Raw genomic sequence first — 71,753 nt, 5'->3', positions numbered from 1 at the left:
AGAAGGAGGAGGAAGAGGAGGAGGAGGTGGAAGAGGAGGAGGAGGCTGTCTGCCTGCTGAACGTAAAATAATAGACCCATCAAACTGTCTTTTACATACAGGACAGTTTATTTGCCGTATTCAACACTGGTCTACTCATGTTTATTTATTTGTCTTTCACGTGCCTCCATCTTCGTCTTAATTATTCCTAACGTCAAAGTCTTCACCGTGTCTCCTAGATTCATATTTCTACTCTTCCATCCCATTAAAACGGGTGTTTTGACGCGGAACACGATGAATAATTGTCGTCTTGCGACGAAGAGACGGCCGAGTTTGACTCCGATCAGCCAAAGGAACAGGAAGTGACACGGATCGTCCCGGCGACTCGCCGCCGTGACGTCGTTCAGGCTTGTTTTTTGTTCTTTTCGTTAAAAAGGAGAGAGAACCTGGCCTGGTCGAGGGAGGGAAGAGGAGGCAGAGGAGGAGAAGAGGAAGAGTTTGTTTTGGTCTCATTTGGTTCCTCCGGCCCGTTTTATGGCGGGATGAATCCATACATCATCTCCAGAGGAACCGCCAGAGCCGCGTGTTTATGACACGCTCTGATTACTTCCTGCCGGCTGCTTTATACACGTTTTTCAGCTGCAAATTACAACGACTGATGTTGTTCGTCACTCAGTTTGATCAGATTCATTAAACACCTCCGACTCCCGAATCGTCCCGTTCACTCCTCTCTCTCTCTCTCTCTCTCTCTCTCTCTCTCTCTCTCTCTCTCTCTCTCTCTCTCTCTCTCTCTCTCTCTCTCTCTCTCTCTCTCTCTCTCTCTCTCTCTCTCTCTCTCAGTCTGAAGCTAATTAGTTTATCATTACCCCACAATATTTCAACTGAACCTCCAGCTCTTAATCCCGCCAGGATGCGGGTGGAGGAAGAGGCACTTTTTTTTATATCTATATCTATATTTCTATATTTCTATATTTCATGACCTATAAACGATGATCCGAATGATCCAGAAAAGAACGAGAGACTTCAAACAATGCATGAAAATTACATTTCAGACTTAATTAAGTCTCATCTCTGTTGAACTAAACGTTGTTTTTCTAGGATTCTACATATTTGCTGAGTTTCCAAACATCTGCTTTCTTATTTTCTTTTTTCTTTTGTGCAAAATAGGAAAAGATAATGTTTGCACTCCAGCAGAGGTTGAAAGTATAGACACACACACGCACACACACACACACACACACACACACACACACGGGGGGGGGGGGGGGGGGATTAAAAGTGTAGTGGTATGCTCATATGTGGATTAAAGCATGTGTACATGTGCGTGTGTGTGTGCAGGTCAAAGGTCAGCTGTATGTGTGGGCAGCAGGCTGGTGACAGCTGGAGTCGGGGGGGGCATGTGCGTGTGTGTGTGTGTGTGTGTGTGTGTGGGGTCTGGTTCTGCACAGGGAACCACCTCCTCAGATTAACACTGATCCTGCTCTATACGAGGACGTACAGGGAGCAGAGCATGTTGCCGCCGCCGCCGCCGCCGCCGCCATGCTCTCCTCATCACCTGCCGCCGAGGGTTTAAAGCCCCGCCCACCACTCCCCCCCCCCCCCCCCCCCCCCCCCGCCCCTCCCCCTCCTCCGGTCGGTGTGAGTAGGAATATTAATATCTGTAAGCCTCAGGTAAACATCCTCCACATGTGTTGTTCTAAATGGATTCGATTGGCCGCCGTAATCTTCAGCCCCGAGATGATTATTACCTCCAAACGCTTGAACGTTCAATCTGTTCAATTTCACCGCACGCCGCTCCGCCGCCGCCGCCGCCGCCGCCGCCCATGGAAATGTGCAGAAGGACACAGCAGAGATTGGTTTTAGCTCGGTGGCTCAAATCCAAAGAGTGAAAAATAGAGAGAACATTTGGTTAATGTGGAAACACTTTCTGAATACTTGAGTGAAACTTCATATTCGTCACTCTATAAAAACCGCCTGTCTAATCTTTTAACCTAAAGTAGGAGAATCACCACTGATTACATTTCAGGTTTTAAAGTACGTCATTGAGATCAATGCTGTGACGCCGGTGTTCCTCAGGGCTCAGTCTTGGTCTCTCGAACTTCAAGTGGACATTTTAATCACTTTGGTGGGAAAAAAAAGCTCAAACCACCTGACGTTCTTGTTATTTTTTATATTTTCTGTCATTTCTTCCTCCACAATAACAAGCCCATCAATTCGCCCGTAAACAACGGTCATGATTTGCAGATCGTTTACCGTCACAGTTTGATGATGTGACAGTTTTTAGACTGCGTCGGTTTGTATTGTTGCCAATGTTATTGTTTTGTAATTTTAGTGTTTTACTGTATTTTTCTTAAATTATTTTATTATTATTATTATTATTAGTCTATTTATGAAAAGCACCTAGTTTGAATGGCAGTGGGTTTAAAGTACTCTATAGATAAAGTTGAGTTGAAATTAACGTGTGAGAACTTGTTCAGAGTCTTTTCATTACGCGGCGTCCCTCAGGGCTTGCTTGTTGGTCACTTGTTTTTCTTTCATCACTTGTTGGAAAATCTAAATATTTTTGTCTTTACATTACATTTTTTATATTTTGTGGTTCATTTGTTCCTTTTGAATACGTTTAATACTTTAAGTTTGAGAAACGGGTTGGAATTCACTTTGCTCTTTCACATTGCGAACGCTCTCCGGGTCCTGTCGGTCGTTTATTTGTGTTTTATGGTTTTATTGTGAAGGAGCAGGAGCGGCCGCGGCCGTGTGATGAGGCCGAGGTTTCGCTCGATGGGATTTTCGAAGATGGAACTGCAATAAAGCGCGGCGACACGTCTTTCCATCTGCTGTGGCATTTAAAAGCTGCTGATGGCGGCTCCCCGGGATACTCGGATACTGGGATACTCTCCAGCCCGCAAAGCCCGGCGCTCAGTCCGGCTCGGCTGAATATTTAAATCCTTTAATGCACAGAGACATCCGGAGGCTGAGCGCTGATTGATTCCTCCCGCTGGAACGTTACGGGCCTCCGTCACCTCCGCCCGCTCGCCGCTCGCCGCCGAGCTTGTTCACAGACACTTGGCGGCAGATTTATTGGGATTTCACCTGAACGGCGTTCCAGCGCAGATCCATCACGGCGAGCGAGCGCCTCTTAAATATGTCTGCTGGACTGAAGGCGACGGATCCGACAGCAGCTCGTATTTCTGGCCGATTCTGTTTGATGTGGCTCCGTCGCCGGGGTCAGCGGCGCCGACGTAAATCACTGCGCCGCGCCGCCGCTTCTCCTCACCGCTAGGCGCCGCCGGACACCGGCCCGCTCTGCTCCTGTGGCACGACGGCGTTCATCACAACACCAGTCCAGAAAACTGCTCCAGAACCAGCAGAACCCCGGATCTACTGACGATACCAAGCTGGAACACCAAGGCTGGTAGTACTGACCAGTAGAGGTACTGGAAGTACTGACCAGTAGAGGTAGTGGAAGTACTAACCAGTTGAGGTGCTGAAAGTACTGACCAGTAGAGGTGGTGGAAGTACTGACCAGGAGAGGTAGTGGAAGTACTGACCAGTAGAGGTGCTGAAAGTACTGACCAGTAGAGGTAGTGGAAGTACTGACCAGTAGAGGTGCTGGAAGTACTGACCAGTAGAGGTAGTGGAAGTACTGACCAGTAGAGGTGCTGGAAGTACTGACCAGTAGAGGTACTGGAAGTACTGACCAGTAGAGGTGCTGAAAGTACTGACCAGTAGAGGTAGTGGAAGTACTGACCAGTAGAGGTAGTGGAAGTACTGACCAGTAGAGGTGCTGGAAGTACTGACCAGTATAGGTAGTGGAAGTACTGACCAGTAGAGGTGATGGAAGTACTGACCAGTAGAGGTGGTGGAAGTACTGACCAGTAGAGGTTCTGGAAGTACTGCCCAGTAGAGGTGGTGGAAGTACTGACCAGTAGAGGTGCTGGAAGTACTGACCAGTAGAGGTAGTGGAAGTACTGACCAGTAGAGGTGCTGGAAGTACTGACCAGTAGAGGTGGTGGAAGTACTGACCAGTAGAGGTGCTGGAAGTACTGACCAGTAGAGGTGGTGGAAGTACTGACCAGTAGAGGTGCTGAAAGTACTGACCAGTAGAGGTAGTGGAAGTACTGACCAGTAGAGGTAGTGGAAGTACTGACCAGTAGAGGTAGTGGAAGTACTGACCAGTAGAGGTGCTGGAAGTACTGACCAGTATAGGTAGTGGAAGTACTGACCAGTAGAGGTGCTGGAAGTACTGACCAGTAGAGGTGGTGGAAGTACTGACCAGTAGAGGTGCTGGAAGCACTGACCAGTAGAGGTAGTGGAAGTACTGACCAGTAGAGGTAGTGGAAGTAGTGACCAGTAGAGGACTATAATCTGAAGAGTTCAGAAAACCAACCGCTGAAGAAGAGGAAGATTCTGACGATGAAAAGAAGACATCCTGTGAAGCAAGACCTGAGAGGAGTATCTCAGGAGGAGGAGCATCTCGAGAGGAGGAGCATCTCGGGAGGAGGAGCATCTCAGGAAGAGGAGCATCTCGGGAGGAGGAGCATCTCAGGAGGAGGAGCATCTCGGGAGGAGGAGCATCTCAGGAGGAGGAGCATCTCAGGAAGAGGAGCATCTCAGAAGGAGGAGCATCTCAGGAGGAGGAGCATCTCAGGAGGAGGAGCATCTCAGGAAGAGGAGCAGTCAGGAGACTGTTGGCGGCTGATGTGAAAAAGTCAGATAATCAGCCTCACCATGAGCGTTGCTCCAGAGGCTCCAGAAGTTCCAGAATTTCCAGAGTTTCCAGACGGCCAGAATGTTTACATGAGCAATAATGTCTCATCACATCACAGTACAAGTTGTTTGTGAGGTTTGTTTATTTCATCCGTGGCTTTATTGTTTGTTTCCAGAGGATTTGAGCTCCACACGTCCTGACAGCAGATTATATCTTCTCTTCAGTCTCAAAGTTCATCTTCTACAACAACTAGAGAGTGACCAGAGTCACCAGAGTGACCAGAGTGACCAGAGTCACCAGAGTCACCAGAGTGACCAGAGTGACCAGAGTGACCACAGTGACCAGAGTCACCAGAGTCACCAGAGTGACCAGAGTCACCACAGTGACCAGAGTGACGAGAGTCACCACAGTGACCAGAGTCACCAGAGTGACCAGAGTCACCAGAGTGACCACAGTGACCACAGTGACCAGAGTCACCACAGTGACCAGAGTGACCAGAGTGACCAGAGTCACCAGAGTCACCAGAGTGACCACAGTGACCACAGTGACCAGAGTCACCACAGTGACCAGAGTGACCAGAGTCACCAGAGTGACCAGAGTGACCAGAGTCACCAGAGTCACCAGAGTGACCAGAGTGACCAGAGTGACCAGAGTGACCAGAGTCACCACAGTGACCAGAGTCACCAGAGTCACCAGAGTGACCAGAGTGACCAGAGTCACCACAGTGACCAGAGTGACCAGAGTCACCAGAGTGACCAGAGTGACCAGAGTCACCACAGTGACCAGAGTCACCAGAGTCACCAGAGTGACCAGAGTCACCAGAGTGACCACAGTGACCAGAGTCACCACAGTGACCAGAGTGACCAGAGTCACCAGAGTCACCAGAGTGACCACAGTGACCACAGTGACCAGAGTGACCAGAGTCACCAGAGTGACCAGAGTCACCAGAGTCACCACAGTGATGAGAGTGACCAGTCTTCCTCCTCTAACATCAGATTATAGAGCATCTTCCTCTTATCACATCAGATTATAGAGAACCCTAAGGCTCTCCTCACTCTCCTCGTTCTCCTCATTCTCCCTTCTCTCCTCATTCTCCTTGCTCTCCTTGCTCTCCTTGTTCTCCTTGCTCTCCCTGCTCTCCTCACTCTCCTCGCCCTCCATGCTCTGCTCATGATGACGATGAATCTACAGATTAGTTAAATGGCTCTGGATTCGGGGGGATTAGGACGGTTGAATTTATTAATCACAGCTTAGTCAAACGTCCCAAAAAAAACAGTTGTGATCATGAGGCGTAAATAAATCTCTGCTCCGACTTTACGAAGGTCACTTTGATCACTTTTAGGTCCCATTTCCACGACAACGTGAAAATGAAAACATCGTTTGTGTTTCCTTTTGAGAAAAGTTTCACGTTAACACATAAAACACTGCAGTTCTCACGTTGCGCCACCAGTGGCTGCTGTTGGTTTATGTAACGAAAACACACACACACACACACACACACACACACAAACCTGTCGTTTCCACGGAGACGGAGTAGGAGCATCTTCTAAAAGCTAAAAAATGAAGAAACTTCCGTCACCTGGAGTCAACTTCACGAAAACAAAACAAACAGTTTGTTCCAACAAACAATCAAAAGTCTCTGTGGAAATGTGTTTGTTTCTCTCTCTCTCTCTCTCTGTCTCTCTCTCTCTCTCTCTCTCTCTCTCTCTCTCTCTCTCTCTCTCTCTCTCTCCCTCCCTCCAGAGTCTCGTCTTACTTTTACGTTTTGCTCCCGCTGGTTCGCAGCTGGAGGCCAAACAAAGGAAAAGTGTGATTAGAAGCCAAGTGTTGCTGCACTCCGTTAACCCTTTGATCTCACTTCTTCCTGGTGTGTTTCTGCACTTTGATGCCATTTCTGTTGTGTAGAGCTTCAGCTCTGCGTTGCAGCTTTTATGTTTGTCAAACATCTTGTACTCTCTTGTCGGTCTGCAGTAATCTCTGTATTTCAGTGCCGATTTACAAGATTGTGTCTTTTACGTTTGTGCAGCAGCGTGTTTGGTGTTTCTGTTGCAGCCTCTGACTTCAAAGGGAGGCTTTGCGTCGCCGTGTGTCGTGGTTTGTTCAGTGTGGAGCCTTTTGAAACAGGGATCCTCTCCACACTGATATCGTGGGTGTTGCTTTGCAGCTTCTGGTTTTTTTTTGTTGCGGCTGTTGAGTCGGGTTGCAGCTGGCGCATTTCTGGTTCCTGTGAAAACCAGCGTTCACATGCATGTTTACATTGATAAAGTGCTTTTCTGGTGACGGTGCAGGTGAGCAGGTTGTTGTTGTTGCAGTTTGTCTGCTTGTTGTGGTTCTTTGTGGCGTTTTTTTTAAGTTAAAGTTGTTGATTCACCTGGAAGGTCATGTAAAGAATGCAGATTAAAGGATGCAGCAGAAGGTTTTGATCGGTTGGATGGTTCCTGGTTGGATGGTTCATGGTTGGATGACTCCTGGGTGGATGGTTCCTGGTTGGATGACTCCTGGTTGGATGGTTCCTGGTTGGATGGTTCCTGGTTGGATGACTCCTGGGTGGATGGTTCCTGGTTGGATGACTCCTGGTTGGATGACTCCTGGGTGGATGGTTCCTGGTTGGATGGTTCCTGGTTGGATGGTTCCTGGTTGGATGACTCCTGGGTGGATGGTTCCTGGTTGGATGGTTCCTGGTTGGATGACTCCTGGGTGGATGGTTCCTGGTTGGATGACTCCTGGGTGGATGGTTCCTGGGTGGATGGTTCCTGGTTGGATGACTCCTGGGTGGATGGTTCCTGGTTGGATGACTCATGGTTGGATGACTCCTGGTTGGATGACTCCTGGGTGGATGGTTCCTGGTTGGATGACTCCTGGTTGGATGGTTCCTGGTTGGATGGTTCCTGGTTGGATGACTCCTGGTTGGATGGTTCCTGGTTGGATGGTTCCTGGTTGGATGATTCCGCACCCTGCGACACACTGCAGCACTGCGCCGTCTTGAATCATGATTCAGTTTCTTTCCATAAACGTATTAAACACAAGGCTCAGCAGCAAAGAAGTTAGTACGAAATATATCAACATCTACAGCAAACACAACAACAACAACAACAACAATAATAACAACAATAACTACAACATGACAGTAAACAAGATCCATAATGTGCTGATTTTTTCACTGCCGGGGTTTTAAAGGTGTGTAAAATTGAATTCATTTTATCAACAGCAGCAGATTGCTCCAGTGTGTGTGTGTGTGTGTGTGTGTGTGTGTGTGTGTGTGTGTGTGTGTGTGTGTGTGTGTGTGTGTGTGTGTGTGTGTGTGTGTGTGTGTGTGTGTGTGCGTGTGTTTGTGTCAGCCTGAGCTGACATCGGCACATTTTGATAAATGGATCAGGTATATAAACGTAAATAAAGGAGATCTCCACATCTGTATGTTCAGCACACACACACACACACACACACACACACACACACACACACACACACACACACACACACACACACACACACACACACAGACAACAATGCATGAAGTGAAAACGCATGTTTTGAATTTTTGTTACAGAAAAGTTTCACGTAACGGCAGAAAGGATCATTACCAACTTCATTCCCAAACATCACAACAGCACCAACTAGTGGACAAACGTGAAAACTACATCGTTTACCGTTTAAACGAGAAACAAAAACGATGGGTTTTACTTGAAACGTTGTCGTGGAAACAGGAAACATTATTTATGCCATTATGGGGGGGGGGGGGGGGGGGGGGGTTTCCACTTGGAAAGGGTTTTTTAATTTCATATTTGCTGCCTTTGAACAAAATAAAAACATTTACAAACAAAATGTAACGAAGCTCGAGCTGACTGACAGTTTGATTTTACCGTCGGATGAAGTGAAGGTGATCTCTGTGGCTATTTGCTGGAAAGGCGCTGAACTCTGGTTGAGTGAAATGACAACACGCGTTAAATGAAGAGTGAGTGTGTTTATTTCCTGCCTCCGTATTGACGAGCCGCGGATTATTGATGAGTCACTGTTTGCTTTAATTCTGTACATCCTCCACCTCGACGCTCGACCTTCAGATATCTGCTGATTAAACACAGTGAAGGTCGGAGCCTCTAAGCATTGTGGCCACGTACGACGGAGACGTTAACCCCGAAGTGTTGCCCAGCTGCCGCAACCGGGGGGAGGGAGGGGGGAGGGGGGGTGGCGCTAATCAATCTGGAGGAGTGATTGATGAGGCAGCTCCTACCTGAGAATCACACGGCACCGTCATGTGCTCCGTCTTTTATTTGGACTTCAGACACGTGACTCAGCGGTGAAACCTGGATAAATATTCCAGAGGCGTCGTGGCGAGAACACCGGTGTTACGCCGAGTTCTGCATCGCTGAACAGAAACGTGTTCAGCTCGCAGGAGGGCACACTGCACCGGGGCACAAACACACTGAGCCGGGCCTTCCATCCAGAAGGCAAATAACCCCCCCCCCCCCCCACACACACACACACACATTTTTTTTTAAACTATGAAAGCTGTTTGGATTAAACATTTATTCTTCTTTGTCTCCACCTTCATTTAATGTCATATGAGGGTATCGTCTTGTATTTATCAGACACACAGTGAGAAGGTTGTGGGTTTGAATCCTTCCTCTATGGAGTTTGCCTGTTTTTTTTCCCCACAGTCCAGAAACTGTGTTGATGGACAGGAAACCTTACCAGGTGTATCCTGTCCAGGTGTAACTAGTCCAAGTATATCCTGTCCAGGTGTTTCTAGTCCAGGTGTATCCAGTTCAGGTGTATCTGGCCCACGTGTATCTAGTCCAGGTGTATCCAGTCCAGGTGTATCTAGTCCGGGTGTATCTAGTCCAGGTCCGTCTAGTCCAGGGGTATCCAGTCCAGTTGCATCTAGTCCAGGTGTATCTAGTCCAGGTATATCTAGTCCAGGTGCATCTAGTCCAGGTGTATCTAGTCCAGGTGTATCCAGTCCAGGTGTATCTAGTCCGGGTGTATCTAGTCCAGGTCCGTCTAGTCCAGGTGTATCCAATCCAGTTGCATCTAGTCCAGGTGTATCTCGTCCAGGTGTATCTAGTCTCGGTATATCTAGTGCAGGTGTATCTAATCCACATGCATCCAGTCCAGGTGTATCTAGTCCAGGTGTATCTAATCCAGGTGTATCTAGTCCAGGTGTATCTAATCCAGGTGTATCTAGTCCAGGTGTATCCAGTCCAGGTGTATCTTATCCAGGTATATCTAGTCCAGGTGTATCCTGTCTTTTCCCTCGGCGAGTTGTGACTGGTGTTAAATCAAGACAAAGAACCAGGTCTAATCTGTGTCTCTGAACTGTCAGATTTTCTCCTACATACAAGCGTCACAACACACATGTGTTGTCGCCTCCTTCCCACGGTGCCACGATGGAAGGTGCACCGTCCAGCACCCAATGCAAAACTCAGCATCCCAGCGGCCGGCGGTGCGTCTGCGGCGCCGAGCGGCACGCCGAGGCCAAATCTCTAGATAAGTTCCTATACTACAATCAAGCCGCGGGCCGTGACGCCTGGCGGGGGATTACCGAGGGATTACGATGTATTCGCCCACTGGGACGCCGTCACATGGTCCCCAGACGTGTGCGGCGGCGGAACGGCATGCCGCTCGGGGACTCGAACGCCGCGGCGGCAGCTTTGACGGTAGAGCCCGAGTCCGTCTGACAGCTTTGACACGAACTGGCGTCGGGTCGCCACGTTTAAACTGGGCGCCACCTTCCAGAGGCCGCCGAGCAAAACTATCGGGACTCGATTGGAAGTAGTTAAGACGGAGGACGACTGGGAGCAGTCCAGTCCATTAGCCTAGGCGGCGCCGCACGGCGAGACGGCTCCGGGGTTCAATTCCCGGCGCAAAGCCACATTCTCTCCTTCGCTTGAATAATGAAAATGTCAGCACTCTCATGTAGGAGGGGGAAACTGCCCCGGGGGCAGATTATGAATCATAACAGCAACACTTTGGATTTTAACTAACCGGCGAGGATGAAACCGTCCAGACCGCCGGCAGATTAACTCCGAACGCTTCGGGCTGCGGAGAAAAACAAGCAACAGCTTCAGAAGTAATGTCACGAGAGGAAAATGATAAATCCTCTTGTTCTCCATTTGTTGCATTAAACAGTCGACGCCATCTGCCGCGTCGGAGCGCCGAGTCCAGCAGCAGCAGGGTGGCAGCTGCCGCCCCGGCCGCCGCGCTCACACACTAAAAATACCTCTCGGCCCGCTAATGGCCTCTTACACTCTCCGAGCTACGGCAGGCGGCGCGGCGCCCAGATGAAGATCAAAGGTCACCGATCAGAACGCCAAACAAAAGGCTGTTTGTCGGTTGGCGAGAAATTATCACAAGATTCCACCGAAAGACTGGAACTGGTCTTCACATCTGTACCCCCCCTTCTCTCTCTCTCCTCCCCCCCCAGGCAGTAGGTGACTGAGATGGGCGTCCGTCCAGGCGGCTCGAGCGATTCCCCCTGGTGGCCGGCGCTGGTGCTGCTGCTGCTGTCCTGCGGCCCCCCCCAGTGCGGGGGCCGGCCGTTCGGGGTCCCGGTGCCCTCGGTGAACGTGGCGGTGGTCTTCAGTGGCTCCGCCTACCAGACGGAGATCAAAGGGCGCCTGAGCCGGGAGAACTTCATGGACCTGCCGCTGGAGGTCAACCCCATCACCGTGCTGGTCAACAACACCAACCCGCGGGCGCTGCTCATGCGCATCTGCGACACGCTGTCCACCAACCGCGTCCACGGCGTGGTGTTTGAAGACAACGTGGGCTCCGAGGCCGTGGCGCAGATCCTGGATTTCATCTCCACGCAGACGGCCGTGCCCATCGTGGGAATCAGCGGCGGCTCGGCCGTGGTGCTGCCGTACAAGGTGAGTCCCGGCCGGTCCTGGTCTCTGGTCAGCGAGACCTTCCTGGTCCCGGGTCCTGAAGGTCCAGTGTTGAATGTTTCAGAATTGACTGTTTGCAAGTGTTGAAAGTTTCCGACTTTTGAACGTTTCTGTGTGTTGATTGTGTCCAAGGGTTGAAAGCTTCTGAGTGTTGAACGTTTCCGAGTGTTGAATATTTCCGAGTGTTGAAAGCTTCAGAGTGTTGAATATTTCCAAGTGTTGAAAGTTTCTGTGTTGAACATTTCAGAGTGTTGAACGTTTCCGAGTGTTGAATGTTTCATAATTGACTGTTTGCAAGTGTTGAATGTTTCTGTGTGAAGAATGTTTCCATGTGCCGAAAGTTTCTGAGTGTTGAATATTTCCAAGTGTTGAAAGTTTCTGAGTGTTGAAAGTTTCCGAGTGTTGAATGTTTCTGAGTGTTGAATGTTTCCCAGTGTTGACTATTTCTGAGTGTTGATTCTTTCTGTGTTCAACGTTTGAGTGTTGAATATTTCAGGAATTGACTGTTTGCAAGTGTTGAATGTTTCTGTGTGAAGAATGTTTCCATGTGCTGAAAGTTTCTTAGTGTTGAATGTTTCCGAGTGTTAATACTTTCCGTGTGTTCAACGTTTGAGTGTTGAATGTTTCAGAATTGACTGTTTCAAAGTGTTGAATGTTTCTGTGTGAAGAATGTTTCCATGTGCTGAAAGTTTCTTAGTGTTGAATGTTTCTGAGTCTTGATCCCAGTTGAAGAAGCAAGTCAACAGGGTTTGTGACTTAGGCTTCCATGACAACGTTCCAGTTAAAACACATGGTTTTTATGTTTTTGTTTCAGAAAACGTTCAGGTTTACACAGCGACACTCTCAAAACGACTTTTATAAACTGTTTATGAAATGTTGGTCCAGCAGTTGGTGCTGTTGTTAGTGTTTGTAGTGAGAGCACACATACACACACACACACACACACACACACACACGCAGCAGAGAACAACACTGACACGAACAAGAGAAGAACACAGATGAAACCAGAGGAACACCGTCCGCGTTTTACCTTCAGATAGAAACACGACGGCGAGCAGCGGCTCACTCGGCCGACATGTCGCTCTACCGCCAGCCACTCAAACAACCCGCAAGTAATTACAGTCGGTTTCAGCCGGAGCTTGAAGGTTTTAGCTGCAACGATCCACCAAACAGGAAGCATCACAAAAGGCTCAGCACAGAGATCCACGGTAATCCTTTCAAAATGGCTTATTTCCCGATGACATTTCAGAGCGGTGCTGCGGAACCGACGCCCCTCTGAGAGACGACGTGACTCCAGAGCAGCTCGTCACTGAGTCAACGAGAGGAAACGGTCATGTGACTGATAAATTAACGTGTTGTGACACACCTGCCAGGAGAACACTCTGTCAACTCTATGGTGATGGATGTTAGAGGAGGAAGATGCTCTATAATCTGTTAGAGGAGGAAGGTGCTCGTTAATCTGATGTTAGAGGAGGACGATGCTCTATAATCTGATGTTAGAGGAGGACGATGCTCCATAATCTGATGTTAGAGAAGGAAGATGCTCTATAATCTGATGTTAGAGGAGGAAGATGCTCTATAATCTTATGTTAGAGGAGGAAGATGCTCTATAATCTGTTAGAGGAGGAAGATGCTCTATAATCTGTTAGAGGAGGAAGGTGCTCTATAATCTGATGTTAGACGAGGACGATGTTCTATAATCTGATGTTAGAGAAGGACGATGCTCTATAATCTGTTAGAGGAGGTAGATGCTCTCTAATCGGATGTCAGAGGCGGAAGATGCTCTATAATCTGCTAGAGTAGGAAGATGCTCTATAATCTGATGTTAGAGGGGGAAGATACTCTATAATCTGATGTTAGTGGAGGAAGATGCTCTATGATCTGTTAGAGGAGGTAGATGCTCTCTAATCGGATGTCAGAGGAGGAAGATGCTCTATAATCTGCTAGAGTAGGAAGATGCTCTATAATCTGATGTTAGAGGGGGAGATACTCTATAATCTGATGTTAGTGGAGGAAGATGCTCTATGATCTGTTAGAGGAGGTAGATGCTCTCTAATCGGATGTCAGAGGAGGAAGATGCTCTATAATCTGTTAGAGGAGGTAGATGCTCTCTAATCGGATGTCAGAGGAGGAAGATGCTCTATAATCTGCTAGAGGAGGAAGATGCTCTATAATCTGATGTTAGAGGCGGAAGATGCTCTATAATCTGATGTTAGAGGGGGAAGATACTCTATAATCTGATGTTAGGGGAGGAAGATGCTCTATGATCTGATGTTAGAGGGGGAAGATGCTCTATAATCTGATGAGAGAAGGAAGATGCTCTTGCCCTCAGTGTCTTGCCCAAGGACACTTCGGAATGTAGGCAGGCAGAGATGGGAAGCAAACCTGCAACCTTCCGATTGGGATACGACCGCTCCACCAACCGAGCCACGCCACCCCCACGAATTATCAACGAATAAAAATGATGGCCGTCGACCACTTCCTGGACCGACTCGGCAGTTCCACCAGAACCAGGACAGACACAGAGGAATGGTACAGTGACGCCTGCAGAACCAGGGTCCAGACAGACCCGGATGATTGACCTGGACCAGGACAGTCTACCTGGACCAAAACCAGCATGAAGTCCGTGGAGTCGCTGACAGACAAACACAGACTAACGTCAGATGAACAGGAGCCTTCGGGGTCGGCGGGGCGAAGCACTGCTCCACCATGTCGGCGCTGGTTTCGAAGGCCGAGTCCAACTGGAGAATCGTCCGGTTGAAGCAGGACGGGCGGAGGATTATTTCCGTCCCGCTCCACAGCGTCATACCGAGCGGCAGTCTGTGGTTCTGCAGTGTCGTGGCAAACGACCAGCGAGCCGCTCGCCACTCCGTTCGCCGTTGCAGGAGCCACGTGACGTCAGCGGCACAGGAAGCCGGTGCCAGGGAACTTCCTGCCGCGCGGCGGAGGCCGACATATGTCGCAGCAAAAGGCCGTGGCCAGAAGTCACTCCTCACGGAGGAAGGGGGGAGGGGGGGAGAGATATCCCGCTCCAGAACTCGTGTACTGCGTGGTGTTGCGTCACTCGGCCGTTGCCGCGGCACGAGGACCTGAACGTCCTTCAGTGTTTCCATCAGTCTGGCTGCCGCCCAACTCCCCTCCACCGCCGCGTCCTTCAAACGACCTTCAGGCGTCCGCCGAGACGTTTCCTCGCCCTCACGCTCCACCGTGTCCTCCGCAGCTCTGGATCGGACGCTCCCAGCTGCGTCAGCTTCCCACCGAGGCAGGCGCCAAATTACAAACACCAAATGTTACATCTTGGGTCGGGACAACAAAAAGGTTAGCAGTTGGCATCCTGATGTTCACCGTCAGCGTCCTGAGGTTAGCGGCGAGCTTCACTACTTCACTACTACTTACCCACAATGCATCTCGCTCCAGAGCGGTACTTATTGTTTCAGGCTAAGCTGGGCAGGAATTCAGCACGACTCTGGTGGTTCTGGACGGGTCCCCAGCGGGTTTCAGCCGGAGGATCTAATCTGGGCCTTCGGCAGGTCAGCTTCACTCAGTGGCTCTAATCTTGTTTAGGACGACAGACTATTATTGCGAACTCCTGTTCACCACGCTGAGGCTCACCGCCTCAGACTCACAGAATCACAGACTATTCTGATTGGAGGAGGTGGAGGAGGAGGAGGAGGAGGAGGAAGACAAAAATACCTGGATGTTTATGATTGAAGTAGCACACAACGGTCTTTAATCTGATGTTAGAGGAGGAAGATGCTCTATAATAAACACGATGTTGGTTCTCTCTTTGCTCCCTCCATGTTAACCCCATCATGACCTTCTGACCTTCAGGACTCAGTCACTGAGCCGATGAAAATCCAGTGTCGTTGCAATCAGAGGCTTTGTTCTGCTGCAGCGTCAAGTGAGGAGCAAACATGAGATCAGAGGTTCTCTTTCCTCTGAATCGCCGTGTTAGAAACATGTTGCTGTTACTTCTCTGCGTTTATTTATCCTCCGTCCTGCACCGCCTCGTCCTGCACCGCCTCGTCCTGCACCGCCTAGTCCTGCACCGCCTCGTCCTGCACCGCCTCGTCCTGCACCGCCTCATCCTGCACCACCTCCAAATCAAATCAAATCAAACTTTATTTATAGAGCACTTTTCATACAAATATACATGCAAGTCAGTGCTTCATATAAAATAAAAATGTAAAAAAATAGAAATAAAATAGAAACACACACATGCACACACTCAACCACACACCCACCCACACACCCACCCTAACGGCCCGTAACAGAATATAAAAACTGATCTAAGAATGATGTAAGAATGGCCAGGCACCTCTGGTACCGCCTCTAGTACCGCCTCTGGTACCGCCACTGGTACTGCCTCTGGTACCGCCTATGGTACCGCCTCTAGTACCGCCTCTGGTACCGCCACTGGTACTGCCTCTGGTACCGCCACTGGTACCGCCTCTAGTACCGCCTCTGGTACCGCCACTGGTACTGCCTCTGGTACTGCCTCTGGTACAGCCTATGGTACTGCCTCTGGTACCACCTCCACCTCTGATACCACCTCCTGACAGCAGCTCATCCCTCTGGAAGTAGCATTAGCATTAGCCTATAGCAGCAATTAGCCTTAGCATGAGCCAGCTCCTCATTAGTCACAAATGCTTCCTCACATGGATTTACTGGCCCTTACTTCATACTTAACATGACCTGGTTATATAACACACACACACACACACACACACACACACACACACACACACACACACACACACACACACACACACACACACACTGACACACCAGGTGAACGTGTGGCAAAGTTCTTCATCAATAGAAGTGAGCGCTACTCATCCTTCCTGTTTACCCAGACCCCTCCACCCCCACCCCCACCCCCACCTCCACCCCCTACCCCCCCTGCTGTGCTGCTGTTCATTCCAGCAAACAGTACGTTATTACACTGAATAAAGTTCCCTCCACCGCCTCCAGGGAGAGCCGCTCAGGGTCACAGACACACTGACAGATGAGGAATTCTGGCCGACGGACTAAAGGTGCGTCGGCCTCATGAAAAGTTAAAACCTCGTTGTTTTACGCTGCAGGTCAGACCAAAGAAGAAAATGGAAAGGAAAGAACTGGAGCCGGACGCTGAGACGCTGAGATGCTGAGACGCTTAACATTCTGAAAATGATGCAGAAACTTTGCTCTGATTGGCTCTACTGAGCATGTGCATAAGAACTTGTTACTACCAACGCGGTGACTAGGAACGACACAAATGTTTAGCATTTTCACTGGAAACAGGTTCTCATATTCCTGTGGTTATCGTCGGTGGTTGGGTCGGTATGGTTGATTTGAACAGAACGAACGGTACCTGGTCGTCTGTCAGGTGGACTGAGAAACGTGTGTTGACTGAATGAGCTGTCCAGCTGTGTCCTGCTCCGACCTCGGCCTGAGTCGTTTTCCAGTCAGGAGGAGGTGAAGAGAGAGAAGAACCGGATGCTTGAGGAGGTTGCTGGACCCTTCACCAAAGTATTTTCTGTCCCGTCACTGAGAAGGACGGGGAGTTAAGTGATCTGCCTCCGCTGTCACTCACTGCCTTCATTCCTTTCAGCTTCTCGAGGAAACCCAGTGTCTGTCGACTCGTCTTGGCCTCAGGTTAGAGGAGTTTCAAGCTGTTGGCGGCTGACGACCAGCCGGATCGCTGTGTTCTGGGGCTCTCTGAGCCACGGTACCACCGATGTTTTGAATTAACTGGTTCCCCTGGTAACTGGTGCCCGGCTTCGTCCTTCCCCTTTTCACGCTTAATGTTCAGAAATTCGACCAAAGACCATAGCTGTCCTGGAGAATGCCGTTTACCACATTTCTGTTAAAGTATCGTAGCATTTGTTTGCTTATTTTAACCTCAGCTGCTGCTAACGACTGGTGGAAGAAGTCACCAGCGAACAGGGACACCAGGGAAACCGAAACACCGTAAAGTGAAGCTCCATCATAACGATACACATTCTGTAATATTATTAATAAATATATATAAAGATATACTATTTAATTTATTATTTGCGCTGATGGGAAAAAAACTAAGATGACTCCGCCCGCGCTCCGGTTGTACTATAGTGTGATGGAAAACGTCCAAGAAGGACTCGAGTGGCAAAGTGAGTAGGGCCGAGTAGGGACTCATGGAAAATTTCCTCTCAGACGCCTATCGACGGTTTCCTCTGGACGACGGTAGAGTCGCCGGCTGGTGCGACTCTGCTGTTGCTGAAATCTTTTCCAGGATGAAGGAGTCCTGATTTATTGGCGTTTGCTCGTCGGTCCGTTTGAACGAGCCGGATAATAACTGGAATGTGGTGAAGGATCAATAATCCCTGTACTGAAGCTGACTCGGTCCATCTCTGCCACATTAATACTGACACCTTCATTAATCACAGTTAAGAGACGAGAAGGCTTCAGTCTGATGCCTCCACAGTCTGCTTTATTAAATGTTTCTAATCAGGAACCGTCCATGAAGCTGTCGTCTTTCTAAAAATATTGATCTATGCCTGCGATGCATTGGCAAGAGTCACTTTTCTGCTATTTAATCTCATATAGGATGATCAGTGGGGGTTTCCATCAAGCCTTCATTAAAGCTCGGAGCCACGAATGCTAATAAGATTTCAGTTTCTATTAACCATAAGCGGTTTATTAAGATTAATCAAGGCCATTAGCTCCCATTCATAAGCCATTGCTTCGGCCTTTCAGCTCATTCCAGTGTTCAGGTGCCGAAGTGGCTGAGAAGCGTTCAATAATTGCCCGCAGATCGGTTCGGAGTCGTTAATGAGCCTTTGAGCCGGCAGGTCGTGAAAAGTCTTTCTGATGTGATTCTCCACTGGAGATGAGCTGCGAGACCATAATTAATTCAGCGGCAGATTATTTACATCGTCGTCCGCAGACGGAGCTCACGCCCCTGAACTGAAACAGCAAAATCATTTTCAGTCCACTTCATGAACGTCGACGGTAAAAAGCACCGGGGTCACCTTGGTGCTTGCAGAGGGAAGGACTTCACACGCTTCTATCTTCTGCCTTGTCTTTTACCTCCAGTTGTTCTGAGGACAAACAAGAGACACGACTCCGTTTACTGCAGTGAGAAAGCAACGCTTTCTTTTTCTTTTGGGTTCAACTGCACTTTATCGTCTTCAGAGTTACATTACTACCGTCTGCTGGTTCTGTCTATCGACATGGTTTCTCTCTTCCTCATCAGTCCTGGAGGTCCTGGAGGTCCTGGAGGTCCTGGAGGCCTGCAGAGACAGAGCCTGATAGAGACAGAGCCTGATAGAGACAGAGCCTGATAGAGACAAAGCCTGATAGAGACAGAGCCTGATAGAGACAAAGCCTGATAGAGACAGAGCCTGATAGAGACAGAGCCTGATAGAGACAAAGCCTGATAGAGACAAAGCCTGATAGAGACAGAGCCTGATAGAGACAGAGCCTGATAGCAGCCTGGACAGAAGATCGGTCCAAAAAGATGGAGACTCAGAACTGAGTGCCGGGACATTTAGAGGAAGTGATGTAGAGGAAGTGACGGGGATGAAGTGACATAGAGGTAGTGATGTAGAGGTAGTGACGTAGAGGTAGTGATGTAGAGGTAGTGTTGTAGAGGTAGTAATCTAGAGGTAGTGATGTAGAGGAAGTCACATAGAGGTAGTGACATAGAGGTAGTGATGTAGAGGAAGTGACGTAGAGGAAGTGATACTCTGATCTCGGCTGGTCAGCCTGACCTGCAGGACTCGACAGAAGATCAAACTTTATTTTGATTAAACAAATCCGTGTGTCATTTGATTTTCTGGACGATCTGGAAGTGAAGACGTCGGAAACAAATGAAGGGCGTTTGGAAAGCTGCTGTGTTCCTCCAGAAGCACGTGGGCCAACCCTTATCTCCAGGAAGCAGCTCCAGCGGTGTAAACAGGCTGTTTGGGGATGAAAGCCGCGCCGCTGGACTTTATCTGCAGCATCGAGCCTTGAAGGACTTCAACTTCTGCTCCAAGTGTGAAAGGCTGAAGAAAGAAAGAGCCGCCCGCCGTTTCTTATCTCATCTGTCTGGGTGGCAAAACAGCATGGTGCTAAAAACCCCCACCACAAGCTCCTCCCCCCCAGCAGTGTGGTTCCATGCTGCCCCCCCCCCCCCCCCCCCCCCCGGTAGCACACTTAACACAAGCAGCACCTTCGCTCGCGGCTCAAGGTCAAAGCGTTTGCAGAGAAGACAGATGAAACGCCGTGCGGCGGCGGCCACGCGGTGATAGCGCCATCCCTCTGAATTTGCAGCTATGGATGACGGCCGGCGTTCGCCGGCAGAACGAAGACGTGATGAATGAGTCTGCAGCCGCCGGAGGAGCCACTTAGTGTCTGTGTGTGCGTGTAAGTGTGTGTGTGTGTGTGTGTGTGTGTGTGTGTGTGTGTGTGTGTGTGTGTGTGTGTGTGTGTGTGTGTGTGTGTGTGTGTGTGTGTGTGTGTGTGTGTGTGTGTGTGTGTGTGTGTGTGTGTGTGTGTGTGTGTGTGTGTGCGTATGTAGTTGTAATTCGTCAACATGATTGCACACTGACCCGCCGCAGGCCCCGTTTCCATGGCAACGTTTCAGGTGGAAAAGAATCATTTTAATTTCAGAGAAGTTTCACGTTGACTCGGCAAAGTTCTGAGAACGACGTCGGTTTACACGGGAACGACAGAAAGGCTGAAACCGAAGTCGTTAGCATGTCGTTCTCTGAGTGGATGTGCGTGTTTCTGTAATGAAACCACACACACACACACACACACACACACACACACACACACACACACTGTGACTGATGACTGTCAAAATAAAACCATCACGTTGGATTGTTTTTAAGGTTGACTGTCAAAATAAAAGTACCACTTTCGGTAAGACTTGTTAAAATGTTGGGGTTGAAGTCAGTCTGCCGGAATGGATGTAATGTTATGGAACTCTCGTGGGTGTGTGTGTGTGTGTGTGTGTGTGTGTGTGTGTATGTGTGTGTGGTATTAAGAATATACTGACGGTCTTTGTTTCTGTGCAAATTGAATAAAGACTCTCGCACGCCCCCCACCCCACCACCCCCCCACTCCACCCACCCCACCCACCCCACCCGCAGGGCGAGGGCTCTAACTTCCTGCAGCTGGGCTCGTCGATGGAGCAGCAGGTCAACGGGATGTTCAAGGTGATGGAGGAGTATAACTGGGACAGCTTCGTGGTGGTGACCAGCCTGTACCCGGGCTACGAGGCCTACGTGGACTACATCAAGTCCTTCACCGACACCAGCTACTTCCTGTGGGAGGTGCAGGACGTGCTGACCTTCGACATGTCGGCCGACAGCACCAACGACCTCCGGGCGCGGCGGCTGCTGCAGCAGATCGACGCCCAGGTGCTGCTGGTGTACTGCTCCCACGAGGAGGCGCAGTACCTGTTCTCCATGGCGGGGGAGGCGGGGCTTCTGGGACCGGGCTACATCTGGATCCTGCCCAGCATGGCGGTGGGGAACCCTGACGTCCTGCCGCCGGACAGCTTCCCCGTGGGCCTGATCAGCATCATCACCGACCGCTGGCGGATGAGCCTGAGGAAGAGGGTGCGCGACGGCGTGGCCATCGTGGTCAAGGGCGTGGAGAGCTTCCGCAAGCAGAGAGGCTTCGTACCCGAAGGCCACAACGACTGCCACAACCCCGCCAAGATGGCGCCGACCAACGACACGCTGTTCAGGTGAGACACGCACCGACGCCTGGTTACTCGGTTCAGAGCCGGCGGTGGCGTCGAGGGTAACCATGGTTACACGGTGTTTAGACACCGATACTCCAGTCAGCAATGTGAATAGGCGCCTCCGAATCCCCCATGATGCACCACTCAACAGGAGCCACCAGCCATATAATCTGATGTTAGAGGAGGAAGATGCTCTATAATCTGGATGTTAGAGGAGGAAGATGCTCTATAATCTGATGTTAACGGAGGAAGATGCTCTATAATCTGATGTTAGAGGAGGAAGATGCTCTATAATCTGATGTTAGAGCAGGGAGATGCTCTATAATCTGATGTTATAGGAGGAAGATGCTCTATAATCTGATGTTAGAGCAGGAAGATGCTCTATAATCTGATGTTAGAGTAGGAAGAAGCTCTAAAATCTGGATGTTAACTGAGGAAGATGCTCTATAATATGATGTTAGAGGAGGAAGATGCTCTATAATCTGATGTTAGAGGATGAAGATGCTCTATAATCTGGTGTTAGAGGAGGAAGACGCTCTATAATCTGATGTTAGAGGAGGAAGATGCTCTATAGTCTGATGTTAGAGGAGGAATATGCTCTATAATCTGGATGTTAGAGGAGGAAGATGCTCTATAATCTGGATTTTAGAGGAGGGAGATGCTCTATAATCTGATGTTAGAGCAGGAAGATGCTCTATAATCTGATGTTAGCGCAGGGAGATGCTCTATAATCTGATGTTAGAGCAGGAAGATGCTCTATAATCTGGAGCTGAGATCATCTCCATACATGCAGGCAGCTCTCAGATAGAGAAGCTCACTCTCTAAACACACTTATGCTAATTTCAGCTCCAGTGGAAACGAGATAAGGCTCATTTTACTTTCAGTGTTTTGATGCTCCAAAATGATCTAAATGAAATTTCAAAATGTCCGACGCCGTTATGTTTTCCATGTTGATGGCAGTGGGCGTGTCCTCCGTGATTGGTGATCGCAGAACAGTTTCTCCACAGATTAGCAGGTTGAGATTAGTCGTCTACGACTGTGCATGAAGTTAACTCCTCCTCCATTAACAGGATTGATATACACAATTAAAACACAAGATTCACATCTGCTGATTTAAATGGACGTTGGACATGAAGGACGGAGCGTCTTTTAAATTCAACCCGAGTGCTGAACTCTGAGGAGGCAGCAGCTGGACGCAACACCTCCTCCAACACCTCCACACATCATCCACTCCTCTCCTCCATCAGGAGGGCGCAGGAGCAGGAGTAGGAGTAGCAGTAGCAGTAAGAGTAAGAATAGGAGTAGGAGTAGGAATAAGAGTAGGAATAGGAGTAAGAGTAGGAGTAGGAGTAGGAGTAGGAGTAGGAGTAGGAGTAAGAGTAAGAGTAAGAGTAAGAGTAAGAGTAAGAGTAGGAGTAGGAGTAGGAGTAGGAGTAGGAGTAGGAGCAGGAGCAGGAGCAGGAGCAGGAGCAGGAGCAGGAGCAAGAGCAAGAGCAAGAGCAAGAGCAGGAGCAGGAGCAGGAGCAGGAGCAGGAGCAGGAGCAGGAGCAGGAGCAGGAGCAGGAGCAAGAGCAAGAGCAAGAGCAAGAGCAGGAGCAGGAGCAGGAGCAGGAGTAGGAGTAGGAGTAGGAGTAGGAGGGATTCCTCCGTCTACACCAAAGGAGTCTAAACTCCACCCACGGTCCAGCTCCGCCCGTCATTCCTTTTTAATCAGCCTGCAGCAAATTCCAATAATATCCTGGATTATGGTCCAACATGAAACTCTCCTTGGCTCCACAGTTTCAGACAGCGAAGCTCCAGCCGTCGTTCAGACGGTCAATTTTTTTTTTAAATACGAGGGAAAAAAAGGGTAGAGGGTGAGGCGAGGTTTCACTTTAATCCAACATGAGGCCCGCGGACCAGAACCCGTCGCTAAACACTCCAATCAGGGCCGGGGATTTGACCTGGAAAAAAGACAAGAACCAAGTAAAAAAAAAAAAATGTCTTCCTTTCCCTTCCTGTTTACACGACGCGGTGCCATGGCACCTCGTCCTCACTCGACCGGAGTCTTCTGAAAGCAGCTCCTGGCGAGGGGCGGGCTCACCTGATAATGAGATCACGGCGCGTTAGCAGATTAGCGGGCCGTCGCGCCGGCCTGGCTGCTGGCGGCGAGCTTTCATCACCTCCGCGGGAAGCAGGCGGAGGTGAGAGTGAGCGGCGCGGCGGCTCCACGTTCACACCGCCATGACGCAACCGCGGTGAAAAGTGTTCTCAGGCAGCGGCCGGGACGCCTCGGGTCCTTCACTCACCGCCCTGCCGCACCAGCCACTGTCACACTGTAATCACATTACTTCTGGAGTTACCCCACGGAATCAGATCAGTTTTATTTAAATTGTTTCATTGATACTTTTAGCTACTTTGTAATATCTAGTGTTCATGTTTCTTTCAATGTAGAATCTATTTGTGAAGTAAAAGAAACTCTTCCACTGTACATAGAATTAGATATTGTAGAGCATCTTCCTCCTCTAACATCAGATTTCAGCACCAGTGACAGTTCATAGCCTTGAACCCAGATTTCAGCACCAGGGACAGTTCATAGTGTCGAACCCAGATTTCAGCACCAGGGACAGTTCATAGTGTCAAACCCAGATTTCAGCACCAGGGACAGTTAATACTATTGAACCCAGATTTCAGCACCAGGGACAGTTCATAGTGTCGAACCCAGATTTCAGCACCATGGACAGTTCATACTATTGAACCCATATTCCAGCACCAGGGACATATCATAGTCTTGAACCCAGATTTCAGCACCAGGGACAGTTCATAGTGTCGAACCCAGATTTCAGCACCAGGGACAGTTCATACTATTGAACACAGATTTCAGCACCAGGGACAGTTCATAGTGTCGAACCCTGATTTCAGCACCAGGGACAGTTCATACTACTGAACCCAGATTTCAGCACCAGGGACAGTTCATACTATTGAACCCAAATTTCAGCACCAGGGACAGTTCATAGTCTTGAACCCAGATTTCAGCACCAGGGACAGTTCATAGTGTCGAACCCTGATTTCAGCACCAGGGACAGTTCCTGTGGGTTTTCCTTTCCGGCTGTTGGTCAAAATACCACGGTGCACTACGTTTCAGGCAAACGGGGCTGCAGTGGCTCCCAGGAACCTTGTAAACCTGGCATTAGGTTCAATCTAGAGTTAAACACGGTAACATCTGGGAGTTTTCTCAGAGTGTTGCCCAACTCTGGTTCATTAACGGTCATAAACGGCACCAACCAGAGTTTCATTCGGCCAGCAGAGACTCGGCCCACAGCTGACGAGTGTCGGCCTGTCAGCTGCCGCCGGCGCCCTCCACGTGTCACCGTACACTTCAGAAACGCGGCGCTTTTTTAAACGCCGGTGTTTGTTTTTGTCCTCAGGCACATGCTGAACGTAACGTGGGAACACAACGACTTCTCCTTCAACGCCAACGGCTACCTGGTGAACCCGTCCATGATCATCATCACTCTGGACCGGGAGAGACAGTGGGACAAGGTGAGTCTGCTACTTCCTGCTACGTTGCTGCTTGTACTCAGATTACTCAAATGCAACTAACTCTCAATTTGAGGCACACAGTACAGTGTGGGCCAACCCTACAATCTGGATGTTAGAGGAAGATGCTCTAGAGATGTTTTATAATCTGGATGTAAGACAAGGAAGATGCTCTATAATCTGGAAAAGTGAAATACCTACTAGAAGAAGAAAATACTGGATTGGTAGCTGGATTAGCTTTGTCAGCAGGATTACATAACGGATCAATGATTTCTCTTCCGCGCAAACACCTCTTGCTCTGCGATGTTTGTTCACCAACAACGGAGGTCACAAAGTAAAACAGCCCAGATTATCAGATTGGTGTCGTCGGCCAAACACCGGAACAGGAAGGTTCAGGAAGTTAAACGATCTGAAGTGAAGGAAGCGGAGGACACGAGGAGGACGACAGATAAGAAACAACAGAAACAGATAAAACTACATCAAATAAAATGCGCAATATAATCGCTAAAAGCACTGGTTGGTAGAAAGACGTGCCAGATTATAATCTCTATAAAGATAAATTGTGGCGACCGCAAAACAAAAACACAGACATTAGTAATGGTGGTGTCGTTAACGATGCTGAAGCTGAATTCTGGTCTGAAGAAGAAATGACGAAAGATGAAAGCGATGGAGTCGTTCCGCCACTCTGACCTTCACCTGAACCTTCCAGAGCAGATTTTATTTCAACGTCTGGGAGGGAGTCTCAGTTTCCACCTGAGAAAAAGTCAGACGTTTCATTTCTCCGCTGAACTTCCTGCTGCCCCGCGGCGCTTTCCCCTCGCCGGACTCAAAATCAATCAAACGCTCTGATTGCCTTTTCACGCCGCTCATGTCCGAGTCGGCCGCGTCCCGACTGGCGGAGCGATGGAGTGATGGAGTGACAGAGCAACGGAATGACAGAGTGACGGAGTGATGGGCCGATGGAGTGACGGAGCAACGGAATGACTGAGCAACGGAAAGACAGGCCAAGGGAGTAACGGAATGAATGAGCGACTTAACAACAGGCCAAAGGAGCAACGGAGCAATGGAGCAACGGAATGAATGAATAACCTCCAGCTGACCTTTAACCTCCAGCTGAACTTTAACCTCCAGCTGAACTTTAACCTCCAGCTGACCGTTAACCTCACTTATAAGTCCATCTGAGACAGAACCTAGTGGAGAGGAGACGCCTCCACTTCCTGTCACTAACAATGGTAACGGGCGTTTATCTGGAATCACGTTTCTCCAGCGGAGGAAAGAAACACGTTGTTCTCCTGGATCAACAACAGACGGAGACGCGTTTGTCCAGCTGACCGTCGAGGTTTTCAGCTCCACCGGAAGTTAAAGAAGTTCAGAGTCTGACTGACTTCACTTCCTCAAACCGCTTCTGCCTCGCTGGTGACCAGACGGCACGGTGGTGCAGTGGTTAGTGTGGTGACTCACAGTCAAATGTCTGGTTTTTAATCTTCGTTTGTTGCTTTTCAACCTTCGTTTGGTTTTTTTTACCTTCATTTGTTGGTTTTCAACCTTCATTTGTTTGTGTTTAACCTTCGTTTGTTTGTTTTCAACCTTTGTTGGTTTTCAACCTTCGTTTGTTGGTTTTCAACCTTCGTTTGTTGATTTGTAACCTTCATTTGATGGTTTTTAACCTTCGTTTGTTGTTTTTTAACCTTTGTTTGTTGGTTTTCAACCTTCGTTTGTTGATTTGTAACCTTCATTTGATGGTTTTTAACGTTGGTTTGTTGGTTCTTAACCTTGGTTTGTTGGTTTTTAACCTCCGTTTGTTGGTTTTCAACCTTTGTTTGTTGGTTTTCAACCTTTGTTTGTTGATTTATAACCTTCATTTGATGGTTTTTAACCTTCGTTTGTTGTTTTTTAACCTTCGTTTGTTAGTTTTCAACCTTTGTTTGTTGGTTTTCAACCTTCATTTGTTGGTTTTTAATCTTCGTTTGTTGGTTTTAAACCTTCGTTTGTTGCTTTTCAACCTTTGTTTATTGGTTTTCAACCTTTGTTTGCTGGTTTTTAACCTTCATTTGATCGTTTTTCACCTTCGTTTGTTGCTTTTCAATCTTTGTTTGTGGTTTATTAACCTTCATTTGTTGGTTTTTAACCTCCGTTTGTTGGTTTTAAACCTTCGTTTGTTGCTTTTCAATCTTTGTTTATTACTTTTCAACCTTGGTTTGTTGGTTTTTAACCTTTGTTTGTGGACTTTGAGGCCTCAGGCAGCAGACTGTTTAAAACTCACTAACAAACAGGTCACGGCTCCCTCCAATAATTCAACTTGAACTGTTTAATCCCATCTCCATTACACATTGAGCTTTCTGGCGAATGCTCATTTCCGCCGCCCAACACAAGCCGTCCAATCAGAGCAGCTCGCCGGTGAAGCAGCACCGAGCTGGAATTGATCTACTGCATTACAAGTAGAATCGTCTCTCACGTCCCCGCAGACCCCGAATCAATTTCCTCTCAAGTGTCTGAACTCAGCCCCAATCTGTGGAACACGCCGGAGCCTCGCGGCCGCGACAGGCTGGAGGCGACGCGCAGGGAACGACCGGCCAAAACATTACTACCACCTGCTGATCCTCTGGACTTATTGTATCTGCACCGTCACCAGTACATCCTTTAAGCCCTCCATGGAGATTTGACCATGAAATGTGTCAAAATTAGTTTAAAAAAACAGATAAAGGTATTCTATAAATATATCCTGGGCAAGTTCTGGAGTCGTAAAAACTTCCAGAGTCATTCTGAAGCAGTTAAACCAGTCAGAAAAAAAACATTTCACCCTCAATCCACCAGCATGGACAGTTGATCTGATTCAGTTTCTTCTAGAGGCTTCACACTCGTGACTGGTAGTAGTACTGCGATATGGTCATACTGTGCTGAGGTAATACTATGATAAGGTATAACATTAATATGGTATTCAATTACCTCGTGGTAAATAAAATAGTATCAGTCTCTTTACTATCAAAAGAAAGAAATCTGCAGCAGATGTATCTCTACAGGGGCCAAATATATGAGTAAATATCATTTCTGGACTGTGTAAATAATGACTTTGTGCCGCAGTTGTGTCTTGTTGAGTTTGAGTCTTTGCTTACAACAACACTGCAGCATAGAGATGTATAAAGCACATAATCACATGCTGCCTCATCACATCCAGGACAGGTTCAAAAACAAAGAAAGTCCATCTGACCTCAGAGACTCATCTGGCTCTGACAAACAACAAATGTGAGAACTGGTCTGAAGAGTAGATGTGTTCCTGTCAGGGGGGGGTTCAGCTTTGGAACGTCTGGATGACTCTTCAAAAGATCCTTTAAGACCAATGTCATAGAAAAATATATTGCTCGTGAATAAACAGCAGCAGACTGAGTCAATCCCCCCTCAATAACTTTTTTATAGCTACAAAAACCATGTTACCATGCAGAAATGCAGTATAAAACTCATTTGCATCACAGATGTGGTGTAGCCAGAATAAATACCTTTAGGAATGAAAACGATCCAAGTTCACGTCTCTTCTCCTGCTGCATAGAAAACTGCTGCTTTTCCAGAACCTTCTGGGTCGAGGAGGGAGACAAACGTCAACTTTTCCTGGTCTTGAAAATAATAAAATGGTATATAATATAATCCTGAATCCTGCCATGGGGTTTGTAGTGAACGCTAGTAAATTGTACCAGACTTGGACTCAGAGTGGTGCGTTCAGTGACCTCCAGGAAAATTCCATCTTCATAATTATTTTGACAATAAATCTGCAACCAAACGTCTTTCTCTTCTCCTTCAGTCATTGTAGGTTGATAAAACCCCTATTAAACAAACAACTATATTTTTATTCATGCAGCTGCTACAGATGCAGCTAGCTAGCGCTGGAGAGTGAACTCTCTGACCAGCCAATCAGAGGGCTGGAATACACTGACGTCACACTAGGCCTGATAGAAGGCCCAGCGTGATTGGTTGTGATTGGATGAAACAGCCACTAGTTTCACTCTGCAGACGCCTGCAGAACTGAATCTGAAGGCCTCAGGCAGATTTCTTTACCCGGTAACAGATGACAGATGAAATGTGATTGGTTAAAAGCTTTAATGTGGAAGTACATGTCTGGAAGCAGCACAGCCGGGGAGAAGTGATGAGAAGAAGCAGACAGACCATTTGGAATTATTTAATAAGTATTCATGGACTAAATATAATCCACATCATTATGTGATCAGATCTTTGAGGCCTGCAGAGAAGCCTTGAAGGCCTTGAAGGCCTGACGGTCTGCCAGTGATGAAATGTATTATTATGTCGTTCACTTTATATACGAAGCTTCATTCAGAGTCTGATGTCTTGCAGTTTTGCTACATCTTGTATTTTTATTTGTTGTTAGAGTTAGGCGAAACAAGTGTTGAACTTCAGCCTAAACCCTTTCGCTTTGTAAAATTGTTAATCTGTGAAATAAAAACTGATTTTTCTTATTTTATGTTTTGTTGAACACTGACCGAAGAAATAAAAAAAGAAAATAATTAAAACCTTAAACAAGTTGTCACTTGAAGCAAAGAGGTGAACCAGGCATTATATTGAGGCTCTGGATGAGTCTTAAGAGTCCAGTACGAGTCTTTAGAGTCCAGTACGAGTCTTACGAGGCCAGTACGAGTCTTTAGAGTCCAATACGAGTCTTTAGAGTCCAATATGATTCTTTAGAGTCCAGTACGAGTCTTGAGAGTCCAGTACGAGTCTTGAGAGTCCAGTACAAGTCTTTACAGTCCAGTATGAGTCTTGAGAGTCCAGTATGAGTCTTTAGAGTCCAGTACGAGTCTTTAGAGTCCAGCACAAGTCCAGGAAGGAAGCACTGCTCAAAGCCTCCCAGGTTCATAGAATTAAGTTCAAGAAGAGATCGACTGTTCCGTCACTGCTGATACTCATCAATTAACATGACACCATATAGCTCGCTGACTGATCTCACCATTACACCAGTGGAAACTTGAATCTGAATCCCTCCAGAGAAAGTTGTACCTCAGATGGCCTCGCTGCTTCAAAGTGTTTTCACTCGGCGGCAGCGGGACGGGGAAATGACTTGAGGCCGAACTGGACAATAGGAGTCTTTTTACTTTGTACAAACTGGCGGACAGAGAATCATGAATGGAATGCTGGTTCTCCGACATGTACGCACACCACCACCGCCGCCGATTCATCAGTTTATTTTGTTTACCGTCTCAGGACCGACTGTGACGTTATTGTGTGTGGAGGCTTCATGTCAGCTCACACACTGAGGAGCATCAGTGGAGCGAACACTCAATCATTCAGTCCTTCGTTGGTTCGTTGACACAGCCCAACCTAGTGACGACCAGGAACCATGACAACCAGCGACCATCACTGGTCATAATGTTGCGGCTGACTGGAGAAGAAGAGCCTCGCCACCCTCCCTTTTTCATGATTACCCACAATGCATTGCTGTGCTGAGTGTCACTGCTGAAACTAATTAGCCATCTGGAGTTTGGTGCAGAGATTCTTCACTGCCTTGTGCCCCCTCCCCACCCCCCCCACCCCTTCCTCCACCCTCCAGGTGGGCACCTACGAGTCGGGCATCCTGCAGATGCGGTACCCGGTGTGGCCGCGGTTCGGCTCCTACCTGGAGCCGGTGTCGGATTACAGGCACCTGACGGTGGCCACGCTGGAGGAGCGGCCCTTCGTCATCGTGGAGTCGGTGGATCCGGCGACGGGAACCTGCGTCAGCAACACGGTGCCGTGCAGACGACAGTCCAACAAGACGGAGGCGTGAGTAGCCCTGCCCACTCAGATTAATGGTGCAGATTAATACTCAACATCTGCATTCACGAAAACACGCCTAACAAAAGTCTGCGATATCTGAAGGAAAGGTTCTTCCATGGTTACTCTTTAATTAGTACTTTACATTGTTAACTGTAGAGGAAGATGCTCTATAATCTGATGTTAGAGGAGGAAGAGTCTGTATGATCTGATGTTAGAGGAGGAAGAGGCTCTATAATCTGATGTTAGAGGAGGAAGAGGCTCTATAATCTGATGATAGAGGAGGAAGAGGCTCTATAATCTGATGATAGAGGAGGAAGGTGCTCTATAATCTGATGTTAGAGGAAGAAGATGCTCTATAATCTGATGTTAGAGGAGGAAGATGCTCTATAATCTGGTGTTAGAGGAGGAAGATGCTCTATAATCTGATGTTAGACGAGGAAGATGCTCTATAATCTGATGTTAGTGGAGGAAGATGCTCTATAATCTGATGTTAGAGTAGGGAGATGCTCTATAATCTGGTGTTAGAGGAGGAAGATGCTCTACAATCTGATGTTAGAGGAGGAATACGCTCTATAATCAGATGTTAGGAGGAAGATGCTCTATGATCTGGATGTTAGAGGAGGAAGATGCTCTATTATCTGGTGTTAGAGGAGGAAGATGCTCTATTATCTGATGTTAGGAGGAAGATGCTCTATAATCTGATGTTAGTGGAGGAAGATGCTCTATAATCAGATGTTAGGAGGAAGATGCTCTATAATCTGATGTTAGAGTAGGAATATGCTCTATAATCTGGTGTTAGAGGAGGAAGATGCTCTATAATCTGATGTTAGAGGAGGAAGATGCTCTATAATCTGATGTTAGAGGAGGAAGACGCTCTATAATCAGATGTTAGGAGGAAGATGCTCTATGATCTGGATGTTAGAGGAGGAAGATGCTCTATAATCTGATGTTAGAGGAGGAATATGCTCTATGATCTGGATGTTAGAGGAGGAAGATGCTCTATAATCTGATGTTAGAGGAGGAAGATGCTCTATTATCTGATGTTAGAGGAGGAAGACGCTCTATAATCTGATGTTAGAGGAGGAAGATGCTCTATAATCAGATGTTAGGAGGAAGATGCTCTATGATCTGGATGTTAGAGGAGGAAGATGCTCTATAATCTGATGTTAGAGGAGGAAGATGCTCTATTATCTGATGCTAGAGGAGGAAGATGCTCTATAATCTGATGTTAGGAGGAAGATGCTCTATAATCTGATGTTAGAGGAGGAAGATGCTCTATAATCTGATGTTAGAGGAGGACGACGCTCTATAATCTGATGTTAGAGGAGGAAGCCGCGCTATAATCTGATGTTAGAGGAGGAAGACGCTCTATAATCTGATGTTAGGAGGAAGATGCTCGATGATCTGTATGTTAGAGGAGGAAGATGCTCTATAATCTGATGTTAGGAGGAAGATGCTCGATGATCTGTATGTTAGAGGAGGAAGATGCTCTATAATCTGTTTGTGTGTAAAATGTGAGTAAAGACATCCATGTGTGAGAAACTAAGCAGTGCCAGGGTGTCGAGGGTGTTTTGAGTCATTTAATACCTGTAAATTCAGCAAGATGAACACGACTCACTAACCCAAAGAACCAGGCTCACTACTGCCACCTCGTGGACAACAGCATCACTACATCAGTCTGATAGACTCCACCCTCTACATTGTTCTACTCTTGGGACTGTTGGTATTTTAGCTTTTATATTAACAATAAGATTCACTGACATCGTCAAGGACCGAGTTCAGACTCCAAACCAGTTTTAAAGCCTCTTGAGTCCTGCCGCCGCTTTGCATTCAATCTCACACGCTAACATGCTCACACGCTAACACGCTCACATCAATTGATCTGGTCTCTAACGTGAGAGAGTCATTACCGGCCGTTACCGTCTTATCGCTCAGCGAGGTCAGATACTCGTTAAGGAGCTCGGCCAGAGTGCAGTTTCCCCGGATCGTCGCCCAATCAGAGGACAGGATGTGCTGTGAGCCGGGGTATCAATGAAAGGGGCCGGTCAGGCCGGTCAGGCCCATCGGGCCGATTAGGCCGCGACATCAATCCTCAACAGAGAGATGATAGCGCCGTTCATTAGCAGCGCCAGAGCGGCGGCCATTATCGTTACCGCCAGCAATGCTAACGAGATGAAGGGGGGAGGGGGTAGAGTCGTGTGGGGTTTTATTGCTCATGCTGACCGGGTCGCCTTACCGTGAAGCACAGGACCAGGGCCAGGACCAGGACCAGGGCCAGGGCCAGGGCCAGGACCAGGACCAGGACCAGGACCAGGACCAGGACCAGGACTAGGGCCAGGGCCAGGACCAGGACCAGGGCCAGGGCCAGGGCCAGGACCAGGACCAGGACCAGGACCAGGACCAGGACCAGGACCAGGACCAGGACCAGGGCCAGGACCAGGGCCAGGATCAGGACCGGGACCATTTTAGGGTTTTAGGAAATACCTAAAAATGTTTCAAAGAGGTTGAAAATACCACCGGCTGTTTCAGTTTTTAAAGTGCGTTGCTATAACGAGCTAATCAGATCTGCATGTGTGGGCGGAGCCAGTCCAGCTCACATAGACACAGCAGATTCTGAACGCAGCTCCTAGGATCAATATTCTAATGGAGGAGAATCAAGAAAAAGTGGCCCAACGTGACAACAACTGCCGTTTCCATGGAGACATCCCCGCCCAAACATTGCCGCTGAAACGGGGAAACTTTTCTGAAGCAGAAACACAAAGACGAGGAGTTTTCACCTGAAAGGAGAGAGAGAGAGAGAGAGAGAGAGAGAGAGAGAGAGAGAGAGAGAGAGAGAGAGAGAGAGAGAGAGAGAGAGAGAGAGAGAAGCTGTAACATCCTCCCTGAACAATCATTCCACCGACAAGTTTCACTTTCACCTTCAAACCTTCATTCTGACAATGGCTGCACTAAATAAATTACCTCACACACACACACACACACACACACACACACACACACACACACACACACACACACACACACACACACACACACACACACACACACACACAGCTGGCAGCGGAGTGTGTTGCGGTCCTGAGAGCTGGCAGCTGCTGACTCGAGGGATGTTGGGAGTTCAGTATTTACTCTGGCTCTGCAATGGCGGGTGATGGTGGGCGATGGCGGGGGATGGTGGGTGATGGTGGGCGATGGTGGGGGATGGTGGGTGATGGTGGGTGATGGCGGACGATGGTGGGAAATGGCGGGTGATGGTGGTCTGGGTGTCTCCTGCTGGGCAATGGCGGCCCGTCTTCCACCGCCATGTTCATTAGTTTCCGTTTGTTGTGGCCGATCGGCCGGCTCGCCTCATTGCCTCCCGGCCCTGATGTGTGGCGGACTGAAGGCCGGGGAGGTCATGTGTCATTAGTCCTCCGCCATCACGCCGCGGCTCGGCGGGTCGCCGCTGCGCAGTCCTGCAGCTCCCACGATCCACTGGGAGCAAAACGCCAGCAGAGGAGAGTCTCCGAGTCGTCGCTTCGACCAGAACCTCGTCACTGTGGAAACTACTGAAAAAACAGTGTGGTACATCTGTAGGTGGCGCTGTAACTGCGACAGAAATACACCAAAACCGGAGAAATGGCGTCATAGCCATGTGGCCTCATTAAAGAGCAACGAGCATCAGCAGCTTCTGCAGCTGCACCTGGAGCAGGTGGTCCGCCATGTTGGCGTTCAGTGATGTGGGAGGAGGCGGGGTTAAAAGTTGAGAGGCGGGGCTATGACATCGTCGTTTTCAGCTAATTTGAGTCACGAAAGAAAACAACTGAAACACACACACACACACACACACACACACACACAAACAAACACACACACACACACAAACACACACACACACACACACAAACACACACACGCACACACACACACACACACACACACACATACACACACACACACACACACACACACACACACACACACACACACACACACACACACACACACACACAGAGTGAAATTGTTCTGTCAGCAGGTGAATGTTAATCTGATCAACTGGAGAAATTGGCAGCCTGCCAGCATTCATATCATTTATAAGGTGAAGTACAAGATGCTCTACTGCAGTAGAGCAACACCACCAGGTTGTGTCACCAGGTTGGGTTGCCAGGTTGTGTTGGCAGGTTGTGGTGCCAGGTTGTGTTGCCAGTTTGTGTTAACAGGGCGTGTTAGCAGGTTGTATTGCCAGGATGTGTTGCCAGGTTGTGTTGGCAGGTTGTGTTCTCAGGTTGTGTTGCCAGGTTGTGTTAGCAGGTTGTATTGCCAGGTTGTGTTAGCAGGTTGTATTGCCAGGTTGTGTTAGCAGGTTGTGTTGCCAGGTTGTGTTGCCAGGTTGTGTTAGCAGGTTGTATTGCCAGGTTGTGTTAGCAGGTTGTATTGCCAGGTTGTGTTAGCAGGTTGTGTTGCTAGGTTGTGTTGCCAGGTTGTGTTGGCAGGTTGTGTTGACAGGTTGTGTTAGCAGGTTGTGTTGGCAGGTTGTGTTAGCAGGTTGTGTTAGCAGGTTGTATTGCCAGGTTGTGTGAGCAGGTTGTGTTGCCAGGTTGTGTTGGCAGGTTGTGTTCACGGGTTGTGTTGCCAGGTTGTCTTCTCAGGTTGTGTTGCCAGGTTGTGTTGCCAGGTTATGTTGCCAGGTTGTGTTAGCAGGTTATGTTAGCAGGTTGTATTGTCAGGTTGTGTTAGCAGGATGTATTGCCAGGTTGTGTTGGCAGGTTGTGTTAGCAGGTTGTATTGCCAGGTTGTGTTAGCAGGATGTATTGCCAGGTTGTGTTGGCAGGTTGTGTTACCAGGTTGCGTTAGCAGGTTGTATTGCCAGGTTGTGTGAGCAGGATGTATTGCCAGGTTGTGTTAGCAGGTTGTGTTAGCAGGTTGTGTTAGCAGGTTGTGTTGGCAGGTTGTGTTACCAGGTTGTGTTAGCAGGTTGTATTGCCAGGTTGTGTGAGCAGGATGTATTGCCAGGTTGTGTTAGCAGGTTGTGTTAGCAGGTTGTATTGCCAGGTTATGTTAGCAGGATGTATTGCCAGGTTGTGTTAGCAGGTTGTGTTGGCAGGTTGTGTTACCAGGTTGTGTTAGCAGGTTGTATTGCCAGGTTGTGTGAGCAGGATGTATTGCCAGGTTGTGTTAGCAGGTTGTGTTAGCAGGTTGTATTGCCAGGTTGTGTTAGCAGGATGTATTGCCAGGTTGTGTTAACAGGTTGTGTTAGCAGGTTGTGTTGCCAGGTTGTGTTAGCAGGTTGTATTGCCAGGTTGTGTGAGCAGGTTGTATTGCCAGGTTGTATTGCCAGGTTGTGTTCACAGGTTGTGTTGGCAGGTTGTGTTGCCAGGTTGTGTTAGCAGGTTGTGTTGCTAGGTTGTGTTGCCAGGTTGTGTTTGCAGGTTGTATTGCCAGGTTGTGTTAGCAGGTTGTATTGCCAGGTTGCGTTAGCAGGTTGTGTTGCCAGGTTGTGTTGCCAGGTTGTGTTGGCAGGTTGTATGACCAGGTTGTGTTAGCAGGTTATGTGTCTGTGTGTCTGGCAGCATCGTGGGCCACACGGAGCCGTACACTAAGCTCTGCTGTAAAGGTTTCTGCATCGACATCCTGAAGAAACTGTCACGCAGCATCAAGTTCTCCTACGACCTTTATCTGGTGACCAACGGAAAACATGGCAAGCTGGTGAGAGGAATCTGGAACGGCATGATCGGAGAGGTGAGGCACTATGCTCTTCATCACCCAGCATCACCTCCATCACCCAGCATCATCTCCATCACCCAGCATCACCTCCATCACCCAGCATCACCTCCATCACCCGACATCATCTCCATCACGCAGCATCATCTTCATCACCCGGCATCATCTTCATCACCAGCATCATCTCCATCACCCAGCATCATCTCCATCACCCAGCATCATCTCCATCACCCAGCATCATCTTCATCACCCGGCATCATCTCCATCACCCAGCATCATCTCCATCACCCAGCATCATCTTCATCACCCGGCATCATCTTCATCACCCAGCATCATCTTCATCACCCGGCATCATCTCCATCACCCAGCATCATCTCCATCACCCGGCATCATCTTCATCACCCAGCATCATCTTCATCACTCAGCATCATCATCAGCCTTTCTCAGTATCAGTAGAACATCATCACTTCAGAATAATCTCAGATAGGATTTTTTAGTGTTTGTACTCCCAATCGTCTCTAATGGATCATGTTAATATCATGTGCTGGTTGGATCAGAATTAGGATTAGGATTAGGATTAGGACTAGGATTAGGATTAGGATTAGGATTAGGATTAGGATTAGGATAAGGATTAAGATCAGATCAGGATTATGATTACGATTACGATTACGATTACGATTACGATTACGATTACGATTACGATTACGATTACGATTACAATTAGGGTTTAGATTAGTATGAGGTTTAGTGCTAGGATTAGGGTTGGTGTCAGGATTGGGATTAGGACTAGCCCATCCCTCTACATCCTGGTGCCGTGTGGTTCCTCCGCAGGTCTTCTACAAACGCGCCGACATGGCGATCGGCTCTCTCACCATCAACGAGGAGCGATCGGAGATCATCGACTTCTCCGTGCCGTTCGTGGAGACGGGGATCAGCGTGATGGTTGCTAGGAGCAACGGCACCGTGTCTCCGTCCGCCTTCTTAGGTAGGTCGCCCTCCGTCAGGTCACTGTCCAGGTGAAAGCGACGGAATGGGAGGTGACGTAGCTGCAAGTGACGGAGCTGAGGTGACGTAGGTGACATGATGTAGTTGTGGCGGTGTAGATGCGGTGATATCGCTGCAGTGCTGTAGCTGAGGTGATGTAGCGGCAGGTGACAGAGGTGATGTAGCTGACGTGATGGACGTAACATTGCTATGGTGACATTGCTGCACTGTCTTAGCTATGGTGACAGAGGTGACGTAACTGGGTGACGTAGCACAGTGATGTAGTTGTGGTGATGTAGCACAGTGATGTAGGTGCTGTAGGTGCTGTAGGTGCTGTAGGTGCTGTAGCTGCGGTGACGTAGTACAGTGAGGCAGTTGATGTGGCTGCGGTGACAGAGGTGATGTTGCTGCGGTGACATAGCGGAGGTGACGTAGCTGACATAGCTGAGGTGACTTAGCCGAGGTGACGTATCCAAGGTGACGCAGCAGAGAGGACATAGCTTCTGTGATGAATGTGACATAGCTGTGGTGATGTAGCTGGGGTGACGGAGGTGACAGAGGTAACAAAGCTGTTGTGACGTAGCTGCTGTGATGTAGCTGCTGTGATGTAGCTGAGGTGACATAGCTGAGGTGACAGGGTGACAGAGGTGACGTAGCACAGTGACATAGGTGATGTAGGTGACATAGCTGCAGTGACGTGACACAGCGATGTGGCACAGTGACGGAGGTGATGTAGCTGTGGTGACGTAGCAGCGGTGACGTAGCAGTCTCTCCTCAGAGCCCTACAGCCCGGCCGTCTGGGTCATGATGTTCGTCATGTGTCTCACCGTCGTCGCCGTCACCGTCTTCGTGTTCGAGTACTGCAGCCCGGTCGGCTACAACCGCAGCCTGGTCACCGCCAAAGGTGAGACCCGTCGCCGTGGAAACCGTCAGTCAGTGTCAATATTTAGTAACAGCGCTGCCAAGCATTCAACCTCTGTTTACAAACAACTGAATGTCAATATTTACAATAAATCATTGACTTTGAAAATGTTTTTAAATGTGGAAATGACTTCCTGGATGCAGAACAATAAAAAATGTCTAATTAAGAATCAAAATGTGAGAAAAACGTCACAAAACTAAATTAGACTTTTTTTTGGGAAAGGTCACTGCTGAACTACACTAGTTTAACTCTTTAATGGAAGTTTTCTTCTCCGGTTTTGAAGAAAATGAACAGAAACAGAAGAACTTACAGAATTTTTTTATTTTGAAATCAAAACAGATTGTCAAAACATTCTAAACAAAAACGCTTTAATGCTGACACGTGAAAACTAATGCTAATGTAAGAGGGTATTATGATTATTTTTGATTATTGATGTAAAATATCACAAAGTTTCAAAGGGATCTCAAACAAACTGCACCCAGAATCGACGTCTTAAATATGGTTTAAATGGAAAAACACAAAATAGAAACTTTAATTTTCAAAATAAATTTGCTGTTGACCCCCCCCCATCCCCCTCCCCTGCCTCCACCCCCAGACCCGGCGGGCCGACCTTCACCATCGGGAAGTCGGTGTGGCTGCTGTGGGGAATCGTCTTCAACAACTCGGTGCCGATCGAGACCCGAAGGGAACCACCAGTAAGATCATGGTTCTGGTCTGGGCCTTCTTCGCCGTCATCTTCCTGGCGTCCTACACCGCCAACCTGGCGGCGTTCATGATCCAGGAGCAGTACATCGACACCGTGTCCGGCCTGAGCGACAAGAAGGTGCCCACTCGCCGCTCAGCTAGGGGGGGGGGGGGGGGGGGGGGGCAGGAAGTGGCTGTTCAGATGAGGCCAACAAAGTAAAGTGACTGACATCCTCCATAAACACTCCCAGATGGACTCCGTCGTCACGGTGACGATACGACGGAGGTTCATATCTTCGGGTTTAGAGCCTCGTCCAGTTGATCTAGTGTCACATCATCCGTCGTCTCGGCGATAGAAACTCGCCAACGTCTCCTGGGAAAAGTAGTAAAGACGCAGAATTCATGAGCACTTTGCTTCTCTGTCCTTTCAGAACATTCACTTCATCAATTTGTGGCTTTTTTAACCTTCATGTGTTTTTGGGTTTTTTTTTTATAACTTCCTTTGAGGATTTTATGGCCTCAGTCTGCAGATTGTTTACGACCTGCTAACTAATGTCACTGCTCCGTGTGGCGCCCCTCTATTCCTCCTTCTATACCTCCCTCTATACCTCCTTTTATACCTCCTTCTATACCTCCCTCTATACCTCCTTCTATACCTCCTTCTATACCTCCCTCTATACCTCCTTCTATGCCTCCCTCTATACCTCCCTCTATACCTCCTTCTATACCTCCCTCTATACCTCCTTCTGTACCTCCCTCTATACATCCCTCTATACCTCCCTCTATAGAGGTATAGAGGGAGGTATAGAAGGAGGGGGTATAGAAGGAGGCTTCTATACCCCCTCATCACTCCCTCCATCACCCCCTCTATACATCCCTCTATGCCTCCCTCTATACCTCCCTCTATACCTCCCTCCATCACTCCCTCTATACCTCCCTCTATACCTCCATCTATACCTCCCGCTATACCTCCTTCTATACCTCCCTCATCACTCCCTCCATCACCCCCTCTATACCTCCCTCTAAACCTCCACCTATACCTCCCTATAAACCTCCACCTATACCTCCTTCTATACCTCCCTCATCACTCCCTCCATCCCTCCTCCATCACTCCCTCCTTCAGAGGGCAAACATGAAAACTCCACTGCTTTCAGTGTTTCTGTCGTTTCCATGGAAATGGACGTCGTTTTCTAAACGTCACAGTGTGAACATGAAACTTTACTGAAGCAAAAACGTTTTTCACCTGAAACCTCATGAAACGGTGTAAAACCGCTCTCTCTCTCTCTCGCTCTCTCTCTCTCTCGCTCTCTCTATTCTTCCTTCCCCCTTCCTCTCTCCTCTCTCCTTCATGCCTCCCCCCTCCCTCTCTCATTTCCTCCTCTCTCTCACTCTCTCTCGCCTTCCTTCCCCCTCCCTCTCTCATTCACTCCTTCTCTGTTTTCTCTCTCTCTCTCTCTCCTTCCTTCCCCCTCCCTCTCTCATCTCTCCTTCATTCCTTCCCCCTCCCTCTCTCATTCCCTCCTTCTCTCTTTTCTCTCTCTCTCTCTCTGTCTCTATCCTTCCTTCCACCTCCCTCCTTCCCTCCCCCCCCCCCTCCCCCTCTCTCTCTGGTGTTGTGCTGTCAGCCGCCTGCAGTGAAGAAAAGTGTGTGAAGGTTAATGAAACAGTCCAAACCAGCAGAGTGTTTCCTCCGGTCCCAGTGCGCCGCTCCGTCATGGCGGCGTCGCTCTGCCGGACAGAGCGGGGCGGCGAGCCGTCGGTTCAGCCCGTCGCTCTGCCGGACAGAGCGGGGCGGCGAGCCGTCGGTTCAATCTTGTGGACAAGGACGAGGTGAAGGAGTCCGGCCGCCGCTGGCGCCACATCCCGACACCACGTCTGGTCAATCTGCACAACCAGACTGAAATAAATAGAGCAAGAACAAAGTGGGACAGAGACATGCAGACTCAAGAGTCTGGGTCTGGGTCTGGGTCTGGGTCTGAGTCTGAGTCTGAGTCTGAGTCTGGGTCTGGGTCTGGGTCTGGGTCTGGGTCTGGGTCTGGGTCTGGGTCTGGGTCTGGTCCAGAAGGTCGAGTGACAAATGAATAATTTTACGGTACGATAGTTTGCTTCAGTCCTCGTTGAACTCGTTTCCCGCCTCGTTCTCGTCTGGAGGAAATTCTTCCCCGTCGCCGTTTGTCTTCAAAGCTCGTTTCCATGACGTTTCAATGGAATCGTTTTTGTCACAGGAGAGTTTCACGTTCACGTCACGACAACATTCTGAAAACGACGTCCGTTTCCACGGCAACAGCAGAAACACTGAAAAAGATGCAGTTCTCATGTTGATCCACTCGTCGGTGCTGTTGTTTGTTTTTGTAATGAAGCCACACACACACACACACACACACACACATGCAGTGAAGAACCATCGGCTTCGATGGTTCAAATCCCGCTGCCGCCGCTCGCCGGGGGACTTTAACCTCCGACTCGTTGGTTTTCCCGTCGTTTCGTTAACGGCTTCAGCACTAAACCTCAAAACTGGAGGATGAAACGATCTGCCATCTGTCGATGCTGGACAGAAACATATTCCCGCCATCCCTTCCTCCTTCACTCACTCACTCCTTCACTCACTCACGTTCATGTTTTAGCTCCATCTGGTGGCACTAACTGGTTTTACATGCCCTTTGTTTTTGTTTATACATTGATAAGATCTTAATTTATTAATGATTTCCAAAGCCACAACCTTTGTTTTGAAAAAATGCACCACTCTGATAAAAACAAGGTGTTCTTAGGAACCTTGTTTCGTGTTGTTTTTTTATTAAAAATATCTTTTCAGATACCGCAGAAAAATTAAGCTTCCTGTTTCCATCTCTGTCTGATTCCTGATGCCGATTTTCTTCTGTGCGGAATAAAATATAAGATTAGCTGCTTTTCTCGTTTTCTTATCTACAACCAACACAGTGTCCCAACTATTCTGGGACCGTGGGTTGTAAATTCTCCCGTCTGCTTCCCGTCAAACAGTTTCAGAAGCCGCAGGAGCAGTACCCGCCGTTCCGCTTTGGTACGGTCCCAAACGGCAGCACGGAGCGCAACATACGGAGCAACTACCCCGAGATGCACGCCCACATGGTTAAATACAACCAGAAGGGCGTGGAGGACGCGCTCAACAGCCTGAAGACAGGGTGGGTACCCCACCACCCCCAACCCCCAACCCTAAACCCCCAACCCTAAACCTAACCCTACACTCCCCACCCGGAGGGTTAGGCTCGGCCCAGGTTGAGGAAATACGCCGTCACAAAGGCGCTCTGCTCTCGTCCCTGTCAGAAAACTGGACGCCTTCATCTACGACGCTGCCGTGCTGAACTACATGGCTGGCAAAGACGAGGGCTGCAAGCTGGTGACCATTGGCAGTGGGAAAGTGTTCGCCACCACGGGCTATGGCATCGCCCTGCAGAAGGACTCGCGCTGGAAGCGACCCATCGACCTGGCGCTGCTCCAGTTCCTGGCAGACGGTAAACGCCTCCTAAATTCACCCTTGTCAGCGGCCGGACGTCGGGGTTTGTACAGTGTGCGCTGGATTTGCACCGCTGCCATAAAACACGACAGGAAAACACAATAAAGTCGAGTTCCCCCGGGGAGAGGAAGCGGCAGCGGATTGTGAGGGGAATTTATGAATGAGAGGCAGGTTCGCAGGCGAAGGGCCATTGGGATGCTCTGCTCGCTGAAAGTCGCTCCGTGAACGTTTGAAAATAAAGAGTCGGGAAACGGTTCAGTCTACAACAGGAAGTCACTCTGAAGGACTAAAGTCAGTTCACCTTATTATCTGTGTCGGAATGAACATCTGCTCTTGAACCGAACGCAGGACGACTCACTGCATCATCAGTTCGGAACAAAGAGGTGTTACACGTCCGCTCAGGGCTCAGGCTCGCAGGCTGGTTCATTAACTTTGCTTGAAGTTCCCTGGTAGTACATGGTTTCTGTTTCCTGAGACCAACGTGAAAGACGTGCAACTTGAAGTTATACTGCGTTAGCTGCTGTTAGCCATTAGCTTGTAGCCACAGTAGCTGCTGTTAGCCGTTAGCCTGTAGATTCTGTAACTGTCATTAGCAGTTGTTATTGTTGTTCGGTCTGTTTTGAGCCTAAGACCTCTCTCTCTCTCTCGCTCTCTCTATCTCTCTCTCTCAAAATGCCTGCCTCTCTTCCTCCCTCCCTCTCTCTCTCTCTCTCTCTACCCTCCCCCTCTCCCTCACTCTATCTCTCCCTCCCTACCTCCCTCTCTCTCTGTCCCCTCTCTCTCATTCTGTCTCTCTCTCTCGCTCCCTTGATCTTTCCCTTTCTCTCTCTCTGTTGCTCTCCCTCCTGCTTCCCCCTCTCCTCCTCTCTCTCTGTCCATCCATCTCACTCCCTCCCTCTTACCCTCCCTCCCTCTCTCTCTCCCTCTATCTGTCCCTCCCTCCCTCTCCCCTCTCTCTGTGTCCGTCCCTCTCTCTCCCTCCCCTCCCTCTCCCCCTCTCTCTCTGTCCATCCCTCGCTCTCTCTCTCTTTCCCCCTCTCTCCTTCTACCTGTCCCACCTACCCCCCCAGGTGACACTCAGAAGCTGCAGACCGTCTGGCTCACAGGAATCTGCCGTAACGAGAAGAAGGAGGTGATGAGCAGCAAGCTGGACATTGACAACATGGCGGGGGTCTTCTACATGCTGCTGGTGGCCATGGGCCTCAGCCTGCTCGTCTTCGCCTGGGAGCACCTCCTCTACTGGAAGCTGAGACACTCTGTACGCAATTCGGAGCGTCTGGACTTCCTGCTCGCCATCAGCCGCGTACGTCACCTTCACACGTTTCATTTCTACATTGACCGATTGTGTTTTCTAACGTTTGGACCCAGAAACACCAGAATCAGATCAATAGGCCACTTATAAAGAAAACACAGGAAACACAATGAAAACTTGCTGGAGATGAAGATAAAACATTCTAGTAAATAAATAAATAAAGACTAAGCCATCCATAAAGCACAATGTGAAATCCAGACTGACAAAGAGGCTTTAATCCCATAAAATGTCTAAAGGCTCAAAGCAGCATCGATAAAACGTTTGTTCTGTTCGGGACAGATTCAATAATCTGGAAGAATTACAGGCGACTAAAAACATTACATAACAATGTGGACTGAGCTGAACGGTGTCAGAACCCGGTCGGGGGTGGAGGTGGGGGTGTGAGTGGGGGTGTGAGTGGGGGTGGGGCTGGAGGGTCACAAACTCGATGTGGTTCGTCAAAGGAAACCAGCAGACAGGATGTTGGATTTGTGTATTTTGTCTGTCTTCTGTCTGTCTGGCGGGAGAAAACATCAGACGATTCAGACATTTAAAAACTGTGGTACTTTCTCTTTGATCCATTTGGATGATCTAATTGGTTGTTGGTTGGTTGGTTGGTTGGTTGGTTGGTTGGTTGGTTGGGTGTAGCTCTGGTTGGTTGTAGTTCTAGTTGATTGGTTGTTGGTCTGGTTTGGTTGGTTGGTTGGTTGGTTGTTGCTTTGGTTTGGTTGGTTGTAGCTCTGGTTGGTTGGTTGTAGTTGTAGTTGATTGGTTCCAGGTGTGGTTTGGTTGATTGGTTGGTTGTTGCTTTGGTTTTGTTGGTTGTAGCTCTGGTTGATTGGTTGTAGCTCTGGTTGGTTGGTTGTAGTTCTGGTTGTTTGTGGCTCTGGTTGGTTGTAGCTCTGCTTGGTTGTAGTTCTGGTTGGTTGTAGCTCTGGTTGGTTGTAGCTCTGCTTGGTTGTAGTTCTGGTTGGTTGTAGCTCTGGTTGGTTGTAGCGCTGGTTGATTGGTTGTAGTTCTTGTTGATTGGTTGTAGGTGTGGTTTGGTTGATTGGTTGGTTGTTGCTTTGGTTTTGTTGGTTGTAGCTCTGGTTGGTTGGTTGTAGTTCTGGTTGGTTGTAGCTCTGGTTGGTTGTAGTTCTAGTTGATTGGTTGTAGGTCTGGTTTGGTTGGTTGGTTGATTGGTTGTAGCTCTGGTTGGTTGTAGCTCTGGTTGTTTGTAGCTGTGGTTGGTTGTAGCTCTGGTTGGTTGTAGCTCTGGTTGTTTGTAGCTGTGGTTGGTTGTAGCTGTGGTTGTTTGTAGCTGTGGTTGGTTGTAGCTGTGGTTGTTTGTGGCTCTGGTTGGTTGTAGCTCTGGTTGGTTGTAGCTCTGGTTGTTTGTAGCTGTGGTTGGTTGTAGCTGTGGTTGTTTGTAGCTCTGGTTGGTTGTAGCTCTGGTTGTTTGTAGCTGTGGTTGGTTGTAGCTCTGGTTGGTTGTAGCTCTGGTTGTTTGTAGCTTTGGTTGGTTGTAGCTCTGGTTGGTTGTAGCTCTGGTTGTTTGTAGCTGTGGTTGGTTGTAGCTCTGGTTGGTTGTAGCTCTGGTTGTTTGTAGCTGTGGTTGGTTGTAGCTGTGGTTGTTTGTGGCTCTGGTTGGTTGTAGCTCTGGTTGGTTGTAGCTCTGGTTGTTTGTAGCTGTGGTTGGTTGTAGCTGTGGTTGTTTGTAGCTCTGGTTGGTTGTAGCTCTGGTTGTTTGTAGTTTTGGTTGGTTGTAGCTCTGGTTGGTTGAAGCTCTGGTTGTTTGTAGCTGTGGTTGGTTGTGGTTCTGGTTGCTTGTGGTTCTGGTTGCTTGTGGTTCTGGTTGCTTGTAGTTCTGGTTGCTTGTAGTTCTGGTTGCTTGTGGTTCTGGTTGCTTGTAGTTCTGGTTGCTTGTAGTTCTGGTTGCTTGTAGCGTCTCTGTTCTGTGTTTGTTGAAGCGTCACTCAGCTGGTCTTCATGTTTCCTGTCACTGACATCAGTTTGACAGTTCATCAGACAAAAGGTGGAATCTACCAAACATGGACCCTGGCGACCCAAATGCTTCCTCACGCCGTGTTTATCAGACCAGGATCAGACCTGGTAGCTAAAAGTCCCGGTCGGCCAGCATGTAGTGCCACAGAGTGGACCAGATGACTGCGGCTCTCTCAATGCCACTCACTGCAGTTCCTCTGATGTCCACCAGGAGCATGATTCCATGACAGTCCATGTCAATGCTGAAAAGCAGAGTTATTAATAATAAGAATAAGAATAATAAGAATAATAAGAATAATAAGAATAATAAGAATAATAAGAATAATAAGAATAATAAACAGGCCAAAGAACTAAGGTTTTTCCAATGTTAGTCCAAAGAGATAAACTGTGACGGATCAACTTTCAGAGACGTTTCTCTTGAAATCTGAGGTTTTTGACAAAAGATTTTGTAAAAATACAGAAAAACAAAGTACAATATGACCTAGAGGTTGCGTCTGTCAGGAAGGTGAGTGAAAACAAACAAAAGTCTCACTGGAGGTTCACAACGTTATTTCATCCGTCATTCTTCTGCCCCCTGCAGGGCATCTACAGCTGCTTCAGCGGCGTGGAGCAGACGGACCGTGGCAGCAGCCTGCAGAGTCCCGACGTCACCTCCAACTACACGCAGGCCAACATGCTGAAGATGCTGAAGACGGCCAAGGACATGGTGTCCTCGGCCCGGGTGGAGAACTCTCTGGACAACGCCACCAAGACAATCGAGAACTGGAGCCGGCGGGGAGGCGACGGCGTGCGGGTCGGCCTCCCTCCCCGGGTGACCGCCACCGACGTGGCACACGGTCGTCTGCCGTACATCTCCAGCATCGCGGACAGCCACTCGCCCTACCCCCAGAGAGCCCTCACCCCCACGTTCCCGGTCCACTATGGGGACACGACCACGCAGCCACTGCTGGACAAGCCCCGCCTGGTGACTCGGCCCACGCCGCTGCGCTACACGCTGCCCGCCCGCGGCAGTCAGCATGCCCTGGAGAGGACTCTGCCCATCTCCAGCCTCAGCAGCCCCCACATCGCCATGAGGGACCCCGTCCCCTCGGGAACCCCCACCGCCCACCACGGCAGCAGGCTGTATGTGGAAAACCAGCCCCGCCACCTCCCCGCCTCCCCCTTCGTCCCCTACAGGGAGTTCCAGGTACCCGATATCTATGTGGAGCACAAGGCGCCGCTGAGGAGGAAGTTCAGCTACCCCCCCGACTGCATGAGCCGCAGGCGGAGGCCCCACAGCTACCTGTTTGATGCCACGGACCCCCGAGCAAGAGGAGAGTACGACGAGCCTCGGTCCTGCCTTGCCGAGCTCAGAGCAAACCACCTTCTGAACCACCACGCCCCTGACCCCATCCCCATGGCGTGCGGCGGCGGGCACTACCGGGGCAGCAGCACCAGCTGCAACTCCTGCATGAAGTCCTACCCGGAGCCCGAGATGGACGACGTGCCGCTCTTGGGGAAGGACAAACTCAACCGCCGCGCCTCCTTCCTCAAGGCCACGTGGGGCAACGACAGGATCCGGCAGGTGGACGAGACCAAGCCCTCCACGTCCTCCTCGCCCTCCACCCCGATGGACGTGCCGGACCTGTTCCCGCGAGTGGTGATGGCGAACCCGAAGCCCCACAAACTGTACGGCAGTCTGGGCCACAACCTATCCTGTTACCCGCTGGCGGCGGAGCCGGCGTACCTGGACCCGGCCCACATGGGGTCTTACCCCTACAAGCAGAAGCTCAAGTTCTCGGAGTCCACGCGGCTGCCGTCTTACCGGGAAGCCATCCTGCAGAACGCGGCCGCCCTCCGCCGGTCCTCCTCAACCGTGGTGCACAGACACTACTCCACCTACCTGAACTCCTACACAGACTTACCGGTGTACATGGGCCCGCTGGCTCAGGGGCCCCCCCACTTTTACGACGGCTCCAAGGACATGTGCCACTTGTTCCCCTGCACTAGCCACTGCCCGGACACCGCGGCCATGGTGCCGCGCATGACCGACAGGCCGCTGGTCTACCACAACAACATGTTCGGGACGTACGGCGGCACAGGGCCGAGGGACGACCCCGGCTCCGGGGCCCGGGACCGGCGGCAGGTGTTGGTGGCGCGAAGAGTCAACAGTCCCTATGTGCCAAAGCCCTGGGGCCGCGTGTCCAGCCTGGAGTCCGAGGTCTGAACTCTGTGCCGCCCCCACCGGAGGGGCCGGACTGGGTGTACAGCCCCCTCTGTGGGGGGGAGGGGGGTTTACCGCTCTCACCACGGGGGCCGGACTGGGTGTACAGCCCCCTCTGGGGGGGCCGGACTGGGTGAACAGCCCCCACCGGGGATGGCCGTCCAGCTGGGAGTCACATATTTGAATCCCAAGTTGCTGCCCCTCCCCCAGGGGGCGACAGATGTCCACCCCCAAAGTCGACCCCTGGTAAAAGCAAAAACGACACCAATAGTGTATTTGGGAGCTTCGCCTCTCAGTCATCAGTGCAATAATGACGCAGGGCAGCGAAGGACAAGAAAGTCAAACACAAACCACTGCTGGGACTTTATAAACCAAACTTAACGTCTAATATTTAAAGAAATGTTGAACAGTATTTATAACGTAAGAATTTAACCTGTTGGTTGTTATTTAAAGGATTTTTAAATGTGAAAGCGGGAGACGATATACTGCAGCCTCTCCATCTTGAGTTCAACACCTTGATTTCGTTCATTTCTTCCGTCTTCATTCGGGTTCCCGTCGTTTCATCGAGCCGCGGCTACGTCTTCCGTACATGTCGACCGTCTTCAGGTCTTTGATTTGAGTGGATTTTGAAAAAGTCTCATGTGTATTTCCATAATTACACGGCCCTTTAATTAATAAAGAGGAAGGAGAACTAAGGAGGCTCTGGGTCTTCTGTCCAGTCTGACCATTGTACACCTGTTTAACCACCTCAACCAGCTTAACCAGTTAAAAAAAGTTAAACCAGTTCCAGTCCATACGGTTATTTTCTGGATGACTTCCTGAAGTGAACGACGCTGGGATCAGAAGAACCAGAGCAGAAGTTCCACCTGTCAATCAGCTGTTCTGGGCTGTGATTGGATGAGGGGTGAAGGGGGAGGGGCTTATCTGGCAGTAAAAGCTGCTGGCGGAACGTTTCCATCAGGTAACCAGCACCGTCTCCACAGCTGACGGATGATTGGACGTTATGGACTCAAGTTGAATGGTCGTTATAAAAGGAGGTGGCGGGTCCAGACACGTTCTGTTCAACCTCACGGTCTCTGGTTCTGCAGTCAATTCAGCTCCGTCACATAAATAAACCAGATCTGGCTGAACTGTTTCCATTGTCACTGAGCGCCAATCCTTCTGGTCAATGTTGGTGTCAATGTGAGTTACCTACTCCATCAGCTCCATCAGCACCACCAGGTCTGTCAGCTCCACTAGCTCCATCACCTATGTCAGCTCCAATAGATCCATGACCTCCACCAGCTCTGTCAACTCCACTAGCTCCATCACCTCTGCCAGCTCCACCTGCTCTGTCAGCTCCACTAGCTCCTTCACCTCTGTCAGCTCCACCTGCTCTGTCAGCTCCACTAGCTCCTTCACCTCTGTCAGCTCCACCTGCTCTGTCAGCTCCACTCGCTCCATCACCTCTGTCAGCTCCAATAGATCCATGACCTCCACCAGCTCTGTCAACTCCACCAGCTCCATCATCTCTGCCAGCTCCACCAGCTCTGTCAGCTCCACCAGCTCCATCACCTCTGCTAGCTCCACCAGCTCTGTCAGCTCCACTAGCTCCTTCACCTCTGTCAGCTCCACCTGCTCTGTCAGCTCCACTCGCTCCATCACCTCTGTCAGCTCCAATAGATCCATGACCTCCACCAGCTCTGTCAACTCCACCAGCTCCATCATCTCTGCCAGCTCCACCAGCTCTGTCAGCTCCACTAGCTCCTTCACCTCTGTCAGCTCCACCTGCTCTGTCAGCTCCACTCGCTCCACCTGCTCTGTCAGCTCCACTAGCTCCATCAGCTCCAATTATCCATGACCTCCACCAGCTCCACTACCTCCTAGTGACGCCCCCGGCTGGAATCCTGTAGACACTATGCATACATATTTAGAACGTGTGAAAAAATGTAAGTTAAAAGGCCCCGTTTTAATAGTCTAGAGGATAAAAAGACACTGGTTTGTAACAGGCTCAACATGCTGCTCCACTGGTTTTGTATACAATTAACTGAAGCAGAACATAAAGGCCAATGATTGTCCTTTATGCCATTTGTCACTCAGTGATTTTTAATTCTAAGAATACCTCCATCAGCTTCATCACCTCCAACATCCTTCATCACCCGACAGCGGAGTGGTAATAACTACTGCTGGTCTCTACTGTTACCTTCACAACTGTTCACTGAACCTCCAGTCACAGAGACAATCTAATCACCCACAAGTGTGTGAGCTGGCACAGAGCCACACACACACACAAACGCACACACACGCACACACACACACACACACACACACACACACACACACACACACACACACACACACACGCACACACACAGCTGTCAAACCTGCAGCAGAAGGAGAGTTCAAGGATTCATCAAACAAACTAAACTAATGAAGACGTGTGTGTGTGTGTGTGTGTGTGTGTGTGTGTGTGTGTGTGTGTGTGTGTGTGTGTGTGTGTGTGTGTGTGTGCGTGCGTGCATGCGTTTATTTTCTCAGGTGCGTGCCATCATGCACCTGAGATACTATCATCACTAATATGGCTAACGATGCTATCATAACTAATATGGCTAACGATGATATCATCACTAATTAGGCTAACAATGCTTTCATGACTAACATAGCTAACGAAGCTATCATTACTAACATGGCTAACGATGCTATCATCACTAACATGGCTAACGATGCTATCATTACTAACATGGCTAATGATGCTATCATCACTAATATGGCTATTGATGCTATCATCACTAACATGGCTAATGATGCTATCATCACTAATATGGCTAACGATGCTATCATCACTAATATGGCTAATGATGCTATCATCACTAATATGGCTAACGTTGCTATCATCACTAACATGGTTAATGATGCTATCATCACTAATATGGCTAACGATGCTATCATCACTAATATGGCTAATGATGCTATCATGACTAACATGGCTAATGATGCTATCATGACTAACATAGCTAACGATGCTATCATCACTAATATGGCTAATGATGCTATCATCACTTATATGGCTAGCGATGCTATCATCACTAATATGGCTAACGATGCTATCATCAGTAATATGGCTAATGATGCTATCATGACATACATAGCTAATGATGCTATCATCACTATATGGCTAATGATGCTATCATGACTAACATAGCTAACGATGCTATCATTACTAATATGGCTAATGATACTATCGTGACTAACATAGCTAACGATGCTATCATTACTAATATGGCTAATGATACTATCGTGACTAACATAGCTAACGATGCTATCATTACTAATATGGCTAATGATGCTATCATGACCACAGTTGTCTCATATGTCGCAGTGTTTCCTCCTCAGTGAGATGTAGGACAACGTTATGACTGTGACCCACACGGAGAAATCTGACACACCTTCACACACTCTCACACACACACACACACACACACACACACACACACACACACACACACACACACACACACACACACACACACACACACACACACACACACACACACACACATAGCTTCATTTGCAGAACATCCACAGTGAATCAATTGAACCTCACACTCGATAAATCCTCCCAGATGTTAGGAGCCTCTCTGAGAATGGAGGCGGGGGTTGGCTTGGGGGGGGGGGGGGGGGGGTGGGGTGGGGGGGGGGTGTCATTGGAGAAGCGAAAAAAGGGGACGAAGGTGAGCAGCAGCTGAAACAGCCTAAATCAATCCAGTGACTCGGTGGAGACGAATCAGTTCAGTTTAACGACCATAGACGATCTGCTGCTCCGGCTACTGATTGGTTGACATGGAAAAGGGGGCGGGGCCTGAGTTTCATTATGTTGCAGCTCAGCTTCATGATCAATAATCAGAAAGAAAAAAAGAAATGCAAGAAATGACAAAGGAAGAGAAAGCTCCCTCCTGCAGACTGACTCCCTCCCTCCTGCAGACTGACTCCTTCCATCCTGCAGACTGACTAACTCCTGCAGACTAACTCCCTCCATCCTGCAGACTAACTCCCTCCCTCCTCAAGACTTGACTAACTAATGCAGACTAACTCCCTCCATCCTGCAGACTGACTAACTCCTGCAGACCAACTCCCTCCATCCTGCAGACTGACTAACTCCCACAGACTAACTCCCTCCCTCCTGCAGACTGACTAACTCCTGCAGACTAACTCCACCCTCCTGAAGACTTGACTAACTCCTGCAGGCTGACTCCCTCCATCCTGCAGACTGACTAACTCCTGCAGACTAACTCCCTCCCTCCTGCAGACTGACTAACTCCTGCAGACTAACTCCCTCCCTCCTGCAGACTGACTAACTCCTGCAGACTAACTCCCTCCCTCCTGAAGACTTGACTAACTCCTGCAGACTAACTCCCTCCATCCCACAGACTGACTAGCTCCTGCAGACTAACTCCCTCCATCCCACAGACTGACTAACTCCTGCAAACTAACTCCCTCCCTCCTGCAGACTGACTCCCTCCATCCTGCAGACTAACTCTTCTGCTCTGTTTTTAGTGAGCACCAGTCGAGAAACGAGGAATCGACTTTGTCTTTTCGCACCACAATCGTTCCAGATGATGACTCCGGATCATTTGTTTTTCTTTGCTGCACAAGGCCGGAAGAAGCAGGAGAAAAGAAATGAGCTCATAAATCTGTAGCAACGGCAGGAAGGACGAGTTCATCTGCAACACGGCGGGAAGAGGAGGGACTGATGAAGATCCGTCACTGCTGAGTCGTTCAGAGAAGACCAGCAGGAAGTGAATCATTAGAGAAAACAAACGGAATCGTTCAGAGCAAACAAACTGGATCATTAGAGAAAACAAACTGACTCGTTGGATTAAACAAACAGAATCATTCAAAGAAAACAAATTGAATCCTTGGAGAAAAGAAACAGAATCCTTGGAGAAAACAAACAGAATCCTTGGAGAAAACAAACAGAATCCTTGGAGAAAACAAACTGAATCCTTGGAGAAAACAAACGGAATCTTTGGAGAAAACAAACTGAATCCTAGGAGAAAATAAATTGATTCCTTGGAGAAAACAAACTGAATCGTTCAGAGCAAACAAACTGAATCCTTGGAGAAAACAAACTGACTCGTTGAAGACAATAAACGGAATCCTTGGAGAAAACAAACTGAATCCTTGGAGAAAACAAACTGAATCCTTGGAGAAAACAAACAAACTGAATTATTTTAAGAAATTAAGTAGGAACTCCCAGGTGATTCCAGGTCGATGAGTTTTATATTCAGTTTTTAAATGTCATATTTAAAATGCAGCTGGGGCGGGTGCCAGAGAGCAACATGATCGAGGCCTGAAGCAAACAATAACAAACAACATGTGATTTTTTTTTTCCATAAGAAAACAAACTTGACGAGTCGAAGTCCAAACCAGGATTTGTTCCTTCTGCCTGAACTCGTCTATGGGAAGAAACGGGTGCTGGAAGGCTTCCTCGTCTTTCACGCGTCAGAGACGTCCGTTCCTCCAGTGACACGGCGGCTTTTTCACTGTGGAGGAGTTTCAGGTTGGATCCTGATCCGCGACTCGCCGCACCTTGATATCCTGAACTAAATGGAAAAGCTTCAGAGGGGGAGTGTGGTGAAGGTCAGGTGTGTGTGTGTGTGTGTGTGTGTGTGTGTGTGTGTGTGTGTGTGTGTGTGTGTGTGTGTGTGTGTGTGTGTGTGTGTGTGTGTGTGTGTGTGTGTGTGTGTGTGTGTGTGTGTGTGTGTGTGTGTGTGTGTGTGTGTGTGAGGGAGGTGTGTAAAGGATCATTTCTCTGCATTGGGGAGGACCGGACAGATAAATGGTTTCTGCTTCTCACTGATTTCCTCGGGGGAAGTTTTCACTTCAGAGGGAAGACAAGTTAAACCTCCTTGGACACGACCTCAGGGTGGACGTCGTCTTTCGTCTTCCTCCTTCTCGACGTCGCCTCTCATCTTCCTCCTTCTGGACATCATCTCCTTCTGGACATCGTGTCTTGTCGCCCTCCTTCTGGATGTCGTCTCCTTCTGGACACCGTCTCCTTCTGGATGTTGTGTCTCGTCTTCCTTCTTCTGGATGTAGTGTCTCATCTTCCTCCTTCTGGACATCATCTCCTTCTGGACATCGTGTCTTGTCGCCCTCCTTCTGGATGTCGTCCCCTTCTGGACACCGTCTCCTTCTGGACGTTGTGTCTCGTCTTCCTTCTTCTGGATGTAGTGTCTCATCTTCCTTCTTCTGGACGTCACCTCTCATCTTCCTCCTTCTGGACATTGTGTCTCATCTTCCTCCTTCTGGACGTCGTGTCTCATCTTCCTCCTTCTGGACGTTGTGTCTCATCGTCCTCCTTCTGGACATTGTGTCTTGTCTTCCTCCTTCTGGCTGCCGTGTCCCGTCCTCCTCCTTCTGGACGTTGTCTCTCGTCTTCCTCCTTATGGACATTGTGTCTTCTCTTCCTCCTTCTGGCTGTCGTGTCCCGTCCTCCTCCTTCTGGACATCACCTCTCATCTTCCTCCTTCTGGATGTTGTGTCTCATCGTCCTCCTTCTGGACATTGTGTCTTGTCTTCCTCCTTCTGGCTGTCGTGTCCCATCCTCCTTCTGGACGTTGTGTCTCATCGTCCTCCTTCTGGACTTTGTCTCTCATCTTCCTCCTTCTGGACATTGTGTCTTCTCCTCCTCCTTCTGGCTGTCATGTCTCGTCCTCCTCCTTCTGGACGTCGTCTATCATCTTCCTCCTGCTGGACATCTCGTCTTCCTCCTTTTGGACATTGTGACTCATCCTCTTTCTTCTTGACATCGCCTCTTGTCTTCCTCCTTCTGGAAGTCGTGTCTCGTCTTCCTCCTTCAGGACGTTGTGTCTCATCTTCCTCCTTCAGGACATTGTGTCTCATCTTCCTCCTTCTGGACATTGTGTCTCATCTTCCTCCTTCTGGAGATTGTGTCTCATCTTCCTCCTTCTGGACGTCGTGTCTCATCTTCCTCTTTCAGGACGTTGTGTCTCATCTTCCTCCTTCAGGACATTGTGTCTCATCTTCCTCCTTCTGGACATTGTGTCTCATCTTCCTCCTTCTGGACGTCGTGTCTCATCTTCCTCCTTCTGGACATTGTGTCTCATCTTCCTCCTTCTGGACGTTGTGTCTCATCTTCCTCCTTCAGGACGTTGTGTCTCATCTTCCTCCTTCAGGACGTTGTGTCTCATCTTCCTCCTTCAGGACATTGTGTCTCATCTTCCTCCTTCTGGACGTCGTGTCTCATCTTCCTCCTTCTGGACATTGTGTCTCATCTTCCTCCTTCTGGACGTCGTGTCTCATCTTCCTCCTTCAGGACATTGTGTCTCATCTTCCTCCTTCTGGACATTGTGTCTCATCTTCCTCCTTCTGGACGTCGTGTCTCATCTTCCTCCTTCTGGACATTGTGTCTCATCTTCCTCCTTCTGGACGCCGTGTCTCATCTTCCTCCTTCTGGACGCCATGTCTCATCTTCTTCCTTCTGAACATCGTGTCTTGTCCAGACCTCAGGGTCTGGACAAGACACGATCAGGAAATGATTGATCAGGAAATGGAATCTATCTGATCAATCCGATCGATCTAGTTTAGTGTGGAACCTTTAATCCTCAATAGTATCAATGTTGTGATCAATAGTATCAATGGAGCCCTGAGATCTAGCAGGATGTTATTGATCGGTGTGGCGGCTTTGGACAGTGTCTCTCAGTGATCAGTATCGGAGTTCAGAGGTTGAAGGCGTGTGCCTGAGAGAGAAACCATTATCGGGGCTTTATCAATAAAAGTGAACTGCAGCAGGTGAAGCACGGACCCTCGTCAGCATCACAGGAAGAGGTGGAGGTTTGTTTACCGGCACCTGATGGAGGGGTGGAGGGGGGGGGTGAAGGAGGGGGCGAGGTTGATCAGAGAACAGAGGATGTGTTGTTTAATCTCCATTTTGTGAGGCTGACATTGTGTGTGTGTGTGTGTGTGTGTGTGTGTGTGTGTGTGTGTGTGTGTGTGTGTGTGTGTGTGTGTGTGTGTGTGTGTGTGTGTGTGTGTGTGTGTGTGTGTGTGTGTGTGTGTGTGTGTGTGTGTGTGTGTGTGTGTGTGTGTGTGTTGACATCCTGCCCTCCAGAGTCCCTCCGGTCCCCCTCGCTCTCCTCACATTGTCCCCTGCTCGCTCGCCCTCTTGACTCCCTCGCGCTAAACTCACATTTATTTATTATTTATTTTCCTATTTTTTGCCGAGAACACGAAAACATCTCAAAGTCACGACGGCGAGGTCGGGATCGTCTTCCCTCGGCGGCGCGGCGGCAGGGACACGAGGGACTCTGAAGACTTTCACTTGAAAGACCAGCAATGCATGATGGTCCGAGTTCAGAGGCTCAGTTTGTAACTGGTTTACCTTCGAACGGATGATTGACAGGGAGAGCAATAAAACTACCAACCTGGACGGGTGGAGGTAGGTGGAGACAGACAGGTGGAGATGGATGAAAAAGTCAGGAGGAGGTGGGTGGAGGCAGAAAAGACAGTCAGATGGAGGCAGGTGAGATAGACAGGTGGAGGCAGGTGAGAATCAGGTGGGGGTAGATGAGACAGACAGATGGAGGCAGGTGGAGGTAGGTGGAGGCAGGTGAGACAGTCATGTGGGGGTAGATGAGACAGACAGATGGAGACAGGTGGAGGTAGGTGGAGATGGGTGGAGGCAGGTGAGAGTCAGGAGAGGCAGGTGAGACAGTCAGGTGGAGGTAGTTGGAGATGGACAGGTGAAGACAGGTCAAGACGAGTGAGGGTAGGTGGAGGCGGGTGAGGTGAGACAGTCAAGTGGAGACAGGTGAGACAGTCAGGTGGAGGCAGGTGAGGCAGACAGGTGGAGGAAGATGAGACAGACAGGTGGAGGCAGGTGAGAATCAGGTGGGGGTAGATGAGACAGACAGATGGAGGCAGGTGAGACAGGTGAGACAGTTAGGTGGAGGAAACTGGAGACTGCCCGTGGAGACAGGTGAGATAGTCAGGAGGAGGCAGGTGGAAGCAGGTGAGGTGAGACAGTCAAGTGGGGACAGGTCAAGACGAGTGAGGGTAGGTGGAGGTGGGTGAAGGTAGGTGGAGATAGGTGGAGGCAGGTGAGATAGTCAGGAGGAGGCAGGTGGAGGCAGGTAAATTGAGACAGTCAAGTGGGGACAGGTGGAGGCAGGTGGAGGAAGATGAGACAGACAGGTGGAGGCAGGTGAGAATCAGGTGGGGGTAGATGAGACAGACAGATGGAGGCAGGTGGAGGTAGGTGGAGCTGGGGGGAGGCAGGTGAGACAGGTGAGACAGGTGAGACAGGTAGGTGGAGGTAGCTGGAGACAGACAGGTGGAGACGGGTGAGATAGTCAGGAGGAGGCAGGGGAGGTGAGACAGTCAAGTGGGGACAGGTGAGACAGGCATATGGAGGCAGGTGGAGGCAGGTGGAAAGAGATGAGTGGAGGCAGGTCAAAATGAGTGAGGGTAGGTGGAGGCGGGTGGAGGTAGGTGGAGACAGTCATGTGGAGATGGGTGAAATAGTGAGGAGGAGGCAGATGGATGGAGATGGGTGGGGGTAGGTGGAGACAGATGGGTGGAGGAAGGTGGAGACGGGTGGGGGTAGGTGGAGACAGACATGTGGAAATGGGTGAAATAGTGAGGAGGAGGCAGGTGGAGGCAGACGGGTGGAGGAAGGTGGAGATGGGTGGGGGTAGGTGGAGACAGACGTGGAGATGGTTGAAATAGTGAGGAGGAGGCGGGTGGAGGTGTGTGCTGATGGATGTTGGAGGACACTTCCTGTGGTCATTTCCTCTAATGACTCCACTTGTTCCTCTTCCTCTCCGTGATGAAGTCTAATGCTCGCTCTTCATCACGCTGGAGGAAACTTCCTGAGCGGCCGCCAACGACGCACCATCTGTCTGCTCCGTCCACTGGGGGGGGGGGGGGGGGGGGGGGGCAACATGTTCCCATCAGCCACAACATTAAGACCCCCTGACTCACCGTCTGAAGGCTGCAGTGATTTCCAACACGGGGCTCAGTAAAACGTGATAAATGAGGAAAGTCTTCCTCACACTGACATTTCAACGAGGACGGTCACGTTGCAGCTAGAAGTCCGTACTATTAGCATTTCCTGTCGTGGTCTCATGTTCCAACACACACTCCATGTGAACCCACATGCAGCAGCAGCAGCAGGAGTGACGACGGCCCGGGGATCCGAACACCTCGTCACCAGTGGGATCCGTTCTGCCGTCAGTGGTCTTAATGTTTTGGCCGCTGGTCAAACTGCTGCTGAAGGTCAACCAGTCGTATCGTCGCCGAGTTGATTTCAGAGGGAAAACGCAGATGTAGGGAAAGAAGACTGTCCTGCAGACGCTTGTTTGTTTGTTTGTTTGTTTGTTTGTTCTTCACCGAGCATCTGGCTCCTCAAACTGACGACCCGGGGAGTGGGGGGGGGGGGGGGGGGGGGGGGGGGTCTGCCTCTGTGCCTGGAACCTCCAACCACAGCTGCTGCTTTGATTAACAGGCTGGAGGCCAAGTTCTCCTCACCCAGGTCCAGATGGTCAGACTGTACCAACATTCAGAGAGACTGTACCAACACCCAGACTGTACCAACACCCAGAGAGACTGTACCAACACTCTAAGAGACTGTACCAACTACCAGTGAGACTGTACCAACACCCAGACTGTACCAACACCCAGACTGTACCAACAACCAGAGAGACTGTACCAACACTCAGAGAGACTGTACCAACACTCAGAGAGACTGTACCAACACCCAGACTGTACCAACACCCAGAGAGATTGGACCAACACTCAGAGAGACTGTACCAACACCCAAACTGTACCAACAGTCTAAGAGACTGTACCAACTACCAGTGAGACTGTACCAACACCCAGACTGTACCAACACTCAGACTGTACCAACAACCAGAGAGACTGTACCAACACTCAGAGAGACTGTACCAACACCCAGAGAGACTGTACCAACACTCAGAGAGACTGTACCAACACCCAGACTGTACCAACACTCTAAGAGACTGTACCAACTACCAGTGAGACTGTAAAAAAAACACCTAGTCAGACTGTATCAACACCCGGAGAGTCTGTACCAACAGCCGTATATACTGTATCAACACCCGGAGAGTCTGTACCAACAGCCGTATAGACTGCACCAACACTCTAAGAGACTGTACCAACGCCGGAGAGACTGTAACAACACCTAGACTGTAAAATAAACATCACCCACAGAGAGTGTAACAGCACTCAGAGAGACTGTACAAACACTCGGAGAGACCATACCAACACTCAGAGACTGTGCCAACAACCAGTGAGACTGTAAAAAAAAAACACCCAGTCAGACTGTTTCAACACCCGGAGAGTCTGTACCAACAGCCGTATAGACTGTACCAACACCCGGGGAGTCTGTACCAACAACTGGTCAGGCTGTACCAACACCGAGAGACTCTACCAACAGCTGGTCAGACTGTACCAACACCGAGAGACTGTACCAACAGCTGGTCAGACTGTACCAACACCAAGAGACTGTACCAACAGCTGGTCAGACTGTACCAACACCAAAAGACTCTACCAACAGCTGGTCAGACTGTACCAACACCAAGAGACTGTACCAACAGCTGTTCAGACTGTACCAACACCAAGAGACTGTACCAACAGCTGTTCAGACTGTACCAACAACTGGTCAGGCTGTACAGCCAGACCAGTTGTTGGTACAGTCTTTTAGTTTTGGTACAGTCTCTCTGGGTGTGGGTACAGTCACTCTGAGTGTTGGTACAGCCTGACCAGTTGTTGGTACAGTCTTTTAGTTTTGGTACAGTCTCTCTGGGTGTTGGTACAGTCACTCTGACTGTACCAACACCCGGGGAGCGACGGTCTCTCAGGAAACTGTACTAAGCTGGTCTGACTGGGGTTGGATGTGACGAGACGAAACAGTAGACGAAGGTGGAGAAAGAGAAACAAGGCAGCTGGAGACTAATTACATCCGACAGCCAAAGCCTGCTATCAATTTGTAGTCGGCACAGACGAGCTGTGGAAGACCAACCTCGACCAAGGGCGAGGCGATGAGGCGATGAGGCGGCGAGGCGATGAGGCGAGAGCTGAGAGCAGCCAAAAAAGAAGAAGAAAGGAAAGAAAAGCTCACTGAAGTGTGGAACTCAAGACAACTTAATCACAGATGTGAGGATTGTTTTCTTCTTCTTCCTACGGATAGTTAACGCTCACAAGTCAAGAGATTTAGCTCCAGAAGTGACCGTTAATCAATAACATGAACAAACCTGACAACCGTGATAAATCCTGCATCCGACCACAAGACTAAACCTTTCACTCTGTTCTTTGTTTCACACTCAGTCACAACTTCCACCTTTTTGGGATGAAACAATCATCAAAACAAGATCACTGAACATCCACTACACCTGTTACTGTAACATCGCCACCAGATAATCTACACCACCAGATGATCTACAACACCAGGTAATCTACAACACCAGATAATCTACAACACCAGGTAAAAACATCTATAACACCAGTGTTGTAGATGTTTTCGGGGGGTTCAGCACTTTCATCGCAAACTGCTGCACATGAGCACAATGGGCGGCGATGCAGGAGAGCATCAACATGGAGGACAGATGGCTTCAGATGAAACGGAACAGGTGTATGTGTGTGTGTGTGTCGGGGGGGGGGGGGGGGGGGGGGTCCAGGATGTCATCCATTCATTTGAACTGTGGCCTGAATCCCAGATGAAGCTCCGCTCAAAGGATTTCAAAGACGGCGACAGATTGAAGGAGGAGCCGGCGAGCGAGTCCAGGATTCATCCAGAGCGACGAAGTGATTCTGTGAAGCTCATCAAAGGACGACTTCAGTCCCCAAACTACCAAACCAACTCCTCCGACCTGCCGCCATCAGACCAGAGGCTCAATAAGCTCTGGCTTCACGCCAGGCCAGGAGCAGCAGCAGTAGCAGAGCAGTAGAGCAGTAGAGCAGCAGCAGTAGAGCGGTAGAGTAGCAGAGCAGCAGCAGTAGAGTAGCAGCAGTAGAACAGTAGAGCAGCAGCAGTAGAACAGTAGAGCAGCATCAGTAGAGCAGCAGCAATAGAGCAGCAGCAGTAGAGTAGCAGCAGTAGAGCAGCAGCAGTAGAGCAGCAGCAGCAGAGCAGTAGCAGTAGAGCAGTAGCAGTAGAGCAGCAGCAGTAGCAGTAGAGCAGCAGAGCAGCAGCAGCAGAGCAGTAGAGCAGCAGCAGCAGCAGTAGAGCAGCAGTAGTAGCAGCAGTAGTAGAGCAGTAGAGCAGCAGCAGTAGAGCAGCAGTAGAGCAGCAGCAGCAGTAGAGCAGCAGTAGAGCAGCAGCAGTAGAGCAGCAGCAGCAGTAGAGCAGCAGTAGCTAGGACTGAACACAAACCTCGTCCATTTGAACCACGACCACAGATTTGACTAATGATTCTCCCACAATTTGATCTTTCGACGGCCACAAATCAGTTTGTGTAGCCTTGAAGTGAAGAGTTTCATAAATAAACTAGTGCTGTAAAAAATAACACGTTAATTTTATTGATTTGAAATGTTTAATTCGATTTTTTTTAAATGTAACGTAATTAACGTATTTTTGCTTACTTCCATTTTTTTCCCTCTTAATGGAGCAGCAGCATGCGCATCTCTGGGCGCAGCACCGTGACGACAGAGAGCAACACTGAGTGGAATCATATTAAGGCACAAAGTTTCACTTCAAAAGTTCCCCGACGGCTGTATAGCTTTACTTTGAAAAGCTGAATACCACGACCACAGTAGTAATTCTGCAGCAAAACGGCAGGTTGCCATGTTGGCTGACAAAGAGCCAACAAACGAGTAAACCTGGAGGAAAGACTTGCAGGAAAAATATACATTTCTCCTCTTTCTCTCTTTCCCTGGCTCTCCTGTAGTGTGTGTGTGTGTGTGTGTGTGTGTGTGTGTGTGTGTGTGTGTGTGTGTGTGTGTGTTACAGTATATTATTGCCACTTTGTTCATGTAATAATTTTACAACTTTGTTTCTAGAAATATTCAAATGGTCAAAGAGGTGGACCTGCACTGTAACTAAACCCAGCCTTATGTTAGATGTTTATTAATTCATGTTACTATTTTGTTGATCTTGGAAGAGAAACAGTTTCAAGCTAAAGCTAAAAGGACGTTATAAAAATAGTCTTATTTTAAATATAGTCTGTGTGTTGACATTAATTGGCATTATTGGTTTTCCCTGAATAAATATCACAAGCTTCAGTCTTCAGGAGAAAAACAATGCGATTAACCGCAACTCATTACAGAAAGTTGTGCAATTAATTAATTGATTGCCAGCACTAAAATTAACATTGTTATTTTATAAAACTGTTACATCAGGGAAAGTCTTCATCTTTTAACAAGATGGATTCTGTTTCAATAACAACTGCAGGAAGGAAGGAAGGAAACCAACCTTTATTGAATCATAAAAAACATCAAAGAGAAAATCGCTCAAAGCAGAAACGTCTTGACGATGAGGACAGAGATGCAGAACAAGCAGGAGGACCGTTCAGGAGAGAAGGCACAGTTCACAACGCGACCGGGCCGCTAATGCAACCAGGCTGCAGCGACGTCAGTGGATCAAGGAGAGTATCGCTACCGGTGGGAGGGGCTACTTCCCCTCATGATGTCATGAAGGGAAAGTTTCTGATTGGTCTGTTGGAGCACAGTCATGAAGCTGACGGAGAAACACAAACCTGCAGTCAGAGCGACTGGACAGAGCAACACTGTCATGATTCACATTTATTTTCCACTTTGACACACAAAAAATAAGGAAAAAAAAGTTTCACTTCTGTCGAGTAAAAAGATTAAAATGAGGCTGAAATGATAGAAATAAAACTTTCTGTTCCCTTAAAATACATCCAGAGGCTATAAACCCAGGGAGCAGAGCGGCTGCAGGACGTACCGATAAAGAGCCGCTATCGACGTGAGAGGATCACGAGATTAAAGTGCCGGAGATTCAGTTTCCATTGTCGGTGCTTTCAGGTTCTCCACGTTCAAAATGAGTACAATTCAATCCGTAAGAACAAACAGTGTGATTTAAACGCAATTAACCCATAAATACTGAACATCGCTAACTGACGCTTCCATGAGCACGTCTCGGGTTTAGCTAGCATCGGGGAAGAATGTCCTCGACTGACGTTTCGGCAATTCAGTTGTAGTTGATCAGAGCATGAAGCACCGCTACTGTACCACCGCTAACATAGCACTGCCAACGTAGCACCGCTAACGTAGCACCGCTAACGTAGCACTGCCAACGTAGCACCGCTAACGTAGCACCGCTAACAAAGCCCTGGTTCAGCCTCCTCCTGCTGGGACAGACGAGTCGCTCTTAATGCCTCCTGAGAAACTCAAATAAATGCTAATGCTAATACAAGGAAAGGGATCACAGCTGCTAACACCTCTCAGGCCGGTAGCTCTTCGTAGCGGGGGCGGGGGGGGGGTGGTAACAGCTGCTATCACCTCTCAGACATTTAGCTTCAGAAGAGCTAATGGCTTAAGGAAGCAGTAAGACCTGCTAATGCCCATCAATACCTCCTCTGAACTTTAGTATTAGCCATGAAGTTTCCGAAAGACCAAAACAATGAAAGCTGCTAATGCTAATGAACACTAGCAGGTAGTAGGAAGAGCTGACGCTCGTGGAGGCGTTGGCAGATACTGGCGCTCATGTGATCCGTGAGGAGCCGTCGCTCTTTGGAAGAGAATTATTTACATTGTGCAAATCATTGAGCTCCGCGACACAAGGTGTCGACGGACGTTAATAAATTCCCTTTGTTTGGTTCATCGATACATTTTTGGTCCCAATGGAAGAGACTCCGTCCGACCGACCGACCGACCGACCGACCAGAAGGCACACACAGCGGATCCGTCGGGAGAGAGAGAGCCCGGCGCTCTCACTTCCTGGTGTCGGTCAGGATGATGTTGGCGGTGACGAACATGAGGCAGAACGCCGCCCACAGCAGAACGAACCACACCCAGAAGGCGTGGCGGAACGGCGAGCGGTGCTTGTTGACGGCGTCGCGGCCCACCACGGGCTCCAGGTGGCGCCGGGCGTAGTAGACCAGGAAGGCGGGCACGATGTACTGGATGCCCGTGCCGGCGTACGCCCCCGTGATGCCCACCAGGGACTCCAGGTTGTGGGTGCAGAACGCCACCACCACGGGCGGCACCAGCGTGATGAGCGGGAACGCCACGCGGTCCACCACCCACGGGTACGTGCCGCCGTCGCGGTGGAACAGCGTCTTCCAGTTGTTGCGCAGCGTGACGGCGATGATGGGGAAGTTGGTGCTGATGGTGAAGACGGGGAAGAGGCCCAGGAAGTAGCGCAGCGCCGGCACGTCCAGCACGTTGCAGTTGTCGGTGAAGTTGAGCGTGTACATGTCGTGCAGCAGCGAGCTGTCGAAGCAGAAGATGGCGGTGAAGGACAGCAGCACGTAGAACAGCAGGATCAGCACGTAGTCGGCCAGCACCAGGGAGCCCACGCGCTTCTTGTCCGAGATGGGCGTGACCAGCGACGGCAGCGAGTGCTGGCACATGAAGGAGTACACGCACACGCCGAACAGGTTGGGCACGCCGGAGAAGGACGCCACGGGCGGCTTGCCCTCGCCGGCGCCTTTCCCGATCCGGATCAGAGCCAGGATGATCATCATGGTGAACGCTGCAAGAAACCAGAGGACCGAGCGTTGGTGAGGCTAATGCTAATAGCTAACAGTCTCGAAAGGCTTGTGTCTCCGGAGGAGCTAAATGTTGCTAATGCTAATAGCTCACAGTCTCGAAAGGCTTGTGTCTCTGGAGGAGCTAAATGTTGCTAATGCTAATAGCTCACAGTGTCGAAAGGCTTGTGTCTCTGGAGGAGCTAAATGTTGCTAATGCTAGTAGCTCACTGTCTCCACAGACTTATAAGGATCCAGATTGTCTGGGTGAGTTAATCCAGGTAACAGAGATATGCTGGTATGTTAATCCAGGGAAGAGAGATGTTCTGGTATGTTAATCCAAGCATCAGATCTCTGGAGAAAAGTTTTGGTTTGTTTTTCTCCAGGGGATTTATCAATAACTAACAGATTACATCAGATTACAACGAAATTACTAACAGGCTACAATGAGATTGCCAACAGATTATTCATATTACTGTCAGATTACCAGCAGATTATTAAGATTACAGTCAGATTACCTACAGATTATTCATATTACTGTCAGATTACCAGCAGATTATTAAAATTAGTCAGATTACCTACAGATTATTCATATTACTGTCAGATTACCCACAGATTATTCAGATTACTGTCAGACTACCAGCAGATTATTAAGATTACAGTCAGATTACCTACAGATTGTTCAGATTACTGTCAGATTACCAGCAGATTATTCAGATTACAGTCAGATAACCTACACATTATTCAGATTACTGTCAGATTACCATCAGATTATTCAGATTACAATTACATGGTTACAGAAGATATGCAGCTCCAGGAACACGAGCAGCTGGTTTCATTAACCTGCAGTCCCATTTAATTAAAAACCCTCACGAAGCCGTTTCACACTGTGTGTGTGTGTGTGTGTGTCCTTGTTTCACACTCCCCTCATCACTTCAGCTCTGAGAGTAAAAACTGTATATTTGATTCTCTGCTGGCGACAGTCCAAAGTAAACACACACACACACACACACACATGCACACGCACACACGCACACACACACACACACACACACACACACACACACACACTCTCTCACCGATCCAGCGCATCAGCGAGGTGATGATCTGCAGGTACTTGGTCTTCTGGGCGCTGAAGAAGGTGAACGGACCCAACAGGAGGGTGAAGGCGCCCTGCAAGACCAGAAGACACAAGGAACAGATTAAGACCCGCCAAGACCAGAAGAGACCAGATTAGAAGAAGCCCAGCGAGGCTCTACTGAATCTCATTTAGAGGAGACCCCACAACAAATCCAGAACAAAACCTGGGTCAGGTTTTCTGGAGCTTCCTGCTCCTCCTGGAGGACCAGAACCTGGACTCGGCAGACCTCCAGGAGGACTGGTTAGAGGGGCCGAGGCCCCGTTTCCATGACAACATTTCACATGACGACACCTTGGCCATCAGAGAACGGTGTTGCGTTTCCACGGCGGCAGCAGAGACACACCGACCACGATGTCGTTAGTCTGCCGGGCCACAAGAGGGCGCTGTGGCCTGTTCTTGTAGCGAAGCCACACAGACGACGTGTGCGGAGAACAAAACGCTGAAAAGGTGAACAAAATGGAGAGGACTGGCCTTCCAGCTGCCTGCTGATGAACCGGACGCCATCGGGGGAGAGTGTCAACTGTTAAACTGGTCGGCCATGTTTGTTTACGGCCGCATAAGCAGAAGGAGCCATTTCCTACGAGGGGGGGGGGGGGGGGGTGACCCAACGGTAAGGGGAGTGTTGCGGGTAAAGTTGTTTTCGGTGTGTAAGCGGAGCCCGAGAGCCTCTGGGTGGAGGAGAGCCGGAGACGATACGAGTCGTCTCCCCCCCCCCGGTCGGACTGGACGACGCTCGGTTCCAATGCATTTATTCATTTAATGTTTCGTTCCGGCAACTTCCTCCCGCTTCGGTTTGTGGCGTCGCCTCCGCCGCCACAGAAACTGCTTTGCGTCTCACGCTCCGTTTAATAAATGTCACAACAAACTGAAACAAATCCTGTCAGGAGGAATGTGGCATGAATCAGAATTGTCTCCGTCTCCTCCTCCTCTGAAGGATTCCTGCCGTGAGACGGACTGAAGACACTTCAGTCGGGGGACAAACCAGAGTCACGACGGAAAAAACAGAAAACGACACTCTGCTCCTCACATGCCGGCCATCAACTTCCAACAAGTACTGAAGCCTACAACTTGTCATGACGACCAGACGGAGACGTTCAAACGCGACACGTCCGCAGGCGGATTCATGGGAATTATATCAGCTGATTCAATGACAGGGACTCATTTCTCAACCTTTTACTGGGAAACTGTAACCTGTTTTTGTGCTAGACATTCGGAACGTAGAGTAAACCAAACCTGACCCCAAACAACCAAACCTGACGCCAAACGACCAAACATGACGCCAAACAACCAAACATGACGCCAAACCACCAAACCTGACGCCAGACAACCAAACATGACGCCAAACAACCAAACATGACGCCAAACAACCAAACATGACGCCAAACAACCAAACCTGACCCCAAACAACCAAACCTGACCCCAAACAACCAAACCTGACCCCAAACAACCAAACCTGACCCCAAACAACCAAACCTGACCCCAAACAACCAAACATGACGCCAAACAACCAAACATGACGCCAAACAACCAAACATGACGCCAAACAACCAAACCTGACCCCAAACAACCAAACCTGACTCCAAACAACCAAACCTGACACCAAACAACCAAACATGACGCCAAACAACCAAACCTGACCCCAAACAACCAAACCTGACACCAAACAACCAAACATGATGCCAAACAACCAAACATGACGTCAAACAACCAAACCTGGCCCCAAACAACCAAACATGACGCCAAACAACCAAACCTGACCCCAAACAACCAAACCTGACGCCAAACAACCAAACCTGACGCCAAACAACCAAACCTGACGCCAAACAACCAAACCTGATGTCAAACAACCAAATATATCAACAAGACCTTGAAGTGACAGAAGAATCTTCTCCAGAAGACGGAGTCGGTTCTTTCAGACCATGAACGATCACAGTAACGTACCAAACAATCAGACTGGAACACGTGAAGAACATGACATGTCAAGTTTTCCTGTGTGACGTCAACATCCCTCAATCCTCCGGAGCTAAAGTTCAGTAACACCATTTAAAAACGAGACCTGGCGTGAGGCCGAGTGGTGCCTGTGAGTCATGATTTGAAGTGAGCGATAACCGGAGCTCTAATTAGCATTAGCTTGTGTCGTTCAACGCTCCGGAGCGACCAGCAGCTCTGGTCCGTCAGCGCTGGACTTTAGAAGTCCACCAGCGACCCGCCGTCCTCCATCCAGTCATTAACGGCTCCGCGCCGGGTGGCGTTAGCTGAATGCTCGTGGCAGAGCCCCCCCCCCCACCCCACCGGGCGCTTTGTTCAGACCGCCGGATTAGGATTCCCAGCGGTGGCCGGACATTTGCGCGGGACGGTAATCTTCATTTTGACCAGATTACCGACAGACTCCGCTGCTGTCCAAACGCCACAACTGAGTCACTCGTTCATTACCGTTATTAGGAGCCGGCGGTACGTTGTTAAGTAAATTTGCACTTTATATTAATTATTAGTACTTGGTATAATGGGAATTAACATTTTGCGAGGTATCGTTGATTCATGTATGTTTGTGTTGAACCACGGGAAGACATTTTGACTGCACCGCTCTGAGACGTCTTCAAGGTCTCTGGCCGGAGGAATATCTTATCTTAGGACATTCCTACTTTCACACACACACACACACACACACACACACATACAGGCCTGAGAACCAGTGTTAGCCTTGCTTTGTTGTATCTCTGAATGAAAATGTAACCGCCTACTTTGACTCTGTGAATAAAACGGGCAACGAAGGGAAGAACTTTGCAGATCGATGAACGAGCTGTGAGGTGACTTCATTCCCCTGCCCTTGCACAAGAATATTGATTATTTTGACTATTTTTGCTCTCGATACTGGGGTTTGTCTCTTTTCTCTCATTCCTTCCAGGTTTTTCACCTAACAAACGTCCCCAATGGAAGACAAGATAGAAGAGAAGGACATCCCACAAAATGCAAATTCATAAAAGAACGCGTCAACATTATGGGACTGATTTCTGAGAAGCTCAAAGTTCCGTCCCCACTTGTTACCAGGAGACCTTGTCCGCGTCTTCAGGGATTCCCGAGGACAGCTTCAGCTGCGATGCAGCCGTCTGCCACTAGTGGGAGCTGCAGAGTCTCAGACAGGAGCCCCGGAGTCAAGCCATCCGGCCCGGCAGAGCGCCCCCTACAGACCCGGGAGTGCCATGCAGCTCTTTGTCCTGCGGTAATCCGGATAACGAGCAGCTTCACGACACCGGGCGTCGATTAGCCTCCGCTGAGACGCTGAGAGGACGAGACGTGACGCACGTCGTCTTTCTTCCAGCAGACTGGGATTAATCAGCAGCTCCTTTATTCTCGGGCTTTAAGGAGCTCAGACACACGACAGGAATCAAAAACTAACAAAGGAGCGATTATGAAGGTTTTAGCTTAATGATGCACCAGAAACCGGAGAAGAGAGCGAGGACATGGTGAGACGGACGAAGTGAGACAAAACGAGATGAACAGAGTGAGACAGATGAAGCAAAACGGAACGAGACTGAACGAGATGGAACGAGACGGACGGAGTGAGACAACTGCAGCGAGATGGAACGAGACGGACGGAGTGAGACAACTGCAGCGAGATGGAACGAGACGGACAGAGTGAGACAGCTGTAGTGAGATGGAACGAGACGGACAGAGTGAGACAGCTGTAGCGAGATGGAACGAGACGGACAGAGCGAAATGGAACGAAACCGAGCGGGACAGAACAAGACGGCACGTGACGGGATGAGATGGCGTGAGACGGACATAGCGAGACAGAGTGAGACGGACAGAGTGAGACAAAGCGAGATGGTACGAGATGGAGTGAGACAGATGGAGCGAGATGGAGAGAGACAGACGGAGTGAGACGGACGGACCGTGATGGAACGAGACAGAGTGAGACGGAAGGAGCGGAACAGAATGAGACAGCTCGAGCGAGACGGAGCAGGACGGAACGAGGCGGAGCGAGTCGAAACGAAACGGAGCGGGAAAGACGGAGCGAGCGAGATGGAACAAGTGAGACGGGGCGAGACGGAAGGAGTGAAAAGCAGCGGGACATTATGAGTCATTCAGAGCTCAGATCTTCACCAGAATGATTAAAGACTGGAGGCAAACGAGAGGAGAGAGAAAAAGAAAAGACATAAAAACAGGACATAAAAGCCCCGGAGAGATCTAGGGAGGATCGTAATAACAGGCCAGGTGATTCATTGGGGGGGACGAGGACGGGGGGGACAGGGGGGACGGGGGGGTGAAACCATCCAGGGAATGTTTGTCAGGATGAACTCACCTCATTAACATAAATTAACTCGTCGTTTTTTCAGAGTCATTTCATGAAGCTAATTAAGATTTATGGATTCATCTAACGTCTAATTTGGGGGGTTATATTTTAACCCTCCCCTCTAGCGTCAGATTATAGAGCATCTTCCTCCTCTAACACCAGATTATAGAGCATCTTCCTCCTCTAAAGTCAGATTATAGAGCATCTCCCTCCCCCAACATCTGATTATAGAGCATCTTCCTCCTCTAACATCCGATTATAGAGCATCTTCCTCCTCTAACATCAGATTATAGAGCATATTCCTCCTCTAACATCCGATTATAGAGCATCTTCCTGCTCTAACGTCAGATTATTGAGCATCTTCCTCCTCTAACGTCAGATTATAGAGCATCTTCCTCCTCTAACGTCAGATTATAGAGCACATTCCTCCTCTAACGTCAGATTATAGAGCACCTTCCTCCTCTAACACCAGATTATAGAGCATCTTCCTCCTCTAACATCCGATTATAGAGCATCTTCCTCCTCTAACATCCGATTATAGAGCATCTTCCTCCTCTAACATCCGATTATAGAGCATCTTCCTCCTCTAACATCCGATTATAGAGCATATTCCTCCTCACACATCAGATTATAGAGCATGTTCCTCCTCTAACATCCGATTATAGAGCATCTTCCTACTCTAACGTCAGATTATAGAGCATCTTCCTCCTCTAACATCCGATTATAGAGCATCTTCCTCCTCTAACATCAGATTATAGAGCATCTTCCTCCTCTAACACCCGATTATAGAGCAGCAGGAAGAGAGAAGTTAGAGGGAAGCTCTAAACTTTAAAAACACATTTTCCTTCTCAACATCTCTTTTGTTTATTGATGAGTCAATGTTTCTCTCACACAAACCTGCTGACTCGCCGCTGAAAAGCTACATTCAAAATAATCTAATTCAAGTGTTATTGGTGATAATTGATCCCGGGTCAGTGTGTGTGTGTGTGTGTGTGTGTGTGTGTGTTTTCATTACATAAACTAACAGCACCCACTAGTGGCGCAACATGGAAACTGCAGTTTTTTGCACATAAACGTGAACCTTTTCTCTCAAACAGAAACACAAACGACATTTTCATGTTTCACGTCGTCGTGGAAACGGAACCTAAAACTGCTCAAAGTGACTTTTGTACAGCCGGAGCAGATATATATATATAAACCATGAAATCAACCCCGTCAACTGGACTTCAGAACCAAAACACAGAACGACTGAAGAACTTCTTCCTCTTCCTCTTGGCGAGACGTCAAACTGACCCGGTACACCCCCTGGTGGCGCAGCGTGGCGCTGCAAGGCTCCACCGCTCGCCGCCAGCCCAGGAACATCACAGGAGCTGGACCGAGGGGGAGGGGATGGGGGCCGGTGACCCCCCCTTGACCCCCCCCCCCCCCCACCGCGGTGCTCTGAATGTTTGATGGCAGCAGGATGAAGTGTGATTTATTGAAAACGACCCGGAGGAGGAAAACATCACGTCTGTCTCAAGATGAATTATTGACACGAAAAGACTCTTTGTGAAATAAAGCATTGAAGCAGAATCTCTTCACAATAAAACTGAGAACTCGTCTGAACCCAATCCTTTATTTTAATATTTGCTTTTCTTTCCAATTTAGTTACTTTTTATTTATAGATTATCTTAGATTAGCACTTATTTATTTCTTGTTGTGTTTTGTGTTTATTTAACTTGTTCACTTTTTCTCCATTTCTTTCAATAAACCTTATTTTCTTGGAACAATATGTTCACATTTGAAGTAATGTGGAGGTTGTGTTTCTCATGCTGGCACCACAGTGTGAAGGTCATGGAGTC

The 71,753-nt window shown here is 49.0% G+C and overlaps 2 protein-coding genes across 2 annotated transcripts in view; one reads left to right on the top strand and one right to left on the bottom strand.

Moving 5' to 3' along the window:
• Positions 1-11,124: 11,124 nt before the first annotated feature.
• grin2ca (glutamate receptor, ionotropic, N-methyl D-aspartate 2Ca) lies at positions 11,125-47,810 on the top strand (the record flags this gene model as incomplete). Its single annotated transcript, XM_080511699.1, is given in 13 exon segments — positions 11,125-11,553; positions 20,673-21,274; positions 24,679-24,793; positions 30,342-30,553; positions 36,097-36,265; positions 37,079-37,232; positions 38,010-38,163; positions 38,749-38,828; positions 38,831-38,976; positions 41,835-41,995; positions 42,138-42,325; positions 43,398-43,630; positions 46,185-47,810. Coding segments are annotated over 13 exon segments (4,269 nt in total).
• A 14,488-nt stretch (positions 47,811-62,298) lies between these two features.
• The window catches only part of tmem104 (transmembrane protein 104), a 15,179-nt gene continuing 5,724 nt past the window's right edge, over positions 62,299-71,753 (bottom strand). Inside the window, exons 9-10 of the mRNA XM_080512063.1 lie at positions 65,557-65,650; positions 62,299-64,482 (exon numbers count right to left, since the gene is read on the bottom strand). Of these exons, the coding sequence (XP_080368189.1) occupies positions 63,719-64,482; positions 65,557-65,650 (858 nt within the window). The 3' untranslated portion in view covers positions 62,299-63,718. The remainder of the gene's footprint in view (positions 64,483-65,556; positions 65,651-71,753) is intronic.

The sequence above is a fragment of the Blennius ocellaris genome, assembly GCF_963422515.1.
Source record: "Blennius ocellaris genome assembly, chromosome: 16".
NCBI lineage: Eukaryota > Metazoa > Chordata > Actinopteri > Blenniiformes > Blenniidae > Blennius > Blennius ocellaris.
The sequence above is the reverse complement of the archived record's forward strand: the minus strand, read 5'-3'. Positions and strand labels throughout refer to the sequence as shown.